We start from the raw sequence: 72,089 nt of genomic DNA on the forward strand, positions 1-72,089 counted from the left end.
TGTGACTTGAGTCACAGAATCACACAATCATAGAATGGTTTGAGTTGGAAGGGAACTTAAAGACCATCCTGTTCCAAACATCCTGCCATAGGCAGGACACCTTCCACTGGACCACGTTGCTCAAAGCTTCATACAACCCGGCCTTGGACACTGTTGGGGATGGGGCATCCACAGCTTCTCTGGGCAGCCTGTTCCAGTGCCTCACCACCCTCATAGTAAAGAATTTCTTCCTAATATCTAATCTAAATCTCCTCTCTTTTAGTTTAAAACCATTACTTCCTGCCCTATCACTACACTCCCTGATAAAGTGTCCATCCCCAGCTTTCCTATAGGCCCTCTTTAGGTACTGGAAATCCCCTGAAAGATAATTTCTCAGATGGCAAGAATCATGCTCAGATCCTGCAGGGAGAACAGGTGAGAATGTAAACAGTCCTTTAAGAAAAACAGTGTATTTCAATTTCTGTGTTTTCTGAGGTAGACATGTAGCAATGCAGCTATGTGGAGACAGGAGTATGTTTCTACTCAGTGTTCCTGACTAACCACAGGGCTTATCTTCCCTGAAGTTTTTAATCTTTTCTACCTGATTACTAGTTTACAATGATTTAACTACCATAAATCTATTCTGGCAACACTCTAGAGAGCAAATGAAGAAATGCATAAAAGAAGAGATTTTTTATGTACCAGCAGAGTTTTGTTTCCACTGAAGACATGCAGTGCCTGGAAGTCATTTCTGGAAACTTGCGACACACACACACAAAGATTTCTGTAAAACCCTCTGTCGGGAAAGAATTATATTTTGTTCCATGACATTCAGTATCTTAAATGAAATACAAAACGACAGTTATCTGTGCAGCAGAGTAGTACTCTGCGACATGCAGGAAATAAAATAATAAATACTTGAAGGACAGACTCTCCTTCTTCCTACATAACTATGTGCACTATAATTATTTGTTATGACTAATTCAATATAATTACCATACTACTTAGGTATTGTTCTTGAAAATATTTGTCTCACTTTTGTGGAATAATCGCCTAAGCTGACTTGGAAATTTTGATGTTCACATTTAAAGAATGTGTACAGCATTGAAGAAGCTTCCAGGGTGGAGTTTAGCTGCACTACACAGAAGTTCCCTAGACCTCTGACCTTCAATGTTAATCACACTGGGGGAACCTGATGTGCTGACTCTAAGGAACGGTATGGAGTGTAGAGGAGTGGAGACAACGCAGCTAGGCTCTGTGACAAGATGGGACCTTGATTGTTCTTATGCACACTGAGACCGATAAGCTGCACATTTGCTACCCTGAGCCAATGACTTGTCATGTTTTTGACAAAATGTTGTACTATAATGAACTCTGCTCATTATAATATCATCATAATACCAAAACATGCCTCCATCCCAAAAGCTACCTAAATCCAAGGTGCAACCAACCCTCATGGAGCACACATTCTGAATTTCTCAGAGCCTATACCTTTAAACAAAAACAAGAAAACTGCACCAATCGTAACCAAGATATGTATGACTAGGGTCACTCAAGCTCCACCTAAAATATAGATAATAATATAAATTGGCTTAGGAGAGAGGGAATGTTTGGGAAGATTCGAATCATTGCGACTTCTGGGATCAGTCGATGGGCTGAGTGTCTCATTGGGACACCTCTGGGTAGGATTTGAACACTTGGTTATACCAAGTCCCTTCCCAAGAAACAGAAATGTCTATAGAGTCTTTGTGCCTTTTAATGCATTAATGGTCAGGTTGTGTTACTCATACTTTTGGCATTTGAGTGGGCTTTTCAGACAGTGAATTTATCACTGGCAATACAAAGAACCTATGTACCTGTGGTTTTAATAAATTGCACTAAATTGCATTGAACATAGCCATGATAGTTCTCATTGATCACAACCAAACTCTTTAAATTTGGCTGTGGTAATTCATGGAACGCGACTAGAGTGAGGGTGTGTTATGTTATTTGTGAATCCATAATCATGACAGTTCAGTATCAGGAATGTGACCGGACTTACAATGGCTAATTGGCTACACCCTTTAACACAACAACTTTTTAATTAAAAAAAAAAAGCCTCCTATGAATTTGTTTCTTAGACAAACTCTAATAAGAGCTGTGTTAGCAAAATACTTACTTGGAAGGCTAATGTGTCTGATTGTTGTCTGTATGTGTGTGTAGTAATTGTACAGAGAAATGCAACTGAGTTGTTATGTACTCAAAATATCAAGCCCTATTTAAATGTACCTTAGAATCACAGAATCATTAAGGTTAGAAAGGACCTTCAAGATCATTTGGTCCAACCATCCCCCCACCACCAGTATCACCCACTGAACCATATTGCTAAGTACGACATCCAACATTTCTTAAACACCCCCAGGGATGCTGAAGCCACCGCCTTCCTGGGCAACTCATTCCAATACCTGACTGCTCTTTCTGAGAAGAAATGTCTCCTAATTTCCAACCGAAATCTCCCCTGGTACAACTTGAGGCCATTCCCTCTAGCCCTATCACTAGTTACCTGCGAGAAGAGGCTGACCCCCAGTTCCCCAAACCTTCCTTTCAGGTAGTTGTGGAGAGCAATAAGGTCTCCCCTGAGCCTCCTCTTCTCCAGACTAAACAACCCCAGTTCCCTCAGCTGCTTCTCACAGGACTTGTGCTCCAGGCTCTTCACCAGCTTCATAGCCCTTCTCTGGACATGCTCCAGTGCCTCAATGTCCTTCTTGTACTGAGGGGCCTAAAACTGAACACAAAACTCAAGGTGCAGTCTCACCAGATCTGAATATAGAGAACAATCACCTCCCTGGTCCTGCAGGCCTATTCATGATACAAGCCAGGATATCTTTGGTCTTCTTGGCCACCTGGACACACTGCTGCCTCGTGTTCAGCTGAGTATCAACCAATTCCTCCAGGTCCTTTTCCTCTCCACAGCTTTCCAGCCACTCTTTCCCAAACCTGTAATGTTGCATGGGGCTGTTGCGGCCAGGACCCAGTACTTAGCCATATTGAACCTCATCCCATTTGCCTCTGCCCATCGACCCATCCTGTTCAGGTTCCTCTGCAGGGCCTTCCTACCCTCCAGCAGAACAACACTTCCCCCCAGCTTGGTGTTGTTTTCAAACTTACTGAGGGTACACTCAATAACCTTATCGGTTAAGTTATCAACCATCCAAGTATTCACAGAATTATACAGAACCAAGGCCAAAAGGACATTATATGGATTTCACTTTGGGATGTGTACAGTGCTTCCAAAGGAAGCAAAAGACTAAAAGGAAGAGTCTGGATCTGTAGAAGAAAAGAAAGTGGTGGAAGTGGCAAAACTCAACTACAGAAAAGCTGGGAATTGCTGAGATAACTTGTAGTCCTCCTCATCAAGAAATCCATCTGCAACATGTCATGACTGCATTCCACAGCAATATCCTCTATACTACAGCCATTGTTCCTTACAGTGTTAGGGCAGCAACCTATTCAAAGTATACACAGAGGGGGTTGTGTGGGGATATGCCCCTCTGTTATCCTGAGTACAAGTCCTGGTGTCAGGGTGAAAATGATCTGTCCCTGCACTATGAGATTAGTCTCTTGCCTTTCTGTCAGGTTACATCATTCCAGAAGAATGACAGTGGTTAGCTAATGTGAATGTTCTTCATGCTGGTGTGTGTTTTGTTAGGGTCAATGTAGGGTTGTACTGTCACTGCAGGTAGAATAGATGCTTGCAGAACAGGCTAGAAATAGCTGGATAATACTTATTGCTTCCATTTGTTGTTTAATATTGCCGTTGTGTTCAGATAAGCATCTGAAGATTGGGACTCTCAAGTAGTATTTGACATTTTTCATTTTGACTCTGAGGTGAAGAATCATTGTTTATAAGTGAAAACCGAGGTTTTGATTCCATCATGTATCTCCAGAATTGGAGGTAAGTAATTCATTTTTCCATGTGTCAGAAAAAGGTAAGAAGCAACTAAGTCTATGAAGTAAAAAGTAGAAGTGTCCTTCTTCTGTTCCGCTAATACATGGGTACCTATTTTGTAGTGTTATGTGATAGATGGTTATGATATTTTTTGGGCTTTGATTCAGATTTCTCTCCTCACCAAGGGGGTGACTTGAATTTCGACTTAAGTTCCTGTTCTTGAAAACCATTGCCCTTGTGCACTCTGTCCTATCTGTCTCTTAGTTGCTATGAAGTGGGATAGCAGTAACAAAAGAGATGAAGACAACCTAACTGGAAAATACCATGGTATTTTGCTTTCTCTCTTTGAGAATGCAAGGCTTAATTTCCTGTTCTAGATGTGGTTAAATGAGGCTGACCCAAGAGGTATGCCAAACCCAGGTCTAAGCTGTTTTAAGAGCTTAAGAATTGGACATGAACTAAGATTTCTAACACATGGAGATTCATAAACAAGATTGAAAACAGCTTGGAGAATTAGTAGGATACTGGGGATGTTGTTGGCCTAACTATGTGTTTTTATACACATCCAGTGGCTGCAATACTCCACAGACTTTACTACAGAAGCTGCTAGGTCATTTAATTAGCCTCAGGTAGGCTGCAGGCTGACTGTATAAGTGGGGGATATCATCTGTGGAATGGAAATCAAAATTTTGACTGCTGTTATTTGACTCTTTCTAGACTTGTTTCTAGAATTCTGTTTCTTACATTTTGTTCAGATGTCATATAAACACAGAAAATCTATGTTTACAGGCTGTAATCAACTCCAGAGTTTGATTGGTATCACTGTTACTAGATGCATACCTTCCAACACCGCAATTGAGTCTGGAAATATCTGTCTCCCTCCTTTGTCAGTAGCAGGACCTTGGGAGTCTTATAGAATAACTTATAGAGAACTAACTTTATGTGAGATGAGTTCTACACTCATTGTTGCCTGAACACTATATCGAGAGGCATAAGACGGCAATTTTTATTCATGTGCTGAATGACATACCTACAAACCACAGAAAAAAGTAATGGAAGAGAGGTTGTCAATAGAAAGCAGATATTATTAGAACTAATCTAGAGATTTAACCTGACTGCTATTCTAGTGAAGTATAATAATATGTGTTTTTATAAAAACTTACGTTTTTGCCTGAAAATGCTACCATCCTTAAAAAGATAATTCCTTTTAGTACTGTTACTGTTATACTCAGCTCTTAATTAAATTATTGTCAGTGAGTTTTGCAGATTGAAGTTAATATCTATCGAAAACTTAGAAATGATAAATCTGCAATTTTTAAATATTTTATATTTTATGCACTCCTAATTTCATGCTATCATTTCTAGCCCACAATGATAACCTTTCATTGATATTCGTAGCAGTTCCTGGTAATCTCATCTGAAAGCAGAGTAAACAAGAACTGAGTTGTCATAGCTAAAAGACCAAAGGCTTGCACACATGAATTGATTTTTTCTTTTTTTTATGGTTATTTTCATTATTTGTACTGATTGCTCATGTCTTCAATTGGATTTAGACTGAAACTGAATTCTGCAGTCTTTTGGGGAGAGAGCTTATAAAATAAACAATGACTTAGCACAGTGAGGTTATTGACCAATAAATTGTAGAAGTTTGTAAAATATTAAAATCCCACCACTAGATAAGACTTTAAGTAGGCAATGGGCTGCAGGTTTTTGTTTGTTTGTTTGTTTGTTTGACCATTTGAAAACAGCGCAGCACCAGTATCATAAAGCAACTGATCATGGCTAAGCTCAGCTTTGCACTCTAAAAAGAGTTTTGAACATTTCAGTTTTATTGTTTCCATATTTGGATATCATGTTTATTCTAAAGATAGAATTTTCTGTTTTTATATAGCCACATAACAATGTGTAAAAAAGGAAGGAAAAAAAAAAAAAACAGCCTTGCTGCTTATCTCTTTTTAAAAACAGAGCTTTTGCTATTTTCTAGCTTTGTTACAACACTTCAAAAGAAGCCCTACAGCATGCATTCAAAATAGCACTTCCTGATTTTTGTTCTCTCTCAGTTTGTATGATATCTGAAATAAATTAAGTGACAAATGTGCCATGCTATCAAAAATTTTGTAGGAGCTCTCTTTCACATTTAATTGCGCATTTTGTTTGGGAATCTCAAACTTGTTACACAAGGAGCAATTTGAATTTTACTGGTGTGTAGCTAGTGCCTGAAGACCACCCTTAGAGAGGCCCCAAGTGTTTTTACACTCCAGTGGGCTCATTGTAAAAGAAATATAATAGGATGAAGTATGAAGAGGGATGGGAGCTGAGGGTGAGGAAATGGTGCATAACTCAAGCAGCAAGTTTGGCAGTAATGAACTTAAATTCTGAAACAAATAATAAATATAATCTCATATTTTAAGAACATTAAATAAATAAATAAATAAATAAATAAATAAATAAATAAATAAATAAATAAATAAATAAAATTGAGAAGGATAAAGAAGAAAATACAATGGTTTGACAAAACTAAAATATTTTGAATAAAAACTAAATTATCTTCAATTTCTGCAGGTCACATGACCATAGCTTTACCTGCATGGTCTTTTTTGTAGATTTTAAATTTCTTTTGGTGGTTAGGTTTATGAAAATAAAATAGAAACAAAGTGCACTTCCACACAAAAGGATTATACCCATGTGCCTACCCAGCTGTACTACATTAGCTTCACTAACTTGAATCCTTCCTCAAGTGCCTATCCCATAGGTTCTCCACCTTCCACTCTGTTTTTGATCATCTTTTAAATGCTGCAGACACAATATGGTACACAGCTTTATGGCATCTACATTTTGACCTATCCATTCGTCTGTTCCATACCATTTCTACCTTCTTGTATTTATTTACTTTCCTCCTTAGAATCAGCTAGTACCCAAAATGTATTTTCATTTGTTTTCCAAGACTGGGAGCATTTATCAGAAACTGGTTTCTTTAGATAAGACTGTTGTAAATACCCTTGCTTTTTATACCTTTCATGACACTGTAATTGAAAGAAATGTGAGCTTTGAACAGTGCAGTCATTGTGAGGCTCTTTTTCAGCTGCACTAGTTTCCATTCTCATCAGCTTGGCAATCTTTGGACTTTTTCCTTGATTTATGAGCCTTGCCATTTTCGTAGCTGTATTTTTGAGTGAAATCAGGATTCTTCTATTACAGCAGGATATAGTTGCTGCTCTGATTTACTTCTTGAGTTATTTTTTTGACTTTTCATCTGACTGGTGAAAGGACTTCTTGTTCTTCCCCTGTCTCAAGTTTTTATTACACATAAATAAGGTTACTTGAGAAGCAAATGGTCATATATTGTATTTCTGAATCATTCCTTATGGTTACCACTTACATGATTATCACAGAATGTCACTTTTTTTTTTGGCACCCTTTTTTTCTTTGTTTTTTTGTTTGTTTGAATTTACATGGCTCAGATTATTTTTCTTTCTTTTTTATTTCTCTCTCTTTTTCATGAGCAACTTAGTCACAATATACTGAAGTCTATTAATAACAAAGTTCCCTTCCCTTCCCTTCCCTTCCCTTCCCTTCCCTTCCCTTCCCTTCCCTTCCCTTCCCTTCCCTTCCCTTCCCTTCCCTTCCCTTCCCTTCCCTTCCCTTCCCTTCCCTTCCCTTCCCTTCCCTTCCCTTCCCTTCCCTTCCCTTCCCTTCCCTTCCCTTCCCTTCCCTTCCCTTCCCTTCCCTTCCCTTCCCTTCCCTTCCCTTCCCTTCCCTTCCCTTCCCTTCCCTTCCCTTCCCTTCCCTTCCCTTCCCTTCCCTTCCCTTCCCTTCCCTTCCCTTCCCTTCCCTTCCCTTCCCTTCCCTTCCCTTCCCTGGTCTTGGTCTTTTCCTTGGTCTTTTCCTTGGTCTTTTCCTTGTTGTTCTTTTTCTTTGTCTTTGTCCTTGCCTTTTTCTTTGTCTTTTTCTTTGTCTTTTCCTGGACCAAAATGCTTTATTCTGTTTTTTTATAATGCCTATAATCTTTTTGTGAGAGATCTTTTTGGAAAATCTCTGAAAAGTGTCATTTTTTTCACAAAAAGCAGAAAAAGCTTAGAATGAAAAAAAATATATATATCCAACACTTGCACAAAGCAATTAGATATATATATATATATATATTACTGCAAGTGAAACACAGCACCATATGAAATGCTATTAATGCAGTGTCCCAGCACTGAAATCTTACATAGCACTGTACAATGCATGATGAGCAGGAGAGGGTTGAGTGCAATGTTTTGTTTTGTTTTGTTTTGTTTTGTTTTGTTTTGTTTTCAACTATGGAAACACTTTTGCATATCAGAGGAATGAGTTATTGTCTTACTGAAGAGCTTGAACAAATCTCTCAAGCTTCAGTGTAGGTCACAACACACAGGTGGACTGTTATATTTCCAGTGCTGTTGTTTTACCTATTTATAATTTACCTTTTTTTCTAATTAAAATGCAGTCATTCTGCACATTTGTTGTATCCTATAGATATTCACCCACTGTCATACTTCTGAACTCCTTTTAAAGTGCTGTGTTGTTTTTGTTTTTGTTTTCTGGAGTTCTTTAATGTAAGTCAGTAATGTCTTGGACTGACTCAAGACACATATATTATTAATATCAGAAAATACACCTTTACTCAAAACTGTGAGATTCTTTCAGTCTCTGGCTGATCCTACTGTAACAATTTGAAACATGACCCTTCAAGGACCAACACAACAGAAAAGGATGCTTCTTTCCTTGGATACTTTGACTGCAAATGTGACAGTCCCTAGCAGAGAAATTCAGTGGTAGCTGGAGCTTGGGATACATTAAGACCCAGTGGCTAGTGTTTCTCAGAGTATACAGAGCTGTTTCTTATGAAGGCAGCAGCTTTTTATCCATCTTTGGAAGTGAAACTTGAGTATGAAATATACTTTTATCCTCAGTTAATTGTGTTCCTGTGTCTTTTCCAAAAAGGAAAGGAATTTTCCTATTTTTTACCTCCCATTGTTGAGGTCAGTGGCCTAACCCCTTCTCCAGACTGTAAATTACCTCTATATAATTTTATTTTATAATAAGTTCCAGAAACATAAATTTTTCTTGATATAAAACTATAATGTTCATTCTCTCATACTGGGTATGGTTGTTATCCAAATTTTGTTACTTTTTTTTTTTTATGCCACTTTTATTCGTATTGTTCTACATAAAGTTTCATCAATTTCAGCAGAAACCCTTGTGTTTGTTACTCAGTGTGAAACAGTCAGAATCTGATCTGTCAGCTAAAATATCCATGGTAACAGGGACCTGTATTTTTCCCCCCTTAACTATGGAATTATATAATGCACGAATATCTTCTCTCAAAATCTTCTCTCTTTGGTCCTACAGAAGACAAAGAGACATTTCATACTCAATATTTCAGCCAGTTTACATCTGAAGTCTTTTTTCTAGTTCCCATATAATTTTAGGTTTTGAAGATTAGTTTGGCTTGAAAATCACCACATGTACTTCCAATGTAAACTGCTATATGACAATTAGCTTAGAAAGAGAGGTTAACTCCATTTGCATGGTAATGAACAGTTATCTTCCAAGTCATGTCAAAACAATCAGAAGAGACTAATGAGATTTTATGGGAACCAACTGCTGGACATTCTCCTTCATTTTAACCTAATCTTGGTAGCAATTGATTATTATACAATTTAAAACAATGTTATTGAATGTCAGCAGAAACACATTGCAGAACGCAATCTGAAGCCAACACGAGAAGCATCATTTAAATAGTCCCTATGACTAAGTATTAGATGACATTTTTAAGACAAGACACTGGACAATGAATTACTTAACTGAGCTTGAGACGAACTGCGTTATATAGGAGATGAACTATCCTGGTGACACAGCAGTGCATGCTCCCACCCTTGTTGTGTACAGATTGCAAGTTGTCCATAAGCTAAGGCAAAAATGATTCCTTTTGTTTGTTTGTTTGCTTGTTTTCTTTTGTTTTTGTTTTTATTGTTTTTGGTTTTGTTTATTTTCACCAGATCCCACAAGAAGTGGTGACAATTTAACTTTGGATTACCAAAGTGATTGCAACAAACTATTCCCAGACAAGAAGAAAAGAAGCAAAGCTCTTACCTGCTTGTGAAATACTTCTGATCTAACTGAGATATAGAACAAAATCTGAGATTGCTTCAGTGGTGTCTCAGTAACATTAGTGTTTTGTGCACTTGTGGTAATGATGCTTTGCATGCCAGACATTGTGATGCTTTTGCAACACTATGCTTTATAGCTTCATCACAAAGCCATCTTTCAACAAGGCGAGCTGAGAGGTTGTATCCTTTATTTAGTTGTTCTGTGCTATCTAAACATACCACGGGTAATTAGATGTGGCTGTTAACTGTGTTTAAGTAAATTCTTCAGAGGAGAATTTACATATGATGACTGATTTAAGGGAGATGAAAGAAACAAAGCTTATCAGGCGTAGCCAAAGGATAAAGTTTAAAATCACCTTTCTATGGCATGCATTAAGATAGTGGTCTGTGGGCACAAATAACATGCATCAGTTAGCACAAGATCATGAAAATTAGTAAGATATCGCCAAGCTAGAAATGAGAAATATCACTGATCTGACTGATATGAACTTGTTTTTCTTAGCAAGTGATACATGCACTGCTTTGTTTCATCTGCAATGAAGTCATAGGGTTTGGGATGATTTTAATTTATTTTTTATTTTTATTTTTTTCCACAGCTCATCTAATAAACTATCAGCTAACAAATCCATCTGATCTTTGAATGAGACATTAGTGCAGTTCAGGATTCAATTGCACTGTGTGCATGTGTGTGAATTTTGACATTTGTGTTTTGTGGCTTGTTAGTGTTGTTACAGTTTTGTTTTGTTTTGTTTTGTTTTTGTGTATTTTTTTTTTTTTTTAGGGGGGTGATTCTTGTTTCTTGTATCTGAAATGTCTGTTGTTTTGGGTTGGTCTGTCCTTTTATTTTTTTTACATTTAGTGGCATTATAACATTAAACTATCTGTTTTACTACATAAAACAAAAAACACAGTATCGTATTATCTTACAAAGTAAGAATCAATTTCCAGCACTGTAAAGTACCACCCAGGAGGATGGCTTAATACATAACAGAAGCCACAAGCAAAATGAATCCTCTAAGACAAATTTATGTAATACTTCTATAGTTCTTCTCTCCTTTTTATGTACCAAAAGGCATCATAAAACTACTTTCTTTTTATTTTTTATTTTATTTATTTTGTTTTTAAGAGGAACAAAACATTATATTTTGGCACAAGCATCCCTTCTCTGACTCCATTGATTTGTACCTTCCTATTTAGCTCTATTTAGAATGACCTGATTTGGTTGTATTCAAAAATCTTCATATATGAGAAGTGATGTCTCCAACATTGCTTTCCAAATATATGGAACATACTGTAAAGTAGAGAGGAATATGTTTTGAACAGTATTAGAGCCAAAGGGAGATACCAGAAATTAAAACATGTGACACGCATAACGTAAGGCAGATAAGCTGGCTGTGAAGTTGTAGAATAAATTGTGTCAAGGACATGAAGAATTACATAGGACTGGTGAATATTCTTTTGTAGTTGTTTTGTGGTTTTTGTTTGTTTGTTTCTTTTATTTTAGATTTGGTTTCTTTTGTCGGCTTGTTTGTTTGGTTGTTTTTTTTTTTTTTTTGTTATTAATAAAAATAGCAGACTGTAGAGCACAACAAAGTGTGAGATTGGTACTGGTTTGGAAGATGAGGTGTAAGTCCCTTTTGGACATCAAGAGAGATTCATCCATCAATGCAAAGTAAAGTTGAGTTCAGTTTCTGTACACAATCAAACTTTTTCCAAAGTCTGAACTTTTAAAATATAAGATTTTAGCTAAAATCAGACACATAAGAATTCACAAAACCTCAAGGCAATCATCTTTACTTAACATATTATTTGGCTCAGAGCCAATGTGTTCAATATCAAAAGAGAGGGACAGTGGACACAAATTAAGAAAGAATCAGAGGGGTTTGAACTGATAGGCTTGGGGCACTTTACAATACTGTGACATAGGAATATTTTGAAAGTTTATGGCAACAGCCTGCTATGAAAGTTTCTGAAAAATTTAGTTCTACAGGGGTCCATATTATAAGTAGCTATGGGGACTTCATAATGACTTTAATTATTAATGAAGTGGGCACCTAAGCATGTATTTTTCTTAACCACTGCTTTTTTCAGTGATCTGTGGGGACTGGTACAGGATGGTTGATAGCCAGGGAATTGATGGTCCAATTTTTCTGCTTCATCTGACCTCTTGTGTCACAAAAATCTTAAATCTTCTGACAGAGTTACATAAGGAGCGAAGATTTATTCTGCAAAGTTATCAGAAAATCCTTTCAGGAAAAATACCTCCAGAAATCTCAAGTTAGAGAAGTTAGTGCTTCTTCTGTGAATAGATTCAAATAAGACCTGAAATGCCACAGTGCTCAGTTTTGCAAGTTTGTCTGTTTGTCATTTGGTCACCCCAGTGTGTTTGTGGAATAACTGTTTTTGGCCTTCTTTGTGTCACCAGCCTGTACCTTTGGCATCTAAGCTTAACTACTTTCCACTGAGACCAGTTCCACTAAGTCAGCTAAATAACTTTTGCAATCAACTGTCAAAGCTTACAGGTATAAAATCTTCAATATAACTCTATTCACCTTGTTCTTGAGAGTGTGTTCATTAGTAGTTACAGTATTTGATCCAGCAATGAATTGGAGAAAGCTAATGAAAGTTTTGAATATATTTACTAATGAAATTATCACGACTGAATTATGGGAAATGGGAAGCTCAAAATGTATGGCTTTTTGCTTGCACTATAGATACTTGTCCAATAAAGACAAGAATCATTGTATCAGTTTTTGTTCCTTTTTACACTCTAAAGTGAATTTTATCATTACTTTGTATTTGGTTTGTTCATTTCTTTCTCAAGAACTTTCAAGGACTTGGACTTTACTATAATGAAAACATTCAACAATTTAAATTATGTAACTAAATGCTCTTGAGGACAACTGTTTAAGACTTAGAAGATGCTAGGTGACTTCCATGGACTTGGGGTTTATATTCACCAAAATCAATTATGACATGTCTAGTTGATTTGTGAAAGTGATAGTTAACAGAGTCCTAGTTAATTAAATTGATACTATCATGTAATTAGAATAAAATAACATGAAAATATTCTGAGTAGAAATTTTATACATAATCTGTAGAGTTTGAATTATTTGGTAGAAACCATCTTTACATATTGAATACAGAATAAATGAAAAATGTGGTGGCTTTACTCTCCAAAGCTGATGTGCAGAAAGACATGTAGTGACTCAGAATGTTATTTCATGAACTCTTATTCAATAAGTTACACTCTACATTCAGGATCTTTGAATGTACTTTACGTTAGTTTTATTAATACTATATTGTCATGCTACTCACTAGTAAGAACACAGAAGGGAATGGTACATTATCCCCAATGCAATAGTATTAATGGTTCATAAAATTTTATGAAGGCACTAGATTATATATTTTTATTTAATTTCATATTATAAGGCAGTAATTTCACTAAAACATTTGAATACCTTTGAAATAATTTATTTTGTCTGGAAAAGAAGCACTTCACACATAGATCTCAGTTCTGTTGAACAGGCTGTAAAAGGCATGATTCTGTGGCTGTGTAAAAGTAATACTGCAAATCTGAATGGCTTAGACTATAGCCAGTTGTAGGCAGGTGGCTAATTTGTATCATTGTGCTAAACAGGAATGGAAGATATTAAACAGAATCCAATAGCCACCCCACCTCCCCCACCCCCGCTAAAGAGATCATGGCCTTCTGTATAATTTAACTTATAGTAATCATTAATTACTAATTCTATAAAAGAAAATAGATTATGAGAGGTCCTGAGGCAGGACATCCACACTATCAGTTTGGATTTGTAAGAATTTTAACCTTTTAACCTTTAACCTTTTAACCTTTTAACCTTTAACCTTTTACTGAAATACTGAAAGTTCTTTTTAAGAACCTCCTAACAACATGCCAGCTTTAAGATCATGTGTTACTGGCATAACAAGAAGGATGGTAATTTAATTACACAGAATTTCGTTATAAAAATATTTCTTCAAAGATGTACTTTTTCAAGAAAACATAGCCCATAGGTACTGTGGTCAGATTTGCAATTGGTACATTCAATGAGCATAAAATTGTTATTAAAGAATAATTCTCCAGAAAAATAAGGTTTTACTTCTAATTTTCATAAAGGTGAATACTTGCTACATTTTTTTCCCTTGTAATGTTCTCTTCAGATCATCTTACTGCTTTTTTAAAATTACCAGTAGCATCTGTTTTATGTAGCATAATAAGGATATTTTTATAGGTTCCAGCAGCTTGTTTGTTATATTTACCATGATTTAATTTAATGTTGTGATTGCCCTTTCTTCCTATACTCTGTGAAGTCAACCTGCATGCTGCACATTTCCTTTGTATTTACATAACACCATTAGGAACCAGAGATGAGTCTTTTCAGTTTCAAAGTACAATCTGAGGAGTCCCATAGGATATGGAGCTTTTTACTCTCTTCAGTGTAACTTGCTATGTCAAGCCTGAAATTGATTTGTCAGAGGGGTCACCAGTGTTTTAAAGTGTTTTTAATTTCACTCTGGAGTTTAGGCATTATTTTCTGAGGGTAATTAAGTAACACCTGTAATTTCAAAATGCCACTTAACTGCTGAATTACATATTGCTACTGTTGTAATACGCAAACTAATTGAGCCGTTATTATTGTTACTACTGTTCATGACATGAAAAGCAAAGAGGAAAAGAATACACCTACATATTTATGAATGTATACAGTTTTAAAAGCTTTTTTCACCTCATATTTCCCCTCAATACACAGAAAACATTGTCATAACACAGTTATTCTTAGGGTGGACCTGAATTGCAGTGAGTTTCTTATACAATATTCATATTATTCCTGCTTGGAACTCAAAACTATCCTATATTTTGACACTATCTCAATTGCAGCTGAGACAAGTGACTGCTAAATGCTACCACATTACTAAAGATATGGAATTCCAATCTTCCTGGCTTCATAAATGTTTATTTTATGTATCTTAGCAGGACTCCAAATTTGAGTAACTACCCTGACTTTCTTAATTTTTTTTTCATCCATGTAAAGTAGAATAACAACGTTGACTGTTATGGATGTGGTTATTTCACAGTCAGGAAAAAAAAAAAAAAAAAAAGAGTAACATGACATTTTTCATCCTTGGGGGAGAATAGAAATACAATACTTTAGACTGAATCTGAACTAATACTGCTCAAGACAGTTGACTTGTTCTCAGGGGTTACTAGCTGTATGAAGTTGTATGATAAGAATGAAGAAAGACAGCCTTGTAGGCAGATTGTCTTATACTCTCTTTGATTAAAAATTAATTCTAACTGTTTCCTGTGAAGAAGGTAATGTAGTTCGTAACAAGATTGTCAAAAGCTTGTAATACAGTCTTGCATATATATGAGAATAAAAAAGGTCTTTCCACAGAGAGAATAACCTCTCTGTGGAAGAGTCAGGAGTTGGACTCCTAAGTCAAGAGTTGGACTCAATGATCATTGTGGGTCCCTTCCAACTCAGGATATTCTATGATTCTAAAACTGGTGTTTATTTGAAGTGGGGAGTTCTGTGTACTTAAACAGAAAATGATATTTATATGACTGTAATTGAAAGTAAATCCTTTCCTTTCCTTTCCTTTCCTTTCCTTTCCTTTCCTCTTTCCTTTCCTTTCCTTTCCTTTCCTTTCCTTTCCTTTCCTTTCCTTTCCTTTCCTTTCCTTTCCTTTCCTTTCCTTTCCCTTCCCTTCCCTTCCCTTCCTTCCCTTCCCTTCCCTTCCCTTCCCTTCCCTCCCTTCCCTTCCCTTCCCTTCCCTTCCCTTCCCTTCCCTTCCCTTCCCTTCCCTTCCCTTCCCTTCCCTTCCCTTCCCTTCCCTTCCCTTCCCTTCCCTTCCCTTCCCTTCCCTTCCCTTCCCTTCCCTTCCCTTCCCTTCCCTTCCCTTCCCTTCCTTCCCTTCCCTTCCCTTCCCTTCCCTTCCCTTCCCTTCCCTTCCCTTCCCTTCCCTTCCCTTCCCTTCCCTTCCCTTCCCTTCCCTTCCCTTCCCTTCCCTTCCCTTCCCTTCCCTTCCTTCCCTTCCCTTCCCTTCCCTTCCCTTCCCTTCCCTTCCCTTCCCTTCCCTTCCCTTCCCTTCCTTCCCTTCCCTTCCCTTCCCTTCCCTTCCCTTCCCTTCCCTTCCCTTCCCTTCCCTTCCCTTCCCTTCCCTTCCCTTCCCTTCCCTTCCCTTCCCTTCCCTTCCCTTCCCTTCCCTTCCCTTCCCTTCCCTTCCCTTCCCTTCCCTTCCCTTCCCTTCCCTTCCCTTCCCTTCCCTTCCCTTCCCTTCCCTTCCCTTCCCTTCCTTCCCTTCCCTTCCCTTCCCTTCCCTTCCCTTCCCTTCCCTTCCCTTCCCTTCCCTTCCCTTCCCTTCCCTTCCCTTCCCTTCCCTTCCCTTCCCTTCCCTTCCCTTCCCTTCCCTTCCCTTCCCTTCCCTTCCCTTCCCTTCCCTTCCCTTCCCTTCCCTTTCCTGCCTTGCCTGCCCTGCCCTCCCCTCCCCTCGCCTCCCCTCCCCTGCCCTGCCCTCCTCTCGCCTCCCCTCCTCTCGCCTCCCCTCCCCTCCCCTCCCCTCCCCTCCCCTCCCCTCCCCTCCCCTCCCCTCCCCTCCCCTCCCCTCCCCTCCCCTCCCCTCCCCTCCCCTCGCCTCCCCTCCCTTCCCCTCCCCTCCGCTCCCCTTCCCTTTCTTTCCTTTTTCCTTTTTTTTTCCTTTCTTTTTCCTTTCTTTTCTCTTTTTATTTCATTTTTTTTTTCATTTTATTCATTTTATTTTTTATTTCATTTTATTTTTATTATTTCATTTTTTATTTCACTTTATTCATTTTATTTTTTAATTTCATTTTATTAATTTTATTTTATTTTCCAGAGCTAAGACTCAAATTATAGAATCATAGAATCATAAAATGATTTGAGTTGAAAGGAACCTTAAAGATCACATAGTTCTACCTACCTGCCATGTGCAGGGACATCTTCCACTATACCAGGTTGCTCAAAGCCCTATCCAACCCGACCTTGAACACTTCCAGGGATGGGGCATCCACAGCTTCTCTGGGCAACTTGTTCCAGTTCATCACCTTCCTCATAGCAAAGTATATTTATCCTTTTTTAGTATAAAAGCCATTACCCCTTTTCTGATCACTATACCTCATTACAAAGAGTCCCTCCCCACTTTTCCTGTAGGCACTGGAAGGCCACTATAAGGTCTCCCCAAAGCCTTCTCTTCTCCAGGCTGAACAACTCCAGCTCCCTCAGTCTGTTTTTATAGGAGAGGTGCTCCAGCCCTTTGATTATCCTCATGGCCCTCCTCTGGACTTGCTCTATTAGGTCCATGTCCTTCGTGTGCTGGGGGCCCCAGAGCTGAATGCAGCACTCCAAGTGGGGTCTCACGAGAACAGAGTAGAGAAGGACAATCCCCTCCCTCATCCTGCTGGCCATACTTCTCTTGGTGCAGCCCAGGATACAGATGGATTTCTAGGCTCCAAGCTCACGTTGACGGCTCATGTTGAGCTTTTCATAATGAGCTTCAGAATGAAGCCATTGAACAAACTAAGCTTTAGTCAGACAAAGTTTGTAACAGGAGAATAGAGTTTTGGCCAAATAAGAAGTCTGGGACCAGCTCCTCTTGAATTAAAAATCAATATAAAACAGTATGCAGAGAAAGCATACATTCCTCATAGGTAATCTGTTATTATCAGATTTCCTGCAAATATATTTTAAAACTCTGTCTGAAAAATCTCCTAAAGCTATAGCCAGAGGTTTCATACTATTCAAACCATTAAGTCTGTAATATATACATTGATTCTCTTTTGAGATTCATATATGCATTTGCATTTGCTCACATGCCACTTCGAAAGATGTCACCACAACACCTTCCGCTGTTATTTAATTTAATTAATTAATTATTTTTTTCCCCCTTGGCCATATCTGAGCATATGCAAAAGCTTCTGTGTTGCATGACCAAAAAATAAACCAACAGTGGACCCTGTGATTACATTTGGTTAAAACCAGTCAGTTTAAAATGTTGCTCTCTACACAGCCTAGCCATGAGATTTTCCCTGCTGTACCATCTCTTTTCTCATCCATTGCCCTTCAACACCAGGCAACTTCTAGGCATCTGCGGGCCTGGAGAGCCTTTGTCTTCTCACCTGTATCTCCACGATCAGGGCCATGTAACACTTTCCCACACAAAATCCCTGGTGTGAGGCACTGGTTGGGTGGTGAGGCCTAGCAGTGGCTGTGCTTGGCACTACTGAGAGGTTCCTGGCATGGCCCCCTGGCTCAACACTTCAGGTGAGAGTGGGTGCCCCCTGGGCAGGACTGAGCACTATGGGTGGAGTTTGGGCGGCTTTGCTCTGTTGCTGTTTCAGAATTTATTTCTGTTGAGTGTGGTCACTGTGGTTCATGGGTCTAACATTACAAAATTTATACCTCATCTCTAATTCTTAGAGCAGAAAGACATCACTTTGTTTAGCAAAGTGGTGAGATTTTTTTTTTTTTTTTTCCCCAATGTGAGATTTGCTTCTTATCAAGATCCTTCTCTTCCCTTCTTCTTTCTAGCTGAAATTCTTTTACACTGAAACTCTTCAGTGTAATTAAATTAATTCACAGACAGAAATGACCTCCTCCACAGTTCTTTCCTTCCCTTCCCTTCCCTTGCCTTGCCTTCCCTTGCCTTGCTTTGCCTTGCCTTGCCTTGCCTTGCCTTCCCTTCCCTTGCCTTGCCTTGCTTTGCCTTGCCTTGCCCTGCCTTGCCCTGCCTTGCCTTGCTTTTTTTTAATCACTTCCTGTTGGTTTCTGATAAAGCACTTTTAACTTGACAGTTGGAGAGCTAAATAGTTGTACTCAGTGTATCTGAATATCACCAGTTGCAGCCAGATGTATCTCTGTTCTCCTTCCAATAGCATGCATCATAGCATCCCATATGGAATATGAAATGTGTTTCCTCATATTTAACCTCAGATACAAACATAATTGTCACCCTTTCCAAAGGTGGTCAAGACACAGGGGCACATATACAATTTATAGCATGGATGAGTATTATTTATTTGAAAGACTGATGAATGCCAGGACGTTGTGGTTACCTTTGAAGATTTCAATATGCTTTGAGGGTGAAAAATGAATAGAGACTGGATCAAGCTGGGAAGCAATGGTAAGCATGAAGATATTTGAGAATGCACAATGTAGCATCAGAGGTTTTGCATGTTCCAATATGTGTTATATAAATAGCTATTCTACATCTTCTGTGGTAGGTCAGTGGAAAATAAACTACACAGAACTAGTTTGCAATAAGTCTGAGAGATTGGTGGCATAATTTCTCAAGTTCACATTGAAGGCTGACATGAATCGTGAGCCATAAATACGCTTCTAGTGGGATCTTCCAGCAGCTTACAAATCACATTTTTATGTCCTTTGAAGTCAGAAAGAATATTAAATAAGGGTAACGGCAGATTGTTGCTGCTTTTTTCTTTTAAGAGGGTTGTGTGGGCTTAACCCACACAGCTATTTGCTCAATCCCCAACCCTCACAGTGTTACGGGAAAGAATCAAAAAAAAAAAAAAAAGGCAAACAACAGCAACAAAAACTCACAGGTTGAGATAAAGATAGTTTAATAGGACAGAAAATGACAGGAAAATAATAATAATAAATAATAATAATAATAATATGTACAAAGCAAGTTATGCATAATGCAATTGCTCATTGCCTGCTGACAGATACCTAGCCACTCCCTGAGCAGCACCTCCCTACCCACACGACCCCACACCCCCCCTTTCTATTGTTCAGCTTGAGGTCATATGGTATGGGGCATCCTTTTGACCAGTTTGGACCAGTTATCCTGGCTGTGTACCTTCCCAGTTTCTTGTGCACCCCCCAGCTTCCTCACTGGCAGGGCTGTACACAAAGTCTGTACTGAAGTAAAGCCAGTAAACTGTAAATTAAAACATCAAGGACATGTTTAAATGTGATGGGTTTGGTGACTTAACATTCAGTAAAACAGTACCCAGGCAAGGTTTTAGACTTTTAATAGGACAGCTCAGGTACAAGTTATAGGTGGAAAAATCAAAGAGAATCCTATATTGCTCTTTGAAAATAAAGTCATCTCTAGACATTTAGTTTAAAAATGAATTTTGTAAATGAAATAAATTTATATTCTTAACATAAACAGTTAAACCAAAATAATAATCCCCAAATAATTGTGTTTCTATTGAAATTTTTCCTTTAAAAATGTATCAGAAAACCAAACTATGAGCCTTTTTCGTATTTTTAATGTTGTTTCTTTAACAGACATCAGAATTTTCACAGAAAATAATTGCTTTAAAGTGTTCAGTTTCAATTGAAAATGCATTTGGTGGAATGTTTTTGATACATTTGTAGAAGAAATCTCCCAATTAAATTGTAAGCAGAGTCCTTAAGTGCCTGAGCGGCATGGGTGTATCCAGATGGTTAAATATTCAGCACCCTTTCTTTTACTTTAGGCTTACATTTTCCATGATCTTTTTGTACCAAAAAGAGAAGGCAGAATTGGGTATCTTCTGGTTCAGTCTTTTCAAATAGACTAAATGTTTTAAGCTCCTCTAGAAATCTTCATAAGTTAGAGCTATTTGGACGGGATCATATTATTTATTATGATTCATATTTTCACTGGCAGAAAACATTGCATAGCAGGAAGGCCTCCCAAACTTAGTATGTTTGAATATTACCTAAATGTACTTGTCTGGAATATTTCTAATTTTATTACTGAAAACTGATAAAAGATATATAGATAGGTTGCTTTGGAGCCCTATTGGAAGGCAGTCCATGGTCCAACTAATTCAAACCTCGTTGGAGGCAATACATGTAACATCTGATTACAGCACAGCACTGCAACTCATTAGCTATGGCTCTTTTCCCAGCTCTTTTACTGGCTCCTGTGGCAAAGTGGAGCATTCATTTCTTCTCTTTTCTATGTTAAAAAACAAAGTTGGAGGGTAGTGACATTTTGATACTTTCAACATATATAAAGAACAATAAGGCAACCAAAATTTAGTTTAGAAAATTTTTCTTTATTAAATGATTTCTTGCACTGTTTTGAAAGATAAATGAGAGTTTCTGGAGATCAGCTCAAATGTTTCTTAATGGATTGCACAGTGGCTAAGGTTTAGTTCTCTAAAAAGAATCTGACTTACACACTCTCAAACCACTCTCTGATAGGAACCCAAATACTGTAAGAAGGGAGGATTTGTGTATTTGCTTCAGTAGCTATCTTCTGATTGAAAAAAAAAAAAAAAAATTGGAGCATATTCATTTTCCCATTACTATGCTCTTTACTTTGGTACCTGGGCTTATCACCCAAAAAATCAAGCATCAATTTTTAATTGTTCATACTCATAAGTAGAACTCATTCTTTCCGTTAAATAGGAGAAAGTATTCAGGAAAATATGAAAAGTGAAGTATGACAGAAAATAGAGGTGTGATACTTTTTTCTGAGTTCTTTTGGTAATGGGAGAACCTACTTTCAAATTATTTTATTTTATTTGTCTGCCATTATTCTTTTTTATTTTAGTTGAATGTATACCTACTGCATACAGCCCCAGCTCTCAGCCTTTCTTCATAGGAGTAGTTCTGTACTGGGTCTGGCTAGGATGGAGTTAACTTTCCCTGCAGCAGCCCATACAGTGCTGTGCTCTGCACTTGTAGATAGAACAGCATTGATATCACACCAGTGTTGTGTCTACTGCTGAGCAATACTGGTACAGCATCAGGACTCCCTCTAACCCCCCCAGAGCCAGCAGACTGGGGGTGGGCAAGAGGGGAGGAGGGAATATCAGCTGACCTAAATCAATCAAAGGGATATTCCATACCTTATGATGTCACACTCAGCAATAAAAGGTGGTAAAATGAAAAAGAGGGGAGGGGTGGGCTCTCATTTTGAAAACGTCTGTCCTCCCAAAGAACAGCTACATGCATTGAGGCCCTCCTTCAAGGATGTGGTCAAGCATTGCTCATTTATGGGAAGTAGAGAGTAATTTCCTTCCTCTGCACTTCCACACAGCCTTTGCTTGTTTGTTTTTTGTTGTTGTTGTTTCTTTGTTTTTCCCTTTCTCCCTTCTCTTTTCTCTTTAGTTAAATTATTTAACTAATAATAATTTCCCCTTAATAATTATTTTTCCTTTAATTAAATTATCCTTATGTCAACCTGTGAGTTGTTTCCTTCCTTTTCTTCTTCCCCTCCTTTTCTGAGGATGGCGAGTAAGAGAGCAGTTGTGTTGGAGTTCAGCTGTTTAACAAGGTAAAACCACCGCAACAGTTGGAATAGTCCCCTTTCTAGCCAATATTCCCCCAGCCTGTAACATTGTATGGGGTTGTTGTGCCCCAAGTGCAGGACTTGGCATTTAGCCTTGTTGAACTTCATACAGTCCACCCAGATCCTTCTGCAGAGCCCTCCTACGCTCAAGCAGATCAACACTATCACCTAACTTGCTGTCATCTGCAAACTTAATGAGGGTGCACTCAATCCCCTCATCCAGATCATCGATAAATATACTAAAGAGTAGTACTGTCCCCAGTAATAAGCCTTGGGGTATGCTACCTGTTACTAGCTGCCAAATGGATTTAACTCCATTCTACACAACTCTTTGGGCCCAGCCACCCAGTCTGTTTTTTACCTAGCAAAGTGTATGCCCATCCAAGCCATGAGAAGTCAATTTCTCCAAAAGAATATTGTAGGAAACAGTGTAAAAAATTTTACTGCCTACAGTCTAGGTAGACCACATCCACAGACTTTCCCTCATTCACTAAGTGCATCACCTCGTCATAGAAGATTAGGTTAGTCAAGCAGGACCTGCCTTTGATAAACACGTGCTGCCTGGGCCTGATCACCCGGTTATCCTGCATGTGCTGCATAACGACACTCAGGATTATCTGCTCCATAACCTTCCCTAGCAACAAAATCAGACTGACAGGCCTGTAATTCCCTGGGTCCTCCTTCTGGCCTTTCTTGTAGATGGGTGTCACGTTCTCTAGACTCTAGTTGTCTGGAAACTCCCCTGATAGCCAAGACTGCTGTTAAATGATGGAAGGTGGCTTGGTGAGCACTTCCACCAGCTCTTTTGTTGCCCGTTTGGTTGGATCCCATCAGGCCCCATAGACTTGTGTACCTCTAAGCGGTATTGAAGATAACTATTCATTTCCACTTGGATTATGAAGGCTTCTTTCTGTCCCTGTCTACCAGCTCTGGGGTCTGAGTACCCAGAGAACAACCAGTCTTGCTGCTAAAGACTGAGGCAAAGAAGGCATTAAGCCTTTTCCTCATCTTTTCTCACTATGTTTCCTTCCACATCCAATAAAGGATTGAGATTCTCCTTAGTCCTCCTTTTCTTGTTCATGTATTTATAAAATAATTTCTTATTGTTCTTTACAGCAGTAGCCAGATTGAACTCAAGTTGGGCTTCATCCCTTCTAATTTTTGTCCTTGCACAGACTCATGACATATTTGTAGTCCTCTTGAGTGGCTTGTTCCTTCTTCTGAATGTCATAAACTCTCTTTTTCTTCCTGAGTTCTAGCCACAGCTCTCTGTACAGCCAGGTCAGTCTTCTTCCACAGATTTCCTACTTGAAGAGTGTCCAGCCTTCCTGAACTCCTTTGCCCTTCAGGACTGCCTCCTAAGGGACTTTGTCAACCAGTCTCCTAAACAGGACAAAGTCCTGTTCTTCCCTGCAGAAGTCGAAGGTAGTAGTTCTGCTAACCCCCACTACTTACTTTTCCAAAAATCAAACACTATTAATTCATGACTGCTATGCCCAAAGATGGCCTCCAACCTTCACATCACTCACAAGTCCTTCTCTGTTCACAAGCAAAAAGTCCAGCAGGGAGCCTTCTCTAGCTGGCTCACTCAACACCTGTATCAGGAATTGTATATTCCACATGCTCCAGAAACCCCCTAGACTGATTCCTTCTGCTGTGTTATATTTCCATCAGACATATGCTAAGTTGTAGTACCTTTTAAGAACAAGTGCTAGCAATTTTAAGACTTCTCCCAGCTTCTTATAGAATATTTCATCTGTCTTTCCATCCTTGTTGGGTGGTCTATAACAGACTCCCACAATGACATCTTCTCCATTGGCATTCCCCCCGAATCTTACCCATAAACACTAAACCTTGTTGTCACCATTATTAAGCTCTAGACAGTCAAAACACTCACACTCCCTAACATATAGGGCTACCCCACCACCTCTCCTTCCTAGCCTGTCCCTTCTGATGGGTTTGTACCTATCCATTACAGCTCTCCAGTCCTGTAAGCCATCTCACTATGTTTCCGTGATGTCATAGTTTTCCTGCTGCATGATGGCTCTCAGCTCCTTCTGTTTGTTGTCTGTGATGCATGCAATGGTGTAGATGTGCTTCAGGTGGGCTAGTGATCCCATCACATTTTGGGGGGAGAAGCCCTAATTCCTATGTGACCATTCTCAGACACTTCTGTGATTTCTAACCCATCAATATTCCTATTGCCTTTGCTGTTACATGGCTTTCCATCCCCTACCTCTACTGGGGTAGCAGACCAAGAGACCTTGCTTGTACATGGTCTCATAACCACCAGCATACCACCCCCAGATTTGTCTCTACCAAGCCTGGTTTTATCCCTTTCCTCCTTCAAATCTAGTTTAAAACCCTTTCAATGAGCCCTGCTATCTCCCAAGCAAAGATCTTTTCCCCCGTTGAGACAGATGAAATTTGTCCGTTGACAGCAGGGTATTCTTTCTTGCCCTTCTTGAAAATTGGAACAATGTTCACCAGCTTACAGTCAACTGGAACCTAGGTAGATTCCAAAGACAATTTAAAAATAATTTGGGAGAGGTTTCACAATGACATCAGTCAGTTCTCTGATCACCCTGCGATGAATCTCATTGGCTTCCACATACATATATATGTAACCAACTCTAGCAGCAAACCTCACTCAAGTTTGAGATTGGCTCGGAGTTTATTGTTACCACAGTCACCATTCTCCAGCTCAGGACTCCAGGAGTCCCAGAGTCCTTAATTGGTGTTGAAGACAGGAGAAGGTGGCATAAATATCTGCTTTGTCTATGTCCCTATTTATGAGGTAACGATTCTAGTCAAGTAATGGAGCAATATTTTCTCTGGTCCTCCTTTTTGATGTTAACATGTTAAAAGTGAAAACAAAAACAAACAAATAAAAAAACACTTTTTATTGTCTGTCACAGTACTGGCCACCTTTAACTCTAGGTGAGCTTTTGCTGTACAAATTTTCTGCCTACATATGTGAATAACATCTCACTAGTTTTCCCACATTGCCCAACCTCATTTACAGTGGCCATAAACTTTATTTTTCCAACTAAGCTCTAGAAGAAGATCTCTGCTCAGTCAAACCAACCTTTAGCCCTGCCTGCCTGACTTCCAACATTTTAGAATTGCTTCTTCCTGTACTCTTAGGAGGTGGTACTTAAAAATTGACCAACACTGATGGATCCCAATGCCTTCAAGAGCAGTTTCCCAGGGGCCCTTACTATCTAGTTCCCCGAGCAGTCTGACGCCTCCTCTCCCCATATCTAGGGTTGAAGTTTTGGTGGCAGTTTTCCTTCTGTCACCAAAAATTTTAAACTCATCTGCTTCATGGTCACTATGACCAAGAAAGACGCCGGTTGCCATTTCACCCACAAGACCTCTGTTCACAAATAAACAGAACTAAGAGGGTTCCTGGTTTCCTGGTTGGGTCCCTTAGTACCTGTACCAAAAGGTTATCATCAAGTTATTTAAGGAATCTCCTGGGCCTGTTTGCGTCAGCTATGTGATATTCCCAGTTAACATCTGGTAAATTCATGTCCCCCATAAGGACAAGAGGTATCTTTTAATTCCTTAAAGAATGATTCATCTGTGTCATCATCCTGGCTGTGTGGTCTATAGAAGACTCCTAAAATAACATCCTCTTAATTTGCTTGTCCCTTAATCCTTACCCAGAGGCTCTCTACTGTGTCATTGACAACTGCAAGCTCCATAAAGCCCAACCCCTCTATTTTATGCAACATGAGCCCCCTGCCTGGCCTGTCCGGCCTGTCGCTTTTGAAGAGCTTACACCTGTCTATTGTAATGCACAACACAAGATTTCACTTATGCAAATGGTGTCTTGGCTCTAGCACTGAAACAAGTCTTCTAGTTGCTCTTGCTTGTTATTCATGTTGCAGGCATTAGTGTAAAGATGTTCCAAACGTGCTTCATTGTACCCAGTACCTCATGGAGCAGGCTGAAGGATCTCACTAGCATGCAGACCCTCCCATTTTGGCATTCCATCCCCATAGCTTATTACTATGGGTTGGGTCCAGATGGGGTATCGGACCCTCTGTCCCCTATAGAAGTGAGTCCTTTATTACAATAACCCTTAATTTTTTCTTGATGGAGGTTGTGTTTTTTCAAACTTTCCTTTCCTTTTTGAAACTGGAATAGGGAGGCATGGATTCAAAATAAAACCTCATTTGTAAATCTCCTTGATTTTGTATGTTTAAATTAGATAATTCATTTTAGCATAAATGCATGGGTGATTTTGAACATTGTGTATGAAATACCCTTGGTGTGGAAAATGTTTTAGCTTCTGCAGCCATTTGGTATGATGAAGTTTAGCACATACTTTATGTAAAATTTGTACCCCTCTCAGGGGAATCGTTATTTGAATTGTAGATGAGAAATTTCTAAAAGTATAATTAGCTTTGTTTGATACCTTTTTCTCCTTATTCTGTGAAGAGATCTCAACCACAAACAAGGAAAGAAAAGAGGATGCCTGTTTGTCTTGCTTGTTAAGCGGGTGGGAAACATTGCATTGTCATGTTCTCTAATTCATACTTCACCTCTTATTCAACAAATCCCAAATGGGATCTGAGTTTAGAGTGTTTTAACAAACTGAGCAATAAAAAGAAGAAATAATATAATAATATCGTCTCTAAAGGTGGCTTATGGTAACAATCCAGAAAAGCGTTCTATCAAAGTAGAAATTTCTAAAGGTGTATTACTACTTTTCTCTGTTTTGAAATGCAAACAGAATGCATCTTTTCATTCTTAGGCAGATTGCAATGTGTCCTAATTATAGTAATTCATGATTCTTATTTGCCTTGAAATGGTATGGCTGTTGGCAAGCACCCTGCTGTCATTTCTAATGCCTGCCTGTTCATGTGTTAACAGAGCTGTGCAACTTTGTGTTTCTAATTTTAAAAAGCATTTCGTCATCTGAAGAATAAAGAGTTCTTCTGAACCTTTGCTACTTCTGGACTTCCTCTTCTCACTTATAAATATGACAAGTACTGTCTGACTTACCTTTGTACTTAGCATGTGTGTGAGGAAGCACAAGAGTCTTCCTCGTGTTCTTAACAGGTATACTGATCAAAATCATTGCTCATTAAGGAAACTAGAGAAGAATGCATGTCCAAAAATTAAGATTCATATTTAAATTTCTAAATACCCTGGAATTTGAAGAGAGTTTGAGATTTGAGTATTTTGAATCATGTTTCCCTCTTAATATATATATATATTTATGTATATATATATAAATTAAATAATAATAATATTTTTTTAAAAAAAAAGGGGGAAGAAAAAAAAAGATCTGAGGCTTACATGTCTTCTCAAGAGGAAAAGAAGGAAGCAGAGGATCTTGGCTAGGAAGGTGAATGATATGTCTGAGAGATGGTTATTTTACCCAACAGCAAAATGAGCAGAATCAGGAGACTACAGTGATTTGAACTACTTGGAAGATTAACATGCAACATGCATTATTGCTGACACTTTAAAGAAAACCGTTGAGCATTAAACAGCAAAGCTAAATCTATAGCTATATCAATAACTATTTTTACTTTTTTTTTTTCTTCTCCTTCTCCTTTTGAGCTACTAAGCAACATTCAAATCACATAGAATCACCGAATTGAAGAATATCTGTGTTGGAAGGGACCTACAAGGATTATCAAGTCCAACTACTGGGTCCCCAAAAGACCACCCAAATAAATAAATAAATAAATAAATTGGATTATGTGTCTGACAGCCTTGTCCAAATGCTTCTTGAACTTTGGTAGGCTCAGTGCTGTGACCACTTTCCTGGGGAAATCATATGTTCAAGGTACCTAAAAAAAAAAAAAAAAGTGGTTTGTTTACTTTTGATACTTTTTACCCTTTTTTTTTTCTTTAAAAAATGCTGAGATTCTCACTTTTTAGCATGATATCTAAGACTTGGGACTTGAAGTACAATCTGCAGTCCTCTGAAGATGGTTGAAACTGCATAAATGTGAAAAGAAATGGAGGTATATTTGCAGAATCCTAAAATTAGGAAGAAATGCCTGAATTTTGAAGGATTCAGGAGAGATAAAATTTTGTAATAAATTTTAGCTCTGGGATATTTAGTAAGAAGTTAAAAAAGAAATTATATGGAAGACCTAAGAAAGCTTCAAAACTGTTCTCTGGAGCAGAATGAAAAAAAATGCAGAATACATATCAGATTGAAAGGTGAATTCTTATTGCTGATGGCAAGGATATATTTTTATGTTTAAAACAACATTATTTTAATGTTAACCAATCAAGGAACATTAACATTGTTTTGTTAATGTTAAATCATAAAAGTTTGATTTGATTTCCACATAACCTCCTTTTCAAGTATGGGTGTCAAGAGCAATATATGTTCATCTTAAAAAGGCTTAACATTCACTTTATGTCAGCTGTGAAAAGCTGGGATCAATAAACACAATCTCACTTATCAGATGAAAGCAAAAGAAATAGAAACCTCATATTCCTTTTGCAGACGGTTTTTGTTTATTTATTTTTATTCAATAGATATTCTACTTTTATTCCATAATATGTATCATTCCTCTCTTGCTGAAAGAAAATACAGAGGGGGAGAGAGAATTCATTCTATTTCTCCACTTATATTGAAGTAAATATTCTGGAGCATTCAGGCTTTTGCTAATGACCTGTAATTTTGTCTTCATCCACTTCACAGGTTGGACTAACTTTGAAGTGATCCTTGAAACTGTGTTTAAATTATTGACTTTAAGTGCTGTAAATCTGCATTCAAAACTAAACAGTCTTAAATGCAGCTTAGATAAATTTTGCAAAGAGTTCATTTCACTTGTCATGCTGAGCAATTGGGGCAGCAGTGGTGTACTCAAAGAGGTGGAATGACCACTGCAATAACAGCAAACACAAGTTGACTCTTGCCCTGTTGCTTGTCAGTGTAGTGGGCTGAGCTCTTTTCTTCTCTATCTTCTGTTATTTATTTGATGGACTATTTTACAGCCTGTTTTCTGACAAAGGCAAATAAAAATACATCATTACATAGGTTTGAGCAAGTAGTCCGTTCTCTACTAACATGTAAATACTATATTTGATTAGTGTTGATACATTATTCTTAAAAATCATAATGAAGATGAGAACTCTGACTCATCTCATGCAAGAGCTTGTGCTTTGCTTTTTCACTTTTTCTTCCCTTGTCCCCCAGTTTCCTCTCCCCTCTCCTCAGTTTATACATTTTTTTCAGAATACATTATAGCATTTGCAGCAAAAGATTTTCAGAAAACAAGTTAAACTCAAGCCTTTAAGTTGACTTAGCATCTTGAAAATTTCTCTGTAGATGAAAAGTGTGATTATAAGGGCTTTTCTCCTAAAACTGTTTTTCTGAATTCTGTCTGTTTTTTAATATTTTTTTTCCTCTTTTATTCTCTTCTTCCTTTATCTCTTTCCATATGATTGGGAAAACAAAAAAACAAATAAACAAAAACTTTAGTCCAGTCTTTTACTTGCCATACTTCTTGTATAAAAGAGTAAAAATGTGCTTGGGAATTTTTTTCTTTGTGTTCTGGTATTGAACTCCTGGACCGTACCATAATAAAACCGAATTTCTTGTCAAAATTTACCAGGGTATGAAAAAAAACTGGTGTTTGCACTCAGGCAAACAAACACATGGTGGTTCTAATGCAAAAGCTAGGAGTCAGAAGGCTTTTGCAGGAGGACTAGTGGCTGGATGTTGAAAGCCAGAGTGTGTATGTGGACAGAGAGGTCAGTTTTCTTCACACAAACACAGAGACGAGGGAAGGACTTGCACAACCCAGCGCTAGTTTTTCTTGTCACTGAACACTCCTATCTTACCTATTTCAACCAGCCTTATTGACATCCCTTAAATTTTCCAGAGGTAGTAAAGAACTGAGGTACTTATTCATTCAAGAATATCAAGTTATAAGCTATGCTACGGAAAATTTGTTCAGCATTCAGTATCATCTATTTTAAATACATTGGGCAATCAATTTAAAATTGTTATTGTCACTGGGGTCTGAAAATTTAATAACCAATTTCCAGAGTCCACTCCTTTGTTTTTAATTTTTACTAAGAAGTTGATCAATTTCAGGCCTTAAAGCAATCACACCCTCCAGAATATTTAATTGAATGAGTCTACAAGTCAGATCAGCTGTATTTTTCTTCACTGATTTATTGGGCTAAGTGGTACTGTATCTCCTTGTGGAATGAGCAAAAAGGAAATGTGAATCAGAAGTCAGACCATAAATGTAAGTTACTGCAAAGTTTATCAAATTAAATAGGGGCAAACCACATGACTCTCTCCCCTGTTTTTTTTTTATTAGATTGCGCGGCTTTTCAACAGCACCTATGGGGAAAAAAAGGCCTCTCACAATTTGTGAATTCATAAAATGCAATTCTCTATACAGTTCCATACGTCTCTCATTGATCTTACAAAAGAATATACAGAGAATCTACGACTCTGTGAATTATTTTGTTTTCTTTTTCCATTTCCTCTTCCCATTTTTTTTAAATCACTTTCTCTCTCTAGCTTTTTTTCTAATTTATTTCTGACAAAAAAAAAAAAGAGAGAGAGAAAACCTTGACATTTTTGTTTCTATTATTTGTCAAGAAGCCCAGCAGAATGTATCAAATGTGGACGAACTCTGTTTTAAATGATTACAGTATTACACATGCATATTTAAGCTAGTGTGGTTTTTTGTAGTTGTTTTGTTTTTTTAAGGGATCATACTCTCATTCTTCCAATGCTTATTTCCATGTTGTAAAATACATTGTTTCTGATGGGATTTTCCACAATACCCATTTCTTCGTAATATAAAAGATTGAAGTAAAGCCTCCTTAGATATTAGGCATGGCTGCAGAGACACTAGAACTGGTCTAGAAATTAATCTAGCATTTGAAAAGAGAGAGCTTAAAGGAAACAATTCTGAAAATGTCAAAGGCATTTATTAATTTCTTACTAAATCTTTTGAAGAAGAAAGAAGAAGAAGAAGAAGAAGAAGAAAGAAGAAGAAGAAAAAGAAGAAGAAGAAAGAAGAAGAAAAAGAAGAAGAAGAAGAAGAAGAAGAAGAAGAAGAAGAAGAAGAAGAAGAAGAAGAAGAAATTTTTCTTGAAAATTGTATTTTTATTACTAAAGTTAACATAAAAATAGTTTTTAAGAGTTGTGCAACCTAAAATTAAACTGAAACTTTCCAATATATATCAGAAAGCTCCCAGTGGACTAAAAATACTTTATTTTTTAAACAGCATAATTTTGCATTCAAATGGAACTGATTTTTTTTTCAAATATTTCTATTTTGCACCAGAGATGAAGCTATATAATAAGTGACTCCCACAACAAAGTGTGTATAATTGGGGACTTTTGATTTTTCTTAGAAACTAAAAGTTTTAGTAACATATTTGGAACAGTTTCACTATTCTACATGAATTTGTAAATTTATCTTTCAGATCAGAGAAAATCCTTTTTGATATAGGTAGCTTTTGTCTAATTCTTATATTTCTCCCTAGAGAAATTCTTATTTACTTTGGTCTATAAGAAAAGCTTTCAGACAAAAATCTTTTTTTTTTTTTTTTCATGTTTCTTAAGTACATGGAGGGCCACTTTAATTCAGAATAATACAGACCTTACCTGTACCTTCTTTGTATAGAAGCAAAATCCTTCTTTTGGAAGCATGGAGGTGCTTTAAAGTTGGGATATACTCTACTTGCCTTCTTTTATACTGTTTTTTCCTAACACCTCGCAATGGAAAAGATGGTGATCCAGCTGCAAGCTGAAACAAAACTGTGATGAAATTATTATGGACAATAGTAGTAGAAATGACAAGAATTTGTGTTGTGTCTGATGATAGATATCTCATATGTATTGTGTATTTATTTCTCCTCTGTTTCTACTGCTCTGAAAATGAAACCATAATGAAAGAATAAATGAGTAAGCCATAGAAGTCATCACAGGAAGATGCATTCCTAATATAAGCAGGTATCCATTTATGAGTAGAAAATAAATGAGAGTTTGTGCCATTAACTATATTTATTTTCAAGCAATTTCCTTTTATTTAGAGATATGCACTTGTCTACAGTCTAGGGTCAGGTTACTGTGGATTAGATGAGTTGTTTTTGTTCTAAGTGAAATGGCCAATATTCACATGAAGAATCCACTTACAGTCCAGGAAAACAGATCACAACACACTTTCCAGAACAGTAGCCTTTGTTATGGCAGGCAGAGTTCTCACCAGCCAAACACAACTCCTGGCTTGCTCTTGAGCTGAAATCATTAAAATGTATTTGAAAATTTTCAACATTTAACATTCTAATTCTGAGTTTTCTAACTGTGATGAAAATTAAAGTCCTAATAAAATTGTAATAATTTAGGGCTAACCTTAAAATCTTTATTAAAATTTGGCATATAATGCAAATGTTATTAAAAAATAAATAACATAAAAAGCTATTAAAAGTTATCATCTTAAAACATTACATATAATCAGTTAAAAGACTAGAAGAGGAAATATCTTAATTGGAGAGGAATTATCTTGGAAATCTGATAAAGTATCAAAGTAGGTAATTCAAAGTAGTATCAAAGTGGTAATTCACATTACTTATATTTTTCTTGTATTTTTTGTAGGTCATGTCTGAAAATCTTTCTGAATAACAGTTTTTATTTACAACATTTTGCTTCATGTCTTGTTCACTGCCATTGATTCTTTAAAGAAGGAGACTAGAAGGAAAAATAATGGAGATACGTGATGTACATGTCTTTCTATTTTCCATTGTCTGGCCATTCTTTTTGCTTTTCCTTTGGTATGGAGAAACTTATGAGAAAGTGTGAGTACAGAAAACCCTCAAGAAATAAAAACTTCTGTTGTGCAATTATTATACTCCCTTGAATGACCAAAGAGTGCTTTTCATTTAAATTTAATGTATTTTTCTTTAGTTTCTGAGTTGTTATTTCTAATAAATAAAATACTATGCTACTTTGTTGATCTTTATAATCTACATGTAGGCTTCAGTTACACTCATATGTAATACTGCTGAGTGTGAGCAGTTAAATGAATGGGTTTCATTATTTGATGATTAAGTAAAATTTGAATTTTTTAAATCCAACAAAAAACAGTCAAATATGAAGCAGAATTTATGGTGTAGAAAGCCCACAAAAAAAAACATTTATCTAATGCTCATACATGCATGTGTGTGTGCTAATACACACACACACACACACACACAAACATTTGTTAATAAAAACATCTGTTAATCAACAACAACAACAACAAGATTTTATAGTCTTGGTAGGATTTGTTCAAACTCCAACTTTCTTCCTTCTGTTAAAGACAGAACATGTCTAGATTATAAATGATGAGTGTTAATCTATTTCTGTATCATCTTCGTGCTAAAATGTGATTCTACGAATGTCTCCTTCAGATATACTTTAAGAACCAAGCCTGAATATTTGTAATTTATTCAAAAGACTTGGTTTCAAATCCAAATCAAGAATATTTCTCTTCAGGTTTCATATTATTTTAAAACGATATCATGAATGCATCTTGGACTAGTTTCCACAGTTCCATACTCTTGTAACTTATATCCGTTATCTAACTGCTGGAAGCAAATCAGTCTCTTTGACATACAGTGATATTTACTGCATAGGAGCCTAACTTGTAGAAATAAAGGAATACATTAACTATTCCACACTGAAAAAAAAAAATGGTCACTGAAAGTAAATGTTATTACTGATGTTCAGTTTGAATGTTGTAGTGCTGGATTGAGTACTGTTTTACCAGGCCGTCTTGTATACTTCAATATCTGCTTTTGTAAAACATTTCTACCAGTAATAATGGTGTCACTAATTATAAATTCTTTTAGATGCAGTTAGTAAAAGTAACATTTCTGAACAGAAACTAAGCTTTTGGAAAACTTCATAGGCGACAGTATGTTAATTCTGTGGAGAAGAATATTAAAAGAAAAAATGTCTTTTCTACTTCTCTGCACTGAAATCTGACAAAACAAAACAAAACAAAAAAAACTATTTTAGGTTATCAAACCAACATTTCCTATTTTTTATATTTTTTTTTTCTCTGCAAATAACAAAATATGAAAAAAAAATGCCACCTTTCTACTCATCCTGTGTTCATCAATGTTTCTTGCTTCAGTCTAACTTACATAGTTTATCTGGTTTTTATGTGGGTCCACCTTAATAATTTCCTATGTTAATTCAGTTATTTATTCAGCTATCATGATCCTTTTATTCTTTGTTCTCTGAAATCCTGTCTTTATTTTTATATCTAAAATGTCACTATGTCCCTAGCATTTTGTCACACTTACCTGCTGTCTTTCCTTCTGTTTTTGTTTTTGTTTGTTTGTTTGTTGTTTGGTTGGTTGGGTTGGGTTGGTTTTATTCTCTTTAACGATTTTTATCTTGTACGAATCTGTCTACCATACTTTATACTTGAAGAGGTAATATAAGAATATTTTTTTCTTAATGCTTTTTGTACTAATGGCAAAATTCTCATTTTTCTGTCTATATCTTTTTCCCTCACTCTGCTGATCTCAGGGCACTGTTTTGCTCAGCAAGCTAGTCAGTGACTTGCAGGAAGATGAGGTACTAAATAATTCTGCACTGAACACAGAAATAATTTTCTCCTTTTTGAAAACTTGCTTTTCCTCCTCTGACTCATTCTTCAGCAGTCTGCACTCACAGGATGAACATCCAGCTTAGCCTCTCTCATTCTTCTGTCTCATTTTGACACTTGTGCCAATAGCATACCTCTTCCACTTTATATCTCTTCTTGTTTTGCACATGCCTTCAAGTTCTTTAAATATTTTGAAATAGGTATTTTCTGAAGGTTTGGTAAGGTTTAGCGTCATATATATATATGTAATACGTATACATACGTTATATATACATGTATATACACACACATATATATATTACAAAACAGTAAAAAAGATGTAATTTTTCTTTTTCCTTAACACTCCCATATTACGCAGGTTTAGTATCTTATTTTTATAACCTGACTGTCTTTCAGAGTATAAACAAGAATCTTCACTGGGTTTAAGAAATTATGTTTTTATTTATTTTCTTTCACTACAAAGAAGAAAAACATTAAGTCCCATGCCTAGTGCACCTAGCTGAAACTCAAGAAAAAAAAATGCTTTTTAATAGTTGAATGAGTGAGTGATTTTTGCCAACAACGACCAGATTTCTCCTTAGTCATGAAGTTACAAAAAAAAAAGGTTTAACCTCACTAAGGCCAGTACTTGAAAACTTCATAGAAGTTTAACCTATTTTACTTTGGGTATGCATACATAAAGGGATGTTGGTCAACGACAGATCTCATGAGCTCTACGTATTGCACAATATGAAAACTATCTGTAACAGAGCATTGTAAACATGCTTCAGTAAATATGACATTTAAAGCTGTCATAGGTGTTCTTTTCATTTTTCTTGATGTGGGACAAACATAAGCTATAAAGAGATAAACATCTCATGTGATTTAACTTCCAATAACCATTGACAGGGCAAGAGGACAAGCATTTGTTGACTCTGATCTTAACTAATCTCCATCTTTTGCTTAGTTATTTTACTGCTGAAAGATTTTTGCATTATATGATTGATTGGCAGATTCTTCTTTGTACAAGAAAAAATGGAAGAGGCTTACTCTGTGCTTAGTAGTCTGCGGTACAGATGCTTCCTGATAAAATGAGGTTTAAATAAATGAATATGAAGGAAGCTTATAGTGTTTATTTGTAGTGTATTGTGCTCCCAATTTAATCAAAAATATATTCGTCTTGTGAAAACTTCCTGAATTGAATAGGTAATCAGTTTGAATTGAATTGAATAGGCTTAGATATGTTACTTCTGTCAGTAGCTGCTTTTTAATTAATATATTCCTAAACTGTCTGAGATAATTGAAATTAGGGGGAAAAGAATCTACTGTTTTACCTAAACTCTTTAGAAAATAAGATTTTCTTCTGATTTAAGTTCTTATTAAATATGTAGTCATCACCTCTGACTTGTGGTTGGGTTTGCCTTACTGTGTTTATATTTTCATTCCAGGCTTTTGACCAGTCAAAGAGTGCAAGTGGAAAACCATAGGTGAAAATCAAAGAGATAGCTGGTATTGCATTAAACATAATCAAGTAATTATAGAAAAGAAAATCGTGGGTCAACATTCAGACCAATACTTGATAGTTAAGTATAGTAAGAACTGAGATACCACTTTCTCTTTCTAGACATATCCACTTACAGAGAAAATGAACCTTAGAAACTTGGGAATTTTGTTCATATGACAAAAGGTATTAAAAACAAACAAAACAAAACAAAACAAAACAGAACTTTATGTTGTTTAATTGCAAAAAATAAGCTAAAATACTTTATTAAGTGACTGTATCACTGTAATGGAAATTAATTAATAGTTCTGTCTCTATGAGTTTGTATGCATTAACCATTAAGTGAAATGCTTTTCGAATGTCCTGTATGGACTATAAATCACTTTAATGAGAGCAGCAAACTAAAGTGCGCTTTTATCATTAAAACATTGGTCTGTCTAAAGTTCAACATATTAAGCAAAACCAACTGTGGCTTAAGTCTTATCTAAAGGAGACAGGGAAATTTGACTTTTATTAAGTGTGGTTAAGCATTTAGATTCTTCTGGTCTTTTCAACAGCCATTTAAAGTTAACAAAATGTCAGAGATTTCAGAGTTTTAAGTCTGCAAACTGCCTTCAAAGTCCAATACAGCTTACAGAAAGTTGCTTTGGTAGCTCACCATTCCATTTATTCACTTCTGTAATGACTATATATACATTAATTTATATTAATATAAATGATGTGATTTCTATTTGTGTTTGTCCATCAGTTTCTGTCAATCCATACTGGGGAAGAGATCTCAAAGACAACACACATCAGGTTTCACATCAGATATTAGAGCATTCACCATAAAGTTTGTAACACAAAAATGCTCGAGCATTCAGTCCTACCTGACACTGAGGAATTCACACCACTTGCTAGATGGTTTTTGTCCATGTGGATCCTCTGGTGTGTAATAATAGGTGTGTTAGTAAAATCAGTTACAGGGAACAAAGGCAGCAGGCATGGCTGCCAAGAGTTTCCCTGATTCACCATCGAGAAAGGAAATGTGGTGCCCAACAAGAAATAAGCTTCTTCCATGGAACTAGGACTCCAGATCAACCTGAGCAGCATTTACATAGTGCAGCACAGACAGATATGACTTATGCCAGACTGACCCAAATGAAATGTTTATGTATTGATCTAAACAATGAAATTACATGGCATGTTTTCAAAGCTAAAGTCAGTGTTGTTATTGTTGTTGTTGTTATTGTATTGTGTTTGTTTGTTTGTTTGGGTGTTTGTTTGTTTGTTTTTAAATATCTGACAAATATTTAGAGCAGGGATACTATGGAATCCTGTGGCCAGCCATGTTTGTCAAGTAATTTGCAGGATGATCAGGTAACACCTGCCTGAGTGCTTCCCAATTGCTGTGTGCTCAACATATGACTTCTCTGGTAAAAAGGCAGGCCTGAAGCCACATGTTAAAGACACTGTTTATTTTAACAGAGGAATGTGGTAAATGGTAAGACATGGGTATTGTGAGCAACCACATCATGATGACCTCTGGAGACCCATAGAAGAGAATGTAGCAGAAAACATGAACAAATCCGAAGTTTATATCCACTATATATCTATATAAATCCATTATAACAGCTGGATAATGTCCTAATCACAATAGAAAGTATAAGCCCAACATAGGATAAGACTCTCCATGGTGTTTTTGTTTTTGTTGTTGTTGTTCTTTTGTGTTGTTTTTGTTGTTGTTGTTGTTTGTTTGTTTTGTATTTTGAAGGAATTAAAATAGAATAATAATAATAATTAAAAAAAAAAAGTTAGAAGGGAACATCTAAACAACAGCTATTCCAACTTCTCATTTAAATAGGGCCTGACCTGAGAGGTTTGGATATTTTTGGATGAGGTAAAAGCTTAAGCTATGGTAGTTTGATGAAAGAGGTGACAACAACAGTGGAGAACACAGGAAAGAAAATCTCTCTGATGTAAGAACGCTAAAAGAAAATATCATTAGAGACAACAGATAAAAAGCAGTCGCCTGGAACAGTGATGTTGAAAGAGCATCTGTCAGACTGATGTCTACTTTGATACCTCTTTCTCAAAAATTCTCAATGACAGAGATGCTTATGGCTTTTGTTGCTTGTCCTTTCTTTCTCAGGTGATGATTTTGTTATTGCTTGAATACAGCTTTATGGTATACTAACAGTAAGGTACATTGTCAAAAGTGCTATCTTACTAATGTAACTCATGTTCCATAAATCTGTGACATTTTTATTACCAAAAATTGATGAAGTGACCCAATACACAATATTCAGAATAAATTCAGAATAACATTCAGAATATAGGCTGGTTAATGTAATTCAGATGGTCTATCTTTTGACACTGGATTTTTATCAAAGAGTTAGGTCAAACCAATGATGAATTTCCCCTTTAATTTACATTGTTTTATTGAGCCCTAAGTCTATGTGTGACTTTCAAATGGCTAAGGCATTAGTACTGATATAGAGTCCTTTATTTATGATGATTTTGCATGTACAACTTAAATGCAAGAATAAAACAATTGCAAAACAATAGATCATGTAGGAAGGACTGAAATCATGCATAACTGAATCAACTTAGCTAAGGATAAATTTTAAGAAAAATGTAGCATAAATAGGTATCATTCCCATTGTAACTGGAAGCTTATGATTGAAATAAATTGTGGAAGTGCATTTTTTACTAACATTTCTACCTTTAAATAACTTATAAATCCTTGTAAGGACTCATAGGAGATCTTACGACTAGTGAGATACCTCTGTGTTGTTTGTCCACTTAATACCTTTGTGATGTTTAGATAGCTTGCAGTGTGAGTTACTTGGCCAATTGGTTTCTCGTTGTCTGTATAGTGGCTGTGTTTGTCTTTCTAAGTGCCTTCTGGGACATTAATGTGTCTCTTCTACCTTTCTGTTGATCTTTTGTAAAACTTGTATGAAACTATCACTCAGAATTCTTTCAACTTTGGCTGAAAATGGCTAATAAGCTTAGAATATTGAGGAGACAAGTGTGACAGACAATGTGATCCCATCTGAGTTGGTCACATAGGAAACCAAACAGGCATTTTATTAATTCACTTAATGTATTAAGCACAACTGATCTTATTGTTGGACTGTTTCAATTATCTAAAATACATGTCAGGAATATTATAAAACCATACTCTTAAGCCTATTTGTCACCTCTACTAGTATGGATAAGTTCTTCATGTTCCTTTAATTTTTACATTCATATTTCTAGCTGTAATGTCCATCTTTTTTTTTGGAGGTTTCTTAAACCACATTCTGAAATGAATGTATTCACATTTGATTCATAGTTAACTTAAATGCTATTGGAAAGTTCATTTGTGTAGTTGGATTCTCTAAGAGAAACATGATATTTCATCTGTCCCTTTACCTGCTGTTTCTTCTGTTTCAATAAATTTAAAGTATATTTTATTTTAAAAACCCTTTTCAGTTCTCTTTGCCCTGTCAATTTTCTTATTCACTCCAAATTCCTTATCTGACACATCATGATGTCAACACCTTTGTAAAGTTTAAGAGGTGTTTATGTATTTTATCCTCCATTTTCTCTGGGAGGAGCTCCCCACAAACCTCCACAAAGCTGCACTAGTATCATCCTCTGAAATCATTTCTTAAAACTTTCGTCTCCACAGAGCTTCTGCAAAATTTGACAGCGGGGTGTTATTCCAAGGGCAGTCAAGGCTGACCAATTTTATTTTCCCTGTCTTCCTGTGCTCTCACATCTATTCTATGTCCATATTTTACTTTTATCTTTTACTTAATCTAGAAGATACTAGTGTCAGAGAGCATCTTTTCTCTTTCCTTGTAACATCTGTCCTGATGATTTCCCAGTCTCTGCCAAGGGAACATGGGTATTGCACGACAGTTAATATTTTTATAAATAGTTGACCATTGGGAAGCTTAAAATACATAAGCTTAATTAAAAAAAAATACATCAAGGTTAATCAAAGTTATTTTAGAAAATTCCATTTCACATGTTATCTGGTGACCATTCATTTCAACTTCTTCACTACTGGCTTCACTAGGACATATCTTCAAATGAAGGCACTGATGTGGGATCAGAAACATTGCTTACATTCTAAAACAGTGTCAAAACTGGCCTCTATGTGTTTAGTTCAGAATCACACCTATAATAAGATATATATAAAAGTTTTGTTGTTGTTGTTGTTTTGTTTTGTTGGTTTTTTTGTTTGTATGTGTTGGGTTCTGTTTGTTTGTTTGTTTGTTTGTAATTGGCACTAGCAATTCCACGGCCCCTTAACTGTAGCTGGGTATTATGTAGGATGATTCCTTAAAGCTTCTCCCATTTGCAGCTACCAACCATCATACTGGGAATGAGCTGGGAATGCAAGGGCCAGCATGAGAAAATCCAAGGCCAGGTTTCCTTTATCCTGGCCTCATGCTGGCCATCCCCCAATATGTGTTACCAGCACAACGCAAATGACCTACAGTAAACTCAGGGATCAGGGATACTGATCACTTTTATTCAGAAAATAACAAAGCTTGCAAGTAAGCAGACTCATTTTATGAAACAGGTGATTCCCATTATTTCTTGATTCTTTCTCATATTCTGAGTACCTAAGACGTAATGTTTTGGCAATGAGGTTACATTTCACAGAATCACAGAATGCTTGAGGTTGGAAGGGACCTCTGAGTTCATCTAGTCCAACCACCCTGCCAAACAGGGTCACCTAGCACTTGTTGCACAGGATCACATCCAGGCAGGTTTTGAACATATCCAAAGAAGGAGATTCCACAACTGCTCTTGGCAACCTGTTCCAATGCTCTGTCACTCTTACAGTAAGGAAATGTTTTCTCATATTCAGCCTGTGTTTCAGTTTGTGCCTGTTGCCTCTTGTCCTGTCACTGAGCACCACAGAAAAAAATGCAACCCCATTTGTACACATTGATAAGATCCCATCTGTGTCTTCTCTTCTCCAGGTTAAACAGTCCCAGCTCTCTCAGCCTGTCCTTGTATGAGAGATGCTCTAGTCCTCTAATCATCTGCCAGCTCTCATCATCCAGCCCTCTCCTAGACTCATTCCAGTAGCTCCATGTCCCTCTCATACTGGGGAGCCCTGAACTAAACATATTCCAGGTGAGGCCTCACCAAGGCTGAGTAGAGGGGGAGGATCACCTCCCTCAACCTGCTGGCAACACTCTTCCGAATGCACCCTAGGATAACATTGGTCTTCTTGGCCACAAGGGCACATTGCTGGCTCATGGTAAACCTGCTGTCCACCTGGACTTCTAGGTCCTTCTCCCCAGGGCTGCTCTACAGCAGGTCCGCCCCCAGCTTGTACTGGTGCCTGGGGTTATTCTGCCCTAGCTGTAGAACTTGCCTTTGCTGAAATTCATGAGGTTTCTCTCCAGCCAAACTCCAGTCTGTCAACGTCCCTCTGAATGGCAGCACAGCCCTCTGGTGTAACAGGGGTGATATGTTTCTTTGAAATATATTTTTCTTTACATGACAAAGTTGCAAGTTGCAATAATGGTATTTAATTTCTTGATTGTGTCAGTTTCTCTTATTCTAAAAGCACAAACTAGATGTTATTATATGTTATAGTCACAAAATTAATCTAAAGACTGCTAACATACCTCCCTGTTGCACAAGTTCATCATGAAGATCCAGTACCAGGAAGAGGTTTGACTGTGTATTGGGTTTATACAGGTAAGGGTTTGGTAGCAGGGGGGCTGCAGGAGTGGCTTCTGTGAGCAGAGCCCAGCAGCTGCCCCATGTTGGAGCAGAGCCAGCTCCAGCTGCTCCTAAAGGGACCCACCGCTGGCCAGAGCCCTGTCATGAGCCATGAGCAATGTTGGTTGTACCTCTGGGGAACCAGATTTAAGAAAGGACAAGAAATGCTGTGCAACATCTTAGATGGAGGAGTGAGGAAATATACAGAGAACCAGCCCTGCAGACCCCAGTCCAGAAGTCAATGCAGAAGGAGGGCAGGAGGTGCTCCAGGCATGCAGCACAAGTTCCCCTGTGGCCTGTGGAGAGGCCCTTCGTGGAGCAGGCAGTCCCCCTGCAACCCATGGGTCGCACATGGAGCAGATCTCCACACTGCAGCCCGTGGAGGAGCCCATGGTGGAGCAGATGGATGTGGCCTGGAGGAGGCTGCAGCTTGTGGAGGACCCCCACTGGAGCAGGCCCCGGGCCAGAGCTGCAGCCCGTGGAGAGGAGCCCATGCAGGAGCAGGGCATCTGGGGGGGAGCTGCCACCCGTGGGGGACCCGTGCTGGAGCAGTTTGCTCCTGACGGATGGACCCCATGGTACAGACCGATATTGGAGCAGTTCTTGAAGAACTGCTGTCTGTGACAAGCCCCTGCAGGCACAGTTTGGGAAGGATGGCATCCCATGGGAGGGACCAAGGACCTGCAGAAGGCAGAAGAGGCCGTTGGGGGGGGTGGGGGGGGTGGCGATTTGTACGTGTTCTTAGTTTGTTCTTAGTTTCTCACTGTTACTCTGCTAGAGATAGCCAATAAATTATATTAATCTCCTCACCTTGAGTCTATTTCGCCTGTGATGGTAATTGGTGGGTGATCTCCCTGTCCTTATCTCAGTCTTGAGGCCTTTCCATTCTGTTTTCTCTCTGTTTTCCTTCGAGGAGGGAGAGAATGAGAGTGGTTGTGGTGGAGCTCAGCTTCCCAGCAGGGTAAAACCACCACAGACTGCCACCAAAACTTGTGAAAGCAAAGCTAGAAAAGGATTGCTGTATCCCTAGAAAACAAAATATCTTAATCTTTCATATGTACTTTGCAGAACTGTATTTCATGTTACACTCTGAAAACTATTATTAGCTAAGAGATTGTATAAAGAGATTATATTTGTTTTCTGAACTTTCTGAAGGACTGTGCTTGTACTTGAAACATCAATAGCTTTGACCTGAAAGATTAAGGTCTTGTAAGTATTTGTTTAATATGAGTAGCAATCTGAAACATAGTTGTATGACAGTATTGTTATTGACATAGCTCACTAGACATAACACCTAATTCTCTATAGAGTTCTAGGTGTTCTGTGAACTTTAATTCTTCATATTATTGGATTCTGACTTCATCGCAGAGATCCAAACCCCTAGTTTCCAGTGCTTTTAGTTCCATGGACTTTTAGTTCAGTAGATGTAAATAAAATATCAGAAGAAACTTCCAAGCCCTTTAAGAAGCTGAAATTATTGCATGTGCACAGTAAGAGTTTTCAAGAGTCCTTGCTCAGTTTGGTTTCCTTTCTTGAGAGGGTGGAATACTTGAAAATATTTACAGAGCATGATTAAAGCAGAAGATCCAACTCTTATTGACAAGATGAATGAAAATAAACCACCACTGAAACTATTTTGATCCAATCTGTGTAATAGTAAGAAAAAAAAGCAATAACAAAAACTTTTCTCACACAAGCTCACTTTGAGGTATCATCTTTTGGTTTTATTTTGTAGGAAATGGTATTTTATTAAAATAACAGTACTTCATTATAGCTATCATCTTCTTATTTCTTCTTATATTAAGTCTTTGGATTCCCATTGAGTTTTCAGGCACTTGATCAAAATGGATAAAAACAATTATTTATTTCAGAATTCTTATTCATTTCAAGAAGTGGGATGAACAACATGTGTCTATTTATTTTACCTAAATTTTTTGATTCATTATTGAGAAAGATCATTTTTTCCCATTAAGGTTTAATAGGGTTGAAGATTCATGATCCATATTTGCAGAAACTCTAGAAGCTTAAAACATCAGAGTTTCAGCATAAGAACTTGCAAGTCGTCCTTATTATAATCCCCAAAATTTGACTGAATGTTCCCAAAAACAAAACTATTAGTTTTCAAGTTTTAACTGTAACTGATGTTAGGAGGGGAAAAAATCTCACATTCTTCTTAATACTTTCCTTCCAGTGACAGTAATAGCCAACTCCCACAAGGTACTTTCAAGACTCACATGAACTTCCTGTAGCAAAACAAGAACCTAGCATATGATCTATGGATTCTTGTAAGTAGAAAAGTTCAAACTATATTCTCTTTACTATTTGTTGATGTTCACAAACCTATCTTGCAGACTAGACCTACGCTTCAGCTAACACAGCTCTGAATTTCTTCCTCCAAAACATCGTTTTGCAACATCATTGAAGCTGTGAATGCCCCATCTCTGGAAGTGTTTAAGGTCAGGTTGGATGGGGCTTTGAGCAGCTTGGTCTAGTGGAAGGTGTTCTTGCCCATGGCAGGGGGTTGGAATTAGAGGCCGTTTCCAACCAAAACCATTTGATTCTATGATTCTGTGATTCTATGATATAGTGAGTAAGAATTCAGTCTTCACCCAAGCTGAACAGTAGGCACAGAGGAAAGATGCTGCTGTTATAATATAGTGTTATGGAAGCATCAGGTCCGGAACAGTGAAAAAAGCACATAGAGCTAGGAATTATTCAGAAAGGAATATGGAAGGGAAAACATTACTAGCATTATTATGCTACTGTGTAAATTCATTGGTCAACTACATTTTGAATGCTTCCATTTCTTCTATATTATTTTTGAGATGTGAGAACAAGAATTGAGAAAAGTGCTGAGAAAGGTACCAGGGATGATCAAAGTTAAAAAAGAACATCTGTATAAGGAATAACTAAGTAAACTAGGACTCTTCGGCTTGGGAAAGAGATGAGTGTGGAGAGATAGAAAGAAAGTCTACAAAATCATTCGCTCTTTTCTAGTACAACGACTTGGGAACATTAAAAGAAATAGATAAACAGAAAAATAAAAGATGATCCTCAGGATGTTGCATGTGTCCAAACCTTGCATGGGTTTAAAAAGAATCCAGACAAATTAAGAACTAGTCAAAAACAAGACTCATGGCTCAGAAATTATTTTGTCATAACTACTGGCTGTAAAGACATACACAAAGCATTTGATGAATTGCTTGTACTCTGAGAGGATGTTCTGGGCAAGGATAAAATTTGGTCTCACTCATTTAGGTCACTGATGTGTACAGCTGCAGTCTGTGTCTATATATGCATGAAAGAGATGGAATTAAGTGCACAAACACATTTTGACCAAATACAATGTTGCCACTTTTTTAACATATCTTGAAATGTTTCCTTAGCTTAAAATATTGTTATAAAAAAAAAAAAAAAAAGAGAGAGAAAAAGAAAAAAGAAAGAAAGAAAATCATCTTCACATTTCACTTTAACGCATTCCTTACAAATTTTAAATTAATAAATTATTTATTTTAAATGGCATATTTCTAGGAGCACCAGTTTTATTTGGTTGAAATATTTCAGACTTTGTAATAGATGAACTCTCTCTTGTTTTCTGAAAAGAAAATAGACAATATGGAATGATAAAAGAAAAACATTTTACAGCTTTAAACATCTTATCTGTCAAATTATCCGTTCCTAAAGTTGTTGAAGATCTTTATGAAAGCATGGACTTGTATTTGCTGTCTTTGTCTAAAAATATGCTGCCACCCAAGTGTGCTCCCCCAATATCATACAACATTTCCCAACACAACCAGATCTAACTCTGAACAATTGTAGTTTTATTTAAAATGCACTTATTCTACACATATTCTTTGGATTTTCCCTTTAACTTTGGGCCAGATGGTGCCAGCAGGAGCTTGTAATGTGAAGCTGTTCTCACAAATAAGAAACTTTTGAAGACATTGCCCTTCAGTGAACTGCTGTAATATCAAGGGCTATTGAATTATTTATTTATTTATTTATTTATTTATTAGAGGCAAGGTTTGGTTTGTTGGTATTGAATGGGGTGAGAACACAGATTTTTTCTATTTTCCAGGTCTGAACATAAAGATGGTACTGATTATCACCAGCCTCTGCACAGAACACCGCAGCAGAACAAGGCGTATTGTATATGACACAGACTCCCATGAGTATTGACACCATTTCATTTTTAACTTCTCTGTTTAGGCTGTTCAGTATCTATTGGAAGACTTAGTGTGTGAAATAGGTGGTACGAAAGAAAGTAAATTCAGCAGAAAAATGGAATTCAACTTTTTGACTGTTTTCTTCCATTCTAACCATCCTGGCTTGCATAGTTGCAGTGGTGATGGAAGTTGGTATTTTAAATTGAGGGAATGAGTAATTGTTTTCAATAGGTGCAATAGTTACCGCTGCAGGCAAATATCATAATTAAAGCAAGGCTCCAGCACATATACATAGTGAATAAAAGGAGCTTTACACACCCTGTTACATAGTGGAGAAACAACAACTATGGCAGTTAGGAAGACTTCTCAGTTATTAAATACAACAAACTTAATATTTTTCATTTTATTTTAAACCAATGATACCATATCTGAAAAAGCTGAAAATAAGATTTTAGCTGGGTGAGACATCTAATATTTTGATGTTTGTTTTCTTTCCCAAGGAAATCCTAAGCTTTTAAACTTTCCAGAGAATAAACCTTTCCAGGAAAGGTTGATTCAGCAGTGAAGATATTTTTCACTTAGAATGGGTTCAGTCTTATTTTACATCCACCTAAACCAGTATTGTGAGTTACAGGAAAAGCAACACAGCTGTCTCATTCTTTAAAAATTGGACTTCTCAACTGCCAGGGAAATGTACTTTAGCTGGGAGTATTCCTCTGTGGATAAACTTGCTCTGATATATCATGAGAAAAATAGTCTAGCCAAACTGAAGCAGTGTGAAGTACCCATACTGTACTACCTCAATGAGGTTCTAAAACTGTTTAGAAAAAAAAGCATAAAAGCATCCAGACTGAAATCTGTTGAGGTGGATATACCTAATTGGAGAAGAAGTTTTGCAACTGAAAACAGTTTGACAATACACTTTCCCATACATGTCATGATTTGAAAAACCTTGGTTTTATTTTAAAGAAAGTCTTTGTTAAATATGGAGAGCTTAATCAATGTCATATATTAAATAACACTGAGTATGAGCCAGAACCACTTAAGATCCAATTTTCCAACTTATGTTCACTAACATCTAAATTGCATGAAGTTCTGTTGATATTATATGCTTTATGATATAAAGTTCCACTTTCCACATGAATGAGCATTGAAGAATTGTGCCTTAATTTATTCTGCAATGCAGTTAACATTGGACATAATACTATGATACGTAAGACACCCTGTGAGATGATACAAACATTAGCTAAATATTTTACTTAAGTTTGAATGCTTTCAGCTGTATCTACTGGCAGAATACATTTTGCTCTGAGCACAGCCATTTATTTTCTGTGGTTATGGACTCTTTCTTTATTCTTAAGGTCAGTAGCTAAAGGGAGGTAATCTACAATTCTTGTTAAAACTTCCTCTTTCCTAAATATCGTGTTGTTTGGAGGCTTCACACTTCTTTTATCTTCAGCGTTTCGAATATGCAGTTTTGAGAAAGCTGTGTAGCAAGTGAAATTAAAGGAAAACCGTGTTAATTATTTCTTCTTCTGTCTATATTTATGTTACCAGTATATTTTATTAACACTTTTGTTTACTTCTGTGTTTTAAAAAACTTCTATTTTTCATGAGTTGATGGAATCATTTCCACACTACCTTCAAATTTAGTGGTTTTTTTTTGTTTGTTTGTTTGTTCGGTTTTAGTGGTTTTAGGTGATTCAAAGAATGAGCAATGCTTAGAAAGTCAAAGGGAAAAAAATGCTTAAGAAACACAACATGCCCATATCAACACAATGGTCCAAATCTTTTTGAAATTCCAGTGTTGGAAATTATATTTGTGGCAGGTTTCTGTGCGTATATAACCCACTACTATTTTCATATTATCAAAATCTGGACTAGATTCAAGACTGATTCAAGCTTCTTGAGAGGTAGGAGAATGTTTTCCTTGCCGTGTAGTGGACAACTTTTGGAAAAAGAATTGAACGAAGATGGTCAGTGCAGAGATCTGGCTAGTAAATCCTCCTTTCACCGCATGGTTTTCTTACTTACTTAAAAGCTTAAGAATCATTGAATCTTAGGTGCCATTTCTAGGTAAAAACCAAAAATCAGTCAAAAATCCAGCTGTATGAGGCCTTGTTTCTTTGTTCACTAAAGTCCGTTGTTTGGATGGAATGGAAGCTTTATTTTGGATAACTGTGCTTAGAAGCTAGACATCGCACAACAAAATACTTCAATTTTAATATGTGGGATGTATAAAATTTCTTATTTCCTCTCTTAATTTTCCACTCAAATTTATAGACTTTCTCATTTAGTCCTCTCATAACTCTTTCTTTGGTTCACCATTTATTTTACATTCTCCTTGAGAAAGAGTATTAATATAAACATCAATGTAGGCTTTGCAGCCAATGTCTGTGAATTTAATTCTGACCCTGGCTAATAACAAAGAGTACCTGAATCTTAATAAGACATACTCAATTCAGTAAAATGTTTCTCTTTAAAAACTTGAAAATCTCTTTGGTGCTTAGGTTATTGAATTTCTTCTCCATGTGTATGTCTCTTAACAACGCCAAAAGAGAAGGAGGAATGAGGAATTGGTCTGTGATGTTTATAGCATATTTCTGTTTCATGGCATGTCTTCTCTTTGTCTCAGACTTCCATTGTATTTTCCCCTTTAATTCTCAATTTGTTCCTGAGGAGCTATATAACAAATTCCTTTATTGCTGAAGACTCACACTGCGACAGACACTTCATTCAATCATTGGCAGGTCATTTTGGCCAGACGGGAACAGTTATTGAATTAGAGCTTTCCAGTTGTGAGTAATTACATTGAAGAAATGTTTGTGATGTCTGTATCTAACTAAAATAATTAATATACTCCATATATTTTTTCAGTGTAATAACAATTTAGAAATTGATTCATTAGTAAAGAATCCCTTATTGATGAAGTCCTTTATTTTCCTCAAACATGGAAAGAATTAAAAAAGAATAGTTCAGTAAAACATTTGAAAGCAGATTTGTTTTCTCTTTTATCCTTATCTTACATACTACTAATTTATATAATTTTGTGTATAATCATTTTAAGTGAGTAATAAATGCCTCCAAGTATAACATGTTTTCTCTGACTTGCATTTCAGTGATTAACATAACAGGTCATACGTATTTGCCATATATCCTCAAATGACAAATACAAATTCCTCACAGCAGCACATCAATTATGCTAAAAGAATGATTTCATTCTTCTGTGTTGCTTTTAAGTTCTGTGATATGCAAGAGTTGAGTATCAAGGATAAGCCTTAGCTGTAATAGAACTTAAATTTTGATTATAAATTGTGGATTCTGTAGGATGTATGTTCAATTTCAAATGCATAAAGAGTACAGTACACAATAAAGAACTAGCAGCACTGAACAAATGTTTTCTTCTTTGTTACTTTACTAATGTGATGGTCATTTTCACAATATCCAAATAGTTGATTTCTGCAATTAAAGATTACCTGTTGTTTTCTATCTCTTATTCTTTCATGGTCATATGTGAACACAAACATGCACAAAATATTGCTTACTTTCACAGTGAATCTACTTTGGCAAAGTTGCTAGAACGAGGAGCCAGACTGAATCAAGTTTTTTGATTTTTAATCAATCTTATATTCCTAGTTGCTATTCCTCTTATCCTAGCCTCAAGCCGCTCATTACCTTTTTGTCTTTTTGCATTAATGTTATATTCAATAAATAGTTTGGGGAAGATCCAGATGAAGTATTCCTATTACAGAATATGGAAGAAGAAATTATTTACCATTTTAAGGGTGGTTCAGAAAGACACTAAAACCGAGTTCAATGTATTCACAGATTCACAGATTCACAGATTTCTCTAGGTTGGAAGAGACCTCAAGATCATCGAGTCCAACCTCCGACCTAACACTAAGTACTCCACTAAACCATATCCCTAAGCTCTACATCTAAACGTCTTTTAAAGACCTCCAGGGATGGTGACTCCACCACCTCCCTGGGCAGCCCGTTCCAATGCTTAATAACCCTTTCGGTAAAGAAGTACTTCCTAACATCCAACCTAAAACTCCCCTGTCGCAACTTTAGCCCATTCCCCCTCGTCCTGTCACTAGGCACGTGGGAGAATAGACCAACCCCCACCTCTCTACAGCCTCCTTTCAGGTAACTGTAGAGAGCGATGAGGTCGCCCCTGAGCCTCCTCTTCTCCAGGCTGAACAAGCCCAGCTCCCTCAGCCGCTCCTCGTAAGACTTGTTCTCCAGACCCCTCACCAGCTTGGTCGCCCTTCTCTGGACTCGCTCGAGCACGTCCATGTCCTTCCTGTAGCGAGGGGCCCAAAACTGAACACAGTACTCGAGGTGCGGCCTCACCAGAGCCGAGTACAGGGGCACAATCACTTCCCTCGACCTGCTGGCCACACTGCTTCTTATACAGGCCAGGATGCCGTTGGCCTTCTTGGCCACCTGAGCACACTGCTGGCTCATATTCAGCCGACTATCCACCAATACTCCCAGGTCCTTCTCGGCCAGGCAGCTTTCCAGCCACTCATCTCCCAGCCTGTAGCTCTGCTTGGGGTTGTTGCAGCCCAGGTGCAGGAATTATTAAATCAGTATTAAATCAGTACACACTTAATAATTTGTATACTTTTTTTAAGGAGCTGGCCAACTATTTCCCTGGATTATTAATTTCAATTTTTAAAAAGTCTTGCAGGAAACTGAGAGTTTTAAAGGACTACTAAGCTAATATATCAATAAATTTAAAAGGTAAATGGGATGACCTGAATAATTACTGGCCTGTCAGTGTGACATTGATCCCAGGCAAAAGTAATGGAATGACTTAGAGGCGATTCAATTAATAAAGAATTACATACATAATTAATTCCCATGAAAAAGGACTATGGAAATTGTGCCTTTGAAACAATCTTGGCACTTCTTTTATTGCTTTGTCTTTAGTTCGTGATTAAAGACAGCAGTAATGTAAATTTTGTGTAAAATAAGGTTTTCTTCTTGGCCTTACATTATCTTAAATTTTCATCAGCAATGTGGAATAAAATACTATCACTGTTCCAGTTTGCAGAAGAAAAGGTGTAGGAGAGAGTAGATAAAGATCAACTTGTAAAGAATGATATGGATTGTCTAATTAAACTCCAAGTAGTATGTTTGTAACTGTGTGAGCGAGTGTGAAGTCTAAGAGGACAATCTCTGAGAAAAATCTTCAAGGAAAATCTGTAGATCCTACTTAAAGGTTTCTGGTATGGGATTTCTAAAAACTTGGGACTGTGGTAAAGAAACTTCTAATCTTGAGCTCCTAAGTGGTACAAGCAATTAATAATTTGAGAATGCAGAAACAGTGGGATTTTGAATGCAAGACATATTATCTGTGTTGTTTTTTTCTGTGTTTCTATAGAAACTATGTATTTCTAGAGTAGTAGAGAATTTCTTGATTTCCCAATTCCCCCCCCCCAAAAAAAAAAAATGGGTTCTGAGAAATGAAAATAATTAAAGGATTTGACAGTATACCTTGTAATGGGAGACTCCTGGAGCTCAAACTGATAGTTAAAAGGAAATGGATTGTTCATAATCTAGAAGGATCAATATGGGAAACGGAAACTTCAGAATAGAGGCTTTTCATTAAAGCAGGCAAGGAGAAAATAGCATATACTAGCTAAAAGCTAAAGAACATCAGCCCTGAATGGAAAGCACACTTTCAATAGTGACTTCAAATGGATCTTTCTCATAGCAGTAGTGAATTTTCTATGAGTGGGAAATAGAAATGGAGATTGACAGCTTTTCTAAAAGGCATCTTGTGGCTCATGGGGGTATTAATTCAGCAGAGTCCTGATATATAGCAGAGGAGGCCAGAAAAGACATTCACTGTGATCCCATCTAGCTTTATTATTTACAAAACTGTTAAGAGCATGCAATTTTAATGTTGTTGTACATCATAAAAACACCATCTCTACACATGCATATTTCTCCTGTTTTGACAATAAGAAAAAAATCTGCACCAGTACTGTTCTCAGGTATTAGAAGGTTGGAAGATAAGTCCTCCACCTGAATGGTATTCTCCCTGTGCTTGCCCTTCCCTATCCAGTTCTGCTCCATTTGCCTTAAATTAGAATAGTGTTCTTTGGAATACAATGAAAATCACATAATTTTTAGGAATGTAGGTTTTAGCCTGTGTTGCCAGCTCTAATCCTTTGTATACTAGCTTCCTGAACGCTCTTGTTCTGGTTATCCTCTCTCTCACTGACTCAGGCCCTAAAACTGCCTAAACAGTGGAAACATTCTGGTAACTTTTTGCCTGGATTTTTACGTGCATGGGAAATTGTTGAGGAATCACACACTATGAGGCTTTAAGTCACAGCTAGCTGGTTAGATTATTTCTTATGCCTCAGTGTAATGCAGAGTAACTTTACCCTGTAACAGTGTGATCCTGAGTGCTAATGAGCACCATTAGCTCCATTCAGCAATACATGTAAAACATATCCAACTTGAAGAAAGGGTTCAAAATAGATTTAGCAGCAGTAGAGAAGGGTGCTTGAGGGAGCTTCTTGTCAGCTTGCATCTGTCATTCAGCAAAAGGGTGCAGAGGAAAGGACCTGGTACTGAACAAGGTCATCAGAGCATTTCTGCAGACACCTGGACTGGGACTTGATTATGGCCATCATGTGCTAGGTATTGCCCTGATGGCAGAGCTGAGCCATGGTAATTTGTGTTTGAACAACCCTAGAAGAGGCAGATGTAAGTAAGGGCACCTGGTGATTGTCATTTCTTAGAGGATGCTGTGTTAGAAAGTCTGTAGTGGTCCCTTTCAAACCACATTCCATGATCATCCTCCCCTCCCCACCTTGAATGTTGCCTTGAGCACCATCAAGAGCTCCATGGGAGTGTCTGGCCTTTACAGTTGTATCCCAACATGCATCATCCTCTTACAAGCAGGCTGGAATAGCTGTGCTGTAGAAAATGCCCAACATGCTTTGAATCTGCAAGCATTTTTTGTTTTCCTTTGAGTTAGCAACATCACCACTCCTTCCCACTTCTCTCTTGCCTGTCTCTCTGCAGCACAGGCAAGGCACAGTGTTTTTCACTTGCTGTATGGTGTTGGTAGCATTCATTCCAGCAGCCTGTAGACTCTTGCTGTGGAGAGATGACATTTGTTGTTGGCATGCATTCACCTGTATGTTTACAGATAGTTCTAGACAATTATGTTCTGGTTTTAGGACATTGACCAAGCGAATTTTGTGAGCTCTCACAGCACTATTCTCATCCAGTTGGCCAAGGTGATCCTTAACTAAGCCAGGCACAGCCCTTTTGTACAGGGGAGACTGAGGTACTACCCCTGTTCAAAGTGGCCTGGGAGGCCCTCGAGCTTTTTTCATAAGGGGGCTACTATGCAGAGTGTGGCCACATTGATAGGAATGAAAGAAAAGGAAATGAAGAAATTTATTTCCCATAGAGTGGAGGAGACAGAAGACACCTGTACTTTTTAATCCCCCTTCTTAGAGATCACCATGGCCCAACTGATCACGAGTATCATCTGAGAGAGCCCTTACCTGGCCTGTCTAGAGCCAACAATCCTCAGTCCCTGACAGCAGGTTGACACTATTTGCTCTGTATGTGTTCATGGGAAGGTGGATTTTTTGTTCCTGTTTTCAGGTTGTAGCCCACTTGACACCCATGTGTGCAACTCTAGCATAAGTCTGACACACATGCAAGACCTGTGAGTCCCTCAAGCATGAGAAATGGCACTCCTTCTGAGTGTAGTTTCTGCCCCTCTTTCAATGGACACCATGTGGCAATGTTTGCTGTGCCAGCCTGGTGCTTCTCTCCAGACGAGACAGTGCTATAGTCTGTGGCATACAAGTTAGCTAGAGGTGATCAAAGTAATTCAGCATGCTGATAACTCTTGCAAATTATATGCAGGTGTTTTGCTGCAATGTGATGAAGGTTTTGAGGAGTGTAACCATTTGTTATACCCTGATGTGTATCCTAAGGATGTAACTGAAAAATATTAACTGTGGGGCTGTCCAGCTTTACATTGTCAAAAAACAAAGGTAGACTTTGCTGTAGAAATGCTGTGGATATGGCTTTTTATAGAAAACTGCTCTTTTAGTTAAGCTCAACTAAGAAAATGGTTTAGTGGGTGACATTGGTAGTAGGGTGATGGTTGGGCCAGATGATCTTGAAGGTCTTTTCCAACATTAATGATTCTATGAAAAGTTGGAGAGCCTTGTCAAAACTGCACCCTGCATTTGAAATGGTTAAGTTGCCTACCATCCTAGTGCTCAAGAGATTTACTAGGTTAAGGCCAGACTTGCTTGTGCCTGTTATGCATTGTGAACCATAATTAAGTGATGTTTTGAAGGACTGTTAATGGTCCCTCTTATCCAAATAGCTGTAATTCATGTTCAACTTTATGACTTATTTTAATTGAGGCAGAAGAGCCAAAGAAATTGTTACAATTGAAGGCAAGTGTTGAAAGAGACCATCAATGTTCAGAAATCAAACAAATACATTCATTCAGCATGCATGGATTTTCACAGGTGTTCAATACTTCTGTCCTGTCATGAAATGCCTCTCAGCTTAGAAAGGGCTCATTTTATTTTAAAGGTGGAAATTCCTGAACTTCTAAACCTTAAGAGCATAGGGCTGGAACTTGTCCAGAATTTTTGTATTGTATCATGTATCATATTTTCAGATGCAGTTATCCATTACATTCAAATTTTGTGGCCACCAAGAATGTTCTCAGTTGAAATCTATAATTCATTACATTGCTACGTCTTACAAGTCCCTGAACAATTAAGCAGTTGTCACCTGCACTCCCTCTAGAACTGTCACTTTTCATGGCTGATATTACAGCACTGGCCTCTACACAAGGCAGGATGTATAACTTTTGCTTAAGAATTAGCAAGCTGATGAAGCTGTTATTAGAAAAGGTGAGATCATTACCTACCTCAGAGATCAATATTTCTTTTTACTTGTCCAGGAAACCTAAGATGGTCCTACAGCTCATGCAGGTTCCCACAAGACATAGCACAGTAAACATAAGACCCTATGTCAAGTTCAGATACTAGTAATTTTGAACATTTTTAACATATTACTGTGCAAAAGGAGTTGTAGATTTATAGCTCCCCCCCCCCTAAAAAAAGTACGTATTATCAAATTTATTTATTCATTCATTATCAAAATTATTATTGATAAAGTTCATTCTAACAGCTATTCCTGCTGCCTTGGTAATTGTCTACAGCAGAAGAGAGTGTAATAACTGAGTGTATCTGAATGTCCTGGATCAGTGTTGACATTGTGAGAGAGGAGAGGAGGATGTAGTCAACAGATCAAGTGCAGTAATTACCCACGTTACATTCAGGTACATTTTCATTAATTTAAAACTCATTTTGAACCCAAAGCCTATTGAATTCAGTAAAAAAGACTCTCTAACACCCTCAAATAAATTTAGGAGGGAATAATTTATTTCATTGACCTAGAATTTAGTGATAATAATAGAAGTTTTATGACCCCTAGTTCACATTGTCTCCAAATGCCAAGACTTACGACTATAGTATGTCAATGAACTAGTGTTATTTGTTCTTAAGTAGAATGACTATGAGCCACCTGATCTTCCTTTAATTTTTCAAGTGTTTCTGTTTGCATGCTAACAGTTATGTCCCTAATTTTTAAGCAAATATAAGTACCATTAAGTATCTTTTCTGCAACAAAGGCGATTTGGAAATTAAGTTATAGCACATTATTTGCATTCTTACAAATATGTGTAGAGTAAAACAGTTATCACTTCATGTCTTGTGGGTTCAGAGTGTAACTTTACAACACTTCATATCTTGTTGGTTAAATGCTTTTCACTTTAAAATATTCATATATTGTTTTCTCGAACTTGCAAAAACAATGTTTTCATGATAGTATATTTCTTGAATAATGGACTTTCAACGTTTTCCATTTTTTACCTTTTAAAGATACTGAACTAAAAGGAAGTTTAACTGTGAACATAAATCTTGTTCTAAATGAACCTTATATATATATACACATATGTAAATGGAAAAAAAATGAAAATGTGATTAGTCTAAAAATGGGTGGAGGGTCTGTTTTCTTTTTCTCTTTCTCTTTCTCTTTCTCTTTCTCTTTCTCTTTCTCTTTCTCTTTCTCTTTCTCTTTCTCTTTCTCTTTCTCTTTCTCTTTCTCTTTCTCTTTCTCTTTCTCTTTCTCTTTCTCTTTCTCTTTCTCTTTCTCTTTCTCTTTCTCTTTCTCTTTCTCTTTCTCTTTCTCTTTCTCTTTCTCTTTCTCTTTCTCTTTCTCTCTCTTTCTCTTTCTCTTTCTCTTTCTCTTTCTCTTTCTCTTTCTCTTTCTCTTTCTCTTTCTCTTTCTCTTTCTCTTTCTCTTTCTCTTTCTCTTTCTCTTTCTCTTTCTCTTTCTCTTTTCTCTTTCTCTTTGCTTTTCCATACTTATTACAACAGCTACGCTAAAGAAAATAAAGCTTTACAAAATATTTAAAAGAAATATCTATAGGATATCTGTAAGTATTAGTATGTAATAATCCTGAAGAAATCTGTTATAGCTTCATTTTTATTACAGTAAACTAACAAGAAGGAGAAAATAATAACAAAATAGTTAGCAGTCAGTCATGCTTTGATTGAGGGACTCAAGAGCTGATCATGTAGGAGATGATCATTAGAAGCCGATGATAACCCAGCAGTTGCGTCACTTGCCTTCGACCTTGCTGCATACCATGGTTACAGGTTTGAGCTACACCCCAGGCTACTATGTGGGCTTCTTTAGGGGTCAGTGGAAGCCTAGTGGCCTAGTGGTTGCGCTGCTCCCCTTCCACCTTGCTGCTGGCTGTGGTCGCAGGTTCACGCTACGCTCCGGGTCGCTTCACAAACTTCCCCCTCTACTCTGCCTCCCCCTCTACTCTGCCCTTGTGAGGCTCCACCTGGAGTACTGCATCCAGGTCTGGAGACCCCAGGACAAGAAGGATGTGGACCTGTTGGAGTGGGACCACAGGAGGGCCACAAAGATAGTCAAGGGGCTGAGAACCTCTCCTAAGAAGAAAGGCTGAGAGAGTTGGGGCTGTTCACCCTACAGAAAAGAAGGCTCTGGAGTTGCAACCTTCCAGTTCTTGAAGGGCACTTACAGAAAAGATGGAGAGCAACTCTTTGCTCAATCAGAGAGTGACAGGATGGGGTGGAATGGTTTTAAACTAAAAGAGGGGAGATTTAGACTAGGGGTTAGGAGGAAATTCTTCACTCAGAGGGTGGTGAGGCACTGGAACAGGTTGCCAGAGAGGTTATCGATGCCTCATCCCTGGAGGTGTTCAAGATCAGATTAGATGATGCCCCGAGCAACCTGATTTACTGGATGGCGTCCCTGCCTATGGCAGGGTTTTGGGAGCTAGACGATCTTTGAAGTCCTTTCCAACCCAAGCCATTCTATAATTCTATGATTCTATGTAATCTCACCAGAAACATCCAGAATTACTTCATAAATACTTACCAAAATTCATGAACTAGTATTAATAAAACTTTTAAGTATTACAGGATCAGACAGGAAGATTCTTAGTTTATGACATATCCATTAACATATCCAAGATTGTAACTAGTTATAGTTAAAACAAGCAGTGAAGAGGCTCCACATCTTGTTTCTGTACTAGTCCTAGATCTTTTCAAATAAAAGAGCTTGAATCATAAATACATATAATGCTATCGAGAGTACTGAATCTCATCTCTAAAGATTTTTGTAACACATAACTGATTCGGATTGTTAAAATGGATGATAAAGCAAGTCTGTCTTCTCTCCCATTGTAGCACAATAGTGGCAGAGAGAAAAGTACTAGTCATCTTAAAGCAAAAGTATTGTCTCTTTTGTGGAGTATTTATATAAACCTGAATATTTGCAAATATCACTGATTTATTATTTATATTCATATGTGCTTTGGATAATCTTCATGGTGGAATATCTTATGCAGAGCCCAGGAAAATTCATTTGCACACCAAAAGAACTGGGGGGGTTAAAGGGTAGGGGGAGCAGGACTTTGTAAATTGTGGAAGAAGCCTTAGTGAAGAGGTATTATGGTACAAGCTAAATGACAGTTCTTTCACAAATTCTTATGAAAATACTCATTTCTATTTTGATATTAATGAATGGGTCTTTGAAAAGATAAGAGGTGTGTAGGGTGTGTTATTATGAAACCTACAATGGATTTCATATAGTGCAGTTAAATCCTCATGTAACCTGAAACTCCCACAGTTCTGAAAGTCTTCAGACTGATTAGATCTCTAATTAGGTAAACCCAAACTTAATTTGATATTGAGAGAAAACATATAATTTTTTAAAAAGCACTAAGTATTTCATCTGTTTCAAATTTATGGTTTAAAGGCTTACCAGTGTATCACTACATATTGCACATTTGTAATGCAAGATCAGAGATTAAATGTATGTTCCGTTTATAGTAGGTAGTAGTTTTGAATGGCAGATATTCACTGGTTAGCCAAAATGAGGAAAAATTGAAGACTGTGAATCAAATACTTGATGGAGAACCTGTAGTTATAGTTTCTCCAAGGCGGGAGGGAGGAGGTGCTTCTCTGAATATAATTACATAATTCAAAATAAATTCCTAGAAAAACACTTAATTAAATCAAAATCTGGAAGTGAAATTTAGTCATTTTATACTAATGCACCAATATTGTCAAACGGTACCAAATTCAGTTTACCACAAAAATATTTACCTGGAAAACAAAACTTGCCCAAGCTTGCTGAAACCAGATTGACCACATAGTATACGTGGATGTTGTATGGAGAAGAAGATCTGGTTTGGAAACAGCTTTTGTTCTATCAGGATTTGTATTTCCATCTGTTGGGAATAGAGTCAAATCCTCTCGGCTCTGTAAACATGTAGTTGATAATAGTTCATGTTGGAATCTGAATTTACAGGATGCACTAAAATTGCTAATTGAAGGGTGGAGAAATTAAAGCTGTGGCAGAAGCAGAAAGTTGATACTGTTTTCTGGTCTGACCAAGAAACACAGAAACAGCCATTTAGTTTTAGCATTTTGGTTATAGAACTTGTACTGAGCATACTCTCTTGTTCTGTCAGGCAGGCCTGTGCTCTTCCTTTGGCTGGTTACAGCTTTGGTGAATAAGGGCTGTGAATGAAATATAAAGTGTGGGCAGTCAGGAAATAGTACCAGCCAGCTTCCTAATTGTCTACTAGCAATGATCTTGGGGAATCTAGGAGTAGACAGGAACTCTGCTGAGATTTATTTAGTAAAGTTTCTGCACCATTAACTGCTTATTCTGAGCAATGACGACTAATTGAGGGAGCTGATCAACAAGTTAGATCCTGAGAATCCCTTGAGAATGTTTGATTATTGGGATTCTACCTCATTATATAACTGGCTTCTATAAGTCCTAGAGGAGCTGCCTGTATTTTCCTATTTCAAGATCTATTTTTGCAAATGTAACTAGCAATTTTGGGGGTTTTCAAGCCTAAGACGTGTGGCTGATGCATGAATAAACACTCTTTTAGAGTATTTTGAAAGAAGTTGCTGGAGTAATCCTCTTTCTCTCAGTGCAGAAAATAGAAGCAGTCATTCAAATTCATTCTGTTCCTTCAATATTTCTCTTCAAAGAATTTGAAATGATTATAAAATTCAGGTCCAACAAAATTTTGACTGTTATTTAATCCCTAGGAATATGCTTAACACATCCTGAGGACTTTCTGAGGCCTAAATTCTTGTTTCTCTGTTTAGAAACTCAGTTTATATACTTGGACAAGGAAGATAATCTGTCTTTTTTGGTTTTTTTCTTCTTTATGAATTACAGTGTATAATGAATGACAAAGCTGCAGCATAGCTGTGAAGAAATGAATGAGCTGCAGGACTGCAGACAAGGACAAATCATGTACCATACTGTGAGAGCAAATTGTGGTAAAAACACATGTGCTTATGCTAACTGGCACAACAAACCCAAATTATACTTAGAAGCCCTAAATAGTGTCATGGTCAGTGTCATATTAGTCATCTTGGCTCTTGACAGCTGTGGCCTAATGCTATTCAGTTCTGTAGAAATTAGAACCACTACGAAAAGTGAAGCTTATCTTGTCTGAGAGCAAGTCCTCTGAGCTTTTAAGAAAGATCCTACCTGGGCAGTGTGATGTAAAATATCAGAAAAGAGATGTATAAAAGCAGTGCAGAATGTGAAAATAATCTACTGCAACCCTGAAAATGGATGCAGAATAGGGGTCTTATAGTCTTCCATGGAGGAATTTTCATTTTTGGTTTATCTGTCTTCATTTGCATTTAATTTTCATTTGTTTCAAAGTTAATAAGGGTTTGAAAAGGCAGTAATAGAAAAGGATGACATTCTTTATTCATATTTTAATATACACATTGGAACTAAAATGCTGAAAAGAAAATAAATTTTAATTAATTTTGTTCAGCAGAAGTGAATCCAGTATTCCAATTACTTATCCAAATGTAAAACCATATGGGGGTTGATAAAATATTCTTGATAATGTATATAATTAATATTAATCTTAAATTATTTCTTAATATATCTTTTCTGTGAGGGTAAAATGGCCTATTTGAAAGTATTATTGTTACCAGGGAAAAAAAGCAGAGGGATGATAATGAATTGAACTTAATATTTGCAGGTGCAACACAACTTACTTGTAAATGGAATATGATAATAGAATCACAGAAACACTGAGGTTGGAAAACACCTCTAAGATCATCAAGTCCAACAGTTAACCTAGCACTGCCAAGTCTGCCACTAAGCCATGTCCCTAAGCACCACATCTACATGTTTTTTAAATGCCTTCGGGGTGGAAATTCAACTATTTCCCTTGGCAGACTGATTCAATACTTCATAACCTTTTCAGTGAAGAAATGTTTCCTAAACTTTTTGATCTAGACAAACTATGAAGAAACCTTTATCTAAATATGTCTCCCTAGATGCTACAGAAAGCCAGTATTGATTTGTCTTACATATGGATGAAAGCCATCACTGCAGCTATGACAACATGAGACTACATGGCGCATGTAATTAAAATCTGACCCGGATTTAGGTGAGAAAGCATTATGGCAACACAAAATGTTACATTTCTAAAAAATCAATCTCTGACAATGAGGTTGGAGGAACAAAGTGTGGCCTGTTTCTTCTATTACATAGATTTCTGTGGCTTTTAAAAATAGTAAGGTCCACTGCTTTGTTTTTTGCGTTTCATTGGACAGCTTAGCTTTTCAGATTAAAATGTTGAATGCTGAAAGAAATAACTTTGGGGACTTAAGGGCTTCCATTGATTTCACAAAAACAAAATGTTTTAAGTTTCAGGTCAAATGAAATATTGTGTATGAACCTTTGACCTCCAGAATATTTTTTTGCTTTCCAAATAAACTGTCCCCCCCCCCCCTTTTAATCATTTTTATGCAACTTCTCTGTGAATCAAAAACTTATAATTTATTCATCTCTCCGTTTCTTTCTCCATTCATTTCTTTGATAGTAACTTTCTTACTGGATGTGATCCAAAATTTTGGTTATACTATCTCATTATGGAGCTCCTTTTTACTTAAATATGATTCCTAACAAACTGGCAACTTTTTCCAGTGAACTTTGTACAGTTTGTGTATTAACAGATCAAGACACAGTAGTTCTTTTTTAAATTCCCTGAGAAATAATCAAGAGTCATGGTAGTCAGATTTGTAAAAAGCACTATAATCACTTCCAGACACCATTAGATATAGTAGTAAGTTGAAAGATGTATCACTCTAAACACTAGCAAAATCTGTCTATGTGCATTAGTCACTAACCTTGTCCTATTTGTAGTGGTAGCAGATGTCTCTCTCCTTTTTTTTTTTTTTTATAAGCTTTGGAAAATCCTAGTCAGAAATAATACCATATTTCTCAACTGATATTTTTAATTCTGTTAACTTGCATATTTTATATACACCCTTCTCAAACTTCTCATCTGTCTTATCTTTTTGGGTGTAAGTGGTCTTTCAAAGCAGAGATTCTGCCTCCCACTTACATATTTCTTTTCATTATTAAGACAGTAATAACCATTGGGACTTCATTCAAAGAGTCACTTACTTAGGTTTGAACTTTTATTTTTCTTGATTGAGTGCACCCTGTTCAAGTTTGTGAATGACAGCAAACTGAGTGGCACAGCTGACACAATAGAAGGAAGGGATACCATGCAGGCAGCCCTTGAGAGGCTGAAGAGTTGAGCCCATGAAAACCTCATGAAGTTCAACAAAGCCAAGTGCAAGTTCCTGCATCTGGGCTCTGGCAACCCCAAACATGAATACAGGCTGGGCGGTGAGTGGATTGAGAGCAGTCCTGAGGAGAAGGACTTGGGGGTACTGGTGCATGAAAAACTGAACATGATCCAGCAATGTGCACTTGCAGTCCAGAATACTATTGTGGTTTAGCCTTCATAGGCAGCTAGAAAAACATATATATATATATATATATAGTTATATTTACAGTTATAGTTATAGATAAATATAAAATACATTTGGGCAACATGTGGCCACTTGCTATTCCATTCAAACATATACACATAGCTAAGTACACCTGAGTGATGCAAAAATCTTCTCCAAGGTAAAAGTATGTTAAAGAAAAGTTATACTACCTGTTACCAATCATTCAGATGAATAAGCTGATGTTAGTTATCTATAATTTAAGGTTAATGCCATCTGATTACTCTTCATGGGGACAAAGTGGTCCAAGACAGGTTTAATTCCTCTTTGCCAGCTTTCCTCATGAAAAATGGCCAGATTTCTTGGAGATGCAATATGGCATAATAAACAGAGAATTCAGTTTCTCAGTGTATACATATGCAATGTGAAATAATGGGACCTCTGCAGCTGAAATAATGGGACCTCTTTGCAGTATGGTCTTGAAGTATAAAACTATTTTGCTGAAAGTTAAGGTTTTCTCTATAAATAATGTTTTCCTGTGCATTACTTATTCCTTCTGATTGTTCTACCCTGTTTCAGTGGTCTCTGGAGGTAGTAACAAACATCCCACAGGTGAGATTGCCTTTGCAGAAATCTAGCCACAATAGTTTCGGGGTGGGGGGGGGGGGGAGGGTTCTACAGAGTCTCTTTAGAGTGGGTCAGCAAACTCAACTCAATTTAAAGACCTTCATTGTAGCAAAAATTACCTGAATTAGAACAATGAAGCTGCCTCTGTTTTTGTTGTTGTTGTTGTTTGTTTGTTTGTTTGTTTTTTAATAAACATGTAATAGTAATAGAAAATACTTATAGTAGAATACCGGTATTATAATACACTCTATGTGTTATGTCACCATTGTTTTGTCTCTATTTCTACTTATGTTTATCTGCAGACTATTTTCCAGAGGGGGGAAAAAAAAAAAATCTTACTAATTTTTCCCTGGCTTCCGGAACTCTTTAAGTCTCCTTGATACTTGTATAGATTCTAGAAAAGTGAATGAAGCCTTTTCCAACTTTCTGTTCAGAGTTGGAAGTCTTCCTGGATTTCTCCTTCAACACATAATGTCACTTGGCAAGTGGTAAAAAACAATGACCAATAAAGGCATTCTGCTCCAATTATAATGTCAGTATCTTCAGTGGTCATTTTCATACACTCAGCATATGTGTATACATAGGCCTATGTGTGTATAAATACACTTACCCAGATATTTATTTCTGTGTGTAGCTTTAAGGAGAGAAATAGCAAACTGAAGTGCAAGGTTTTGCTTTAGTACTTAATTATATGATTATTACTTCTGCACTTATCTGACAAAGTACTTGCAAAGTACCCTAAGATAGAATCCAGTTGCCTAAGCATGGAACTCTATTTGAGAAGACATAATTTGTTCTCTCTGGCCTCCAGCAGCCACTCCATGGCCATGCAGGTCTCCTAGAAGTCCTGTGTCATGTCTGTCAGCCACACAGGTGTGTCTGAATACAACCTCTGAAACGTCTCTGGTATGGATAACCACTTTGTGTGACGGAATTCAGCCGCTGGAGCCTGATCTTCTCCACAAAGCAATAGTTTCAATAGTGTGTGGTAAAATCCACAGTTGTTTATGAAGTACATGTTTACATATATGCTAAACAGGTACTGAACAGGTACAAGTATTGGAAGGAAGGGAATTTTGCTGTTTGATATATTTTTTGTTGTTGTTTTAATGTTGATTTCTAAGATTATTTCTTAACATCTATTACTCTGTAGATAAGCTATTTGAAAGAAAATAGTGTTAAATGAGAGAAATATTTCATATAAACTTTTGGTGACACATATTTCCTTGTCTGTCGATCTGTGGTATGGGTTTGAGTGAATATGGCAATGTCACTTTGTTTATGTTTCCTTGGGTAGCTTCCAGTCTCCATTTCAGCATTTGGCCTTCTGTATCCCCCCTGGGACAACAAGCCTGTGCTCCTTGGGCAACAGCTGACCTGTCATCCCATACACAGTGCACGCAATGACAGACACTACAGTCATGGTCCCATTCCTTGGTGAGTCGCATCAGATCTTGCTGACCAGCATTAAAGCAGCACTGAAACTTTTGGCTCTTTTGGTTTGTTGCTTTGATGTGTGTGTCTGTTGTTTTGTTTTGCTGTTGTTGGTTTTGTAAGCACAATTATTGATTTCCTCAACGACTCTTTGTTTTGCCTCACTAAGTGGAAAAAGTATAACAATGGTATCTGTTTCTGTTTTATGCTGCTTTCAGTAGCTTCTTATGGATGCTACACCTTGCTCTGGGCTACAGATGAACGCAGTGGGCTTTCACCTTTTGCCTCTCTTTGGGTACCTCCAAGCTCCTCTACTGTAGTGAGAGACTTGGTCAAGGGTGCTCAGTGGAAAGTGATATGACTTCTTACCAACTTCTTACCAAGACACAACTCAAAAATTCCCCTGAAAGAAAGGCCTTGTTTCTTTATGAGACAGTAAACAGTATTTATTAAGACTGCTGCTCACATGCACCTGATCACAGCTTGAAGGCTTAACTTTGGTCTGAAATAGTCTGTGCATCGGGTTTCCATGATCAGTTGGATCATCACATGGAAAAAGCAGAATTGCTTTGATGAGAGCTGGAGACCAGCATATGTTTGTACAGTCTTAACTTGTTTTTAGCAATTTAAAAATACTAGTAGCACTGCCAAGATGTTTTTAGAACGTATTTTAGAAGGTGCAACAGCTTATTTGGCATCATTGTTTCAGCATCTAGGACTGTGCTCTGACCTCTGGTGTTATACTGGGTAGTAGGAGAGCCCAGACCTATGAAAACATATTTTGCTGTTAGTAGAAGAAGGAATGACTTAAAACCTCATGCACTAGTCAGTACATTGTAATAAACCTGATGAAGCTGGAGAAAATAGGGTTGCACTTGAGGCTTCTGATACCAGTTGCATGTATTCTGCACAGGCTTTTCACACAATTATTATGGAATGGAGGTATTATTCAAAGGACATTGCTAATAGATAGGATGGAAAAGGCCAGTGTTACTCTCATAACTACTAATAGGGATTTGTATTAATATATACAAGGAAATAATTTACAAATTACTTTTATAATGATAACACAATGAAAGAAAGAATTATCTCTTGTGGTAAGCCTTTCACTCACCATGCTTAGTCCACTCAATAAAATTGAAGAATGTGAAATACTACAAATGTAATTAGACACCCCAGTATCAGCTGTCCAAATTCTGCCTGAAAGTATACTGTTGGTTTTCAGTTTAGGACAATTATAACCAAAGTTGTTGGAAGAATATAGTTGGCCTCTTGGGTAGAAGCCAAGCTGAAGATTATTCTAAAAGTTCTTGTGCTTCATCAAGGTATCAGTGGAAAATTTTCACGTCCATCCCTTTTGTTGCATATGATTACAAACATACAGGGTTTCGTCATGTTGTTTTCTTCTCTCTAAAGTCTGAAAAGCTTTGCACAGATGTCTTAAAAAGTAAATTATGGGCAGGCATCAGTGAATAAAGATGGAAGTATGTGAAACTGTTTAAAGAAAAATAAGGGAAAAAGAAAACTCCTGTTCAGCATTAACAGAGTCAATATTTCTAGCACACGTTTCTTAAAACTGTAAAATGACATAAGTATAAGCTCAGACAAAGTTTGTCTTGTACTTCAGAGGTCTAATATTTTGATGACATGGCTATTGAAAAATACAGCCACCAACTTTAGTGCCTAAAGAATTTATTGTGTGGGCATATATACTATCCAAAAACAAAAATAATAATAATAATAATAAATATATATATAAAAAAAGCTGTAAGATCAGCTAATATAATTAATAAAAACAGCTTCTCCTCCATTTTTTTAAATATAAGTGTATTAACTTCTCATAGAATCATAGAAACATAGAATCATAGAAACATTTGGTTTGGAAGAGACCTTAAAGATCATCCAGTTCCAACCTCCCTTTCATGGGCAGAGATGCCACCCACTAGATCAGGCTGCCCAGGTCATCATCCATCCTAGTCTTGAAGACCTCCAGGGACAGGGCAAACATATGTATTAGCAAACTGTTTCAAGAATATACCATTTCTCTGAAGAAGTGTTCCACCGCACAGCACCCAGAAAACAGTTTGACTATTCTACTGATGTAGGGGTGCAGAGTATCTGTGTTATTTTCTATATGTCTCCCACCTAAGTGTTGGCTAGAATAAATGCTAAGGAAAAATTTTTGCTTTTCTCTGTGTGTATATGATCAACATGAAAAAAATATAGAAGGACATCAGAGATTTGATGATGCTTGAAGAATGTCACAAGATGAGAGAAAATAAATGTTCATAGACTAGAAGAGAGAAGACCCAGGGTTTGGGGGGGGGCGGGGGGGGGGGGGAGGAAGAGATAGGAGGGGGGAACACAACAGGATTACAGCTCATAAATTTTCTTCAAATAACTTTACAAATAAAGGAACAAAAAAATTTACACCCAAAAAGAGGAAGAGAGAGCAACAGCTTAGAATTTAAAGAGAGGTTTGGAGTTGAAGTGTTCAAGCAAGGCAACTGAGCAACAAAGAATGCTGACAGAAGTGAGGCTCAGAAGTAGAAATTTTAAAGGTAAGACTTGTGACTTGGTGGTGGCATTATTGTAGAAAATTTAGTGACCAAATGGGTGTTTTCTGGCTCTCATTCCTGTGAAGCATATCTTTCTACTTCCTCCACAGCTTCAGAAAAAGCTTGTCTGCTATGGGACTGCTGTGATCGTATCTCTGTGGGAAGACTGTAGGAGTCATTTTATCTATTTATACTCATTTTACGCATGCGACATTAGTAGAGATGGTTGGATAAACCTGAGTACTTCTTTCTGTCTTTAAGTACGTGAAGCACTTAGGTACATGCTTGTACACCTCAAAAAGTGAGGGGTATGAAAAAAAAAAATAAAAAAAAGGTATTTTCAGAGAAGCTTAAATCTCTGGTCTTCCAAAATTAAGTAGAGAAATGGAGAATGCACACTTACTTAATAATATATTAGCTCAGTATTAAAATTGCTGTCATAAGAATAGAAGAAAAAATATTAGTTAATCAAGTAGCACAAATAATACCTCTTGTATGTTCACATTTTCACTAAGTACTACAGTACTTTTGCAACCCCTATCTGTTATTAACTCGACTCACTCTGTTGTTTCCATGGAATTTTAATGATTTCCAGGTATGAGATAGTACTGCATCCAAAATCATCATATCAGTATCAATGTCTTGGCAGAGGACAATTTATGGTACACTAAAAGATTCTTCACTAAAAGATTCTTCACTGACTGTATTTGTCTAAGCCCAGATACCGAGCAAAGCTTACCCATTGTAGAAAATTGGTAGATATTCCTGGGATGTGAGAAAGTGGGATGGAGAAATAGGCTGAGCCTCTGAAAGTGTTTTACTTAAAACAAATATATAGCCACTGTGTACTCTCAAGGCAATGACAGTTTACAATGGTGGAAACTTTAATGGGAAGAATCTGTCTCCTTTTTCAAAATAATAAAGCCATACCTCCTCCAGACTTCTTCCAACACCCCTTCCAGGAACAACCCATACGCTAACATTGGTACAGTGGGTGGTTCTGTTCAAGTGAACCATTTACTGTGTTATCTTTTCTTTTTTTTTTTTTTTTTAATGCTTGACTAACTTACTGTCAAAATATTAGCTTGATATGACTCTGTGCTGTATGAGCAGCTTACTCCTGTATCTGTCTAGTGCAGCAGTATAATGAAAGTGTTGACGGGAATAGTTCTGTCTCACATAGCATTGTGCAAAGCTAATACAGTGGGACAGAAACTTGCTAAGACACAGTAAGGTATTAAAATTTGAATATTTAATATTAATGTACAGAATATATGATTGCTAATCTTAACTGCTGTTGTTCCTATATACTGCCTTGGGGCATTAGGAAATAGTATGTTTCTGATTAATCCAAGACTCACACTACACAAGCACATGTGTATTGTTCTGATAAGGTGAAAAAGTATGTTTTGCCATGTAAACATATTAGGAGTCTAAATTATTTTGAATTGCTCCTAGCTTTGAAGTTTTGATACTAAATATCTGATTTTTCTAGTTGTGTGAAGAATAAATCTCTTCTTATTGACTCCACTGAAATTTAATAACAATTTCTATAACATTTTCAAAATCTGTAAATCCAAGTTGTTAATTGTGGATTTTTCCTATTTATAGGCATGCCAGTCTGTAATTTGTCCTTTACATTAATACAACCAAATGACAGTTTTGGGTTGTCAGCCTTCACAGATCGCAGGACTGCTCTGACCTGTGACTCTAATGTGGGAATGGTAGTGTTTCTGGTGGGGAGAATTTGCTCACATATTCTATGTGGAAGGTCAACAAGTAGAACTTGTTAGTTGAACAGGCCTTCTTGCTGCCATGCTTCCTGGCTAATGGCAGATCAAAGATCAGGCCAAGTGCACTTAGTCATGTGAGAACAAGCAAGACTCTAAGGACCTAGGGGAAGAAAAGTCCTGGATAGGTATTTTTGGCTGTGACATAACATTTCTTCATGGAGTATTCTAACGTCTTACGAAAGGCTTGAAAGAAGTAATGAAACATTCAGAGCATTTCCGAATATGTCTTGAGAGTGGCACACACAAAAAGATAAAAAGGGTTTCTATAAAACTATCTGCAAATTTGGGTCTGAAATTAACACTTACACCCACTATAGTTATGTATTAGCCATAGGATTAAAATTTCATCTCTTCTACATGTTAACAAGGCAGCATTTCATATAGAAACTCAGCATTTAATGTCTTCCTCTGCATACTAGACAGCTGCTCAGAATTTCTAGTTATTTTGGTGAAGAAGCATTCTATGTCAGCTAAGAAATGTTTAAGATGAAGTTAGCCAAATAGTTTGGGCTGGGAAATTGCAGATACCATATGGAAATTATATTTCTATTATCATAGAATACATAGTATTAATAATGAAATGCAGATATATCATGAAATTGGCACATGAATAGATAAACAAAACAGGCCTATAAATGAAGATCTGTTTAATACAAAGTGACTTGTGGGTGCACATAATTAATATGAACGCGAAAGAACTTGCGTTGCAATTACTATAGACACTAACTACAAAAGATGTTGCATATATGAAGCTTTTGCATGTTTACTACTGTGCCAGGCGTAAATGATACAATGTCTGATTGACTTTCGGGTACCATTATGGGAAAAACTGTTAAATAGTAGTAATGATTTATAGGCACCTTGAGAACATAGTTGTCCTGACATACTGCGTTTTCATTGAAGTGAAATCAGCAAAGAGAATATCACCAGCTGGAGTATGCTGTAGCCAAAAAGACAACCTGAACTTAACCAAGTCCAAATAAGGACCAGGGGTGACCAAAAATACAAAAGGAGATCCTGAAATTGGCAGCAGTGGCAATGTGTTTATCAGTAAAGTAGAACATGCCATGGCTTTAAAAGTTAAAAGGGTTAACTAACAAAGAACATTTGGTAAAAAATAAAGGGAATTAATAATGTATCTTTAAAGAGTAGGAGAAAAAATACCATTCTGATATGGTAAAGGGGAACTGAACACTCGTAGAGAAACTTGGTTGTCTTGGCAACCAGCTCTAGGTGGTCCTATTTGAGTAGAGGTTGAACCAGATGAATTCCAGAGTTGCCTTTCAACGTCAACCATTCTGTGACATGGAAGATTATTAAAATATATGTAAACAAATCTGGTAAGTTATACTGAAAATAGAATACCAGTGTAAAAAATTGGTTGGAGGAGCTATCCTTTGGAAAGTGTTACAACTGATGCCATTTTATTTAGAAAATAAAGACATTAAAAATGTATATGTTATATACATATGGTTTAGTGTGTTTTTTTGTTTTGTTTTGCTTTGTTTTGTTTTTAATATTTGTAAATTAAGAACATTTTATTTCTCTGTAACAACATTTGTGGAGATACGACCTCCATGAGAAACGTGTCATTACAAATGATTTTAAGGAAATCTGGAAAGGAAATCATGCAGGTGTTTCTTCAGGAATGTGTCTCTTTTACTCCTGTCATGGTTTAACTCCAACAGGCAGTTAAGAATCAGACTGCCACCCACTTAGTCTCCCCAGATGGGATCAGGAACAGAAGGAAAAAGGTAAAAGAGTGAGAATTCATGGACAGTGATAAAGATAGTTTACTAAGTAAACCAAAACCTGCATGTGCAAGCAAAGCAAGACAAGGAATTCATTCGTTACTTTTCATAGCATCATAGAATCATATCATAGAATGCTTCAGGTTGGAAGGGACCTTAAAGATGATCTAGTTCCAATCCCCCTGCCATGGGCAGGGATGTCATCCACTAGACCATGTTGCCCAGGGCCTCGTCCAACTTGCTCTTGAACACCTCCGTGTATGGGACATCAACATCTCTAGGAAACCTGTTCCAGGACTTCACTACCCTCTGAGTGAAGAATTTTATCCTAACTTCTAATTTAAATCTCTCCCTTTAATTTAAAAATATTCCCCCTTGTCCTATCACTATCTGCCCAAGTGAAAAGTTGCTCCCCATCCTTTTTATAAGCCTGCTTTAAGTATTGAAAGGCTGCAATGAGGTCTGCCTGGAGCCTTGTATTCTCCAGGCTGAACATCCCCAGGCATCTCAGTTGTTATTCATAGGAAAGGTGCTCCCAACCTCCAAACATCCCTGTGGCCCAGACCTGGACTCTCTGCTCCAAGTGGGGCATCACAATGGACAGAGTGGGACAATCACCTTCCTTGACCTGCTGGCCATCCCTTTGTTGATGCAGCCCAGGATGCGGTTGGCCTTCTTGTCTGCAAGCACATGCTGCTGGCTCATGTCGAGCTTTGTATCCATCAGAACCCCCAAGTCCTTCTCTGCAGGGCTGCTCTCAATGAGTTTTTCTCCCATTTGTTACTCATGTCCGGGGTTGTGACAACACAGGTGCAGCACCTCGCATTCAGACTTGTTGAACTTCAGAAGGTTCACATGGGCCCACTTATCTAGCTTGTCCAGGCCCCTTAGGATCTCTTCCCTTCCTTCTGTTGTATCGACTGCACCACTCAGCTTAGTGTCATCTGCAAATTTGCTGAGGGTGCACTCAATCCCACTATGTCATTGATAAAGATATTGAAAAGCACCAGTCTCAAAACAGACCCCTGAGGGACACCACTTGTCACCAGCCTCCACCTGGATATAGAGCCATTGACTCCAACTCTCTGGGTGAGGCCATCCAACCAATTTCTTATCCACCAAACAGTCTACCCTTCAAATATGTATCTCTCGAGTTTAGAGATTAGGATATCATATGGGACTGTGTCAAATGCCTGACAGA

General features: G+C 37.2%; 1 long non-coding RNA gene across 1 annotated transcript; it reads left to right on the forward strand.

Annotated features, from left to right (window-relative positions):
* The first annotated feature begins 3,692 nt into the window (after nt 1–3,692).
* LOC308185817 lies at nt 3,693–49,788 on the forward strand. Its single transcript, XR_013943767.1, has 3 exons — nt 3,693–3,913; nt 44,336–44,429; nt 46,223–49,788. It is a non-coding gene; the product is annotated as an uncharacterized lncRNA (long non-coding RNA).
* Nucleotides 49,789–72,089: the final 22,301 nt, after the last annotated feature.

This window comes from Anser brachyrhynchus (assembly GCF_964034855.1).
Source record: "Anser brachyrhynchus genome assembly, chromosome: Z".
NCBI lineage: Eukaryota > Metazoa > Chordata > Aves > Anseriformes > Anatidae > Anser > Anser brachyrhynchus.